At 36.9% G+C, this 72,089-nt stretch overlaps 5 protein-coding genes and 2 pseudogenes across 5 annotated transcripts; 3 read left to right on the forward strand and 4 right to left on the reverse strand.

The window, feature by feature from the left end:
* Positions 1–9,646: 9,646 nt before the first annotated feature.
* Positions 9,647–12,284, forward strand: LOC113317106 (U1 small nuclear ribonucleoprotein A-like). The gene is made up of 5 exons (XM_026565243.1): positions 9,647–9,788; positions 9,909–10,081; positions 10,195–10,288; positions 11,072–11,163; positions 11,715–12,284. The coding sequence occupies exons 1-5, from the start codon at positions 9,716–9,718 to the stop codon at positions 11,994–11,996; spliced, it is 714 nt and encodes a 237-aa protein (XP_026421028.1). The 5' UTR covers positions 9,647–9,715; the 3' UTR covers positions 11,997–12,284.
* On the reverse strand, positions 12,263–13,023 carry LOC113315777 (phylloplanin-like). The gene is made up of 2 exons (XM_026564034.1): positions 12,837–13,023; positions 12,263–12,750 (listed from the first exon to the last, which is right to left on the reverse strand). The coding sequence occupies exons 1-2, from the start codon at positions 13,021–13,023 to the stop codon at positions 12,473–12,475; spliced, it is 465 nt and encodes a 154-aa protein (XP_026419819.1). The 3' UTR covers positions 12,263–12,472.
* A 9,476-nt stretch (positions 13,024–22,499) lies between these two features.
* Positions 22,500–23,777, reverse strand: LOC113315778. The gene is made up of 3 exons (XM_026564035.1): positions 23,516–23,777; positions 23,360–23,414; positions 22,500–23,295 (listed from the first exon to the last, which is right to left on the reverse strand). The coding sequence occupies exons 1-3, from the start codon at positions 23,775–23,777 to the stop codon at positions 22,500–22,502; spliced, it is 1,113 nt and encodes a 370-aa protein (XP_026419820.1).
* Positions 23,778–27,806: 4,029 nt separating this feature from the next.
* Positions 27,807–29,889, forward strand: LOC113315779 (annotated as a pseudogene).
* A 176-nt stretch (positions 29,890–30,065) lies between these two features.
* On the reverse strand, positions 30,066–31,603 carry LOC113319662 (3-ketoacyl-CoA synthase 7-like). The gene has a single exon (XM_026567907.1). The coding sequence runs from the start codon at positions 31,592–31,594 to the stop codon at positions 30,158–30,160; it is 1,437 nt and encodes a 478-aa protein (XP_026423692.1). The 5' UTR covers positions 31,595–31,603; the 3' UTR covers positions 30,066–30,157.
* Positions 31,604–32,396: 793 nt separating this feature from the next.
* Positions 32,397–33,814, reverse strand: LOC113315080 (3-ketoacyl-CoA synthase 7-like). The gene has a single exon (XM_026563394.1). It carries the CDS (start codon positions 33,801–33,803, stop codon positions 32,397–32,399), a length of 1,407 nt encoding a protein of 468 aa, XP_026419179.1. The 5' UTR covers positions 33,804–33,814.
* A 37,860-nt stretch (positions 33,815–71,674) lies between these two features.
* Positions 71,675–72,089, forward strand: part of LOC113315780 — a 1,119-nt pseudogene continuing 704 nt past the window's right edge.

The following is a 72,089-nucleotide window of genomic DNA, read 5'->3' on the forward strand; positions in this document are numbered from 1 at the left end:
TCTGCTTTTGGCAATAGTTAGAATCAAAACAATTATTAAATTTGCATAACAAAAAAAATAAATAAAACTACATAAATATTGTTGAATGGTGGAATCATCACCCCTATTTTCTCCATAAAATTTATATCACTTGTTAATTGAATTTTCTACATTTCTAAATTATTTAAATCTAAAAAAAAATTATTCCCTTCACAAGTTCGAAAAGAACCAGTTTTCACCACTATCTACAACAACTTTTGAAAATACATCAAAATTCTGCACACTAGTAATAAGAAGTTAGACACATAAATGAACACAATCTCATCCTTAAAAGTTGAGAGAGAATTAACCATCCCTTATCGAAAGAAATTCGGGTTCGGAGTGATCAAAAGTCTCGACTCTGCCTCACAAGAAAGGGTTTCATGAAGTTGCTCTCAATAATAAATAGTTTTTTATGGGTCACACATGTGTCCAGGTAGGAGTGAAGAGAGAATCCTGCGACACGTTGAATAGTAGGAAGGCCAAACCCTCCGAATTGTTTTGAAAACCCACATCTTTTATTCATTTTGAAAACCCTTTTTTCTGACGATCTCTAAGAAAGGAAATCAACCACTTAACGAAGGTGGGAATATGCTTACTTACCTCGTTATCCGTTAGACGTGCAGTTAGCACCACTCTCACAGCGTCCATAGAAACGTCTTCAGTCTTCAATCCTTGTCTTCATCTCCGTCTTCGTTCTTCAACTGTCGATGATAACTCTTGAACTTCGTAGAATCTTGACAATGTGATTCTTTCCTCTAATTCCTTGTTGCTTGAAACTTCATTATGAATATTTCTTGTTCCATTGGCTTTATTGAAAGAACAAAACTAAAAACAAACCAAAATGATACAAACCAAAAATATGATACAAAAGATTTTTCTTGTCTCTTTTTTTCTTTTTTTTTTCTTTTTTTTTTCTTATTGAGATAAGAAAAATAAAACAAATACAAAATAAAAACAAAACAAAATAATAAAACTAATAATAAACCTAACAAAATTTTCTCTTGTCTCTTTTTTTCTCTTTTTTTTTGGAACAAGAGAAAATAATATACAAATATGATAAAATAAAAAGAACAATGCAAGTACAAAAGCCATGGTGTAAGTACTTTACCGTTTGATTCTTCACAACTTGTATGTCTCGATATCATAAACTTCTTGAATTCTCATCTTGATAATCTTCGCTCTTGTACATAAAGTCTTCAACTTGTAAAAATTCTGCTCCTTGTCTTGTTGCTTTACTTGAATCTGAAATATGCTCATTTTTGTACTGTTGCTTGTAAACCTTGAACGTCTTCAACTTTCCTTCGAATTTGTGATGCTCCTCTTGTTGATGATGATGGTGTTTCTATGGACCTGTTGGTGTAGAGAGATAAAATGGATGGTGCTAACTGGGAACAAGAATACAAGTGGTATGCAAGTTAGCAATTCGATGTCACCATTCATGATTGATAAAATAGCACTCAAGAGATCAAAATAGTGCTTCTATTGGTGGGAGGTTGGGTAGCTCACCATTCTACCCAGAGTTTACGTACGGTGACACACACTCTAAAAGCACATATTTAGACAGGTACAAATATTTGAAGGTCGGTGCCTCTCATGATGTAACATGGGTAGTCTCCACTATAGGGGATCACAAATCTAATACCGAATTCAGTCTGTACCTCATTTTCCACTGGCATGGTTAAATCCAACTTTAACTCTCATACAAGTAAGAAACCTGTTCATGTTCTCTGTCATCTCTAAGTTCAGTCACTCTTATGAGAATTTCGATGTAATCTTAGCGACATGTATACTATGTGACTCTAAACTAACTACAAGTTGGAGTTTGTTTATTCACTATTTTACACAAAAATTGAAAATTTCATGAAAAATTTACAATGCAAATGCTTAACCACTCCCCCACACTTAAACTTTACATTGTCCTCAATGTAAATTGAATCGTCCAAAGAAAGTCAAGGTGGGAAATCATAATGATATGCGACAAGAAATCAGAAAAAGTAAATACGAGACAAGAAAAAGCTAAAAACAAGACAAGAAATACTCATCCTATGGGTTGCATCCCATTTAGCGCTTGGTTTAAAGTCGTCAGCCCGACTTGCAAGGCGAATTCCCCATACACCAATAATCGGAAAAGTTGGGGATCCACCCATAGCACCTGTTTTGCAAACACTAGCTTCACACAGATATTAGTAATATAAAACAGAAACGAAGCTATTAACCGATAGAAGTTTCCCCCACACTTATTCTTTTCTACACTTGGAAGTATATAAAGAACATAAAAATCAGGAACTTCTATGGTTTCTTCTTTGCAAACATCCATAGTATGAGAATCAAATGTTTATAATGGCGGAAATCGAGAAATAAAGTCATCCAACAATATTCTCGAAGCACATACATTCAAACCAATAAGAGGTAAAGGAGAAGAAACAACATGCAAAGGGTTAGACAAACCTTGCAAAATCTCTTGTATCACATAATCCTCTTCATCCTTGAAAAACTCAAGTGAATTACTCACCTCTTTTATATCATGGTCCTCTATCAAACCTTGCAACCATTCTTCATCCGTTTCTACCTTAACCAAAGTCTCGGCATCAACATCTTCATTACAATTCTTTGCAAGATCAATTGGGTCTTCCACAATATTGGTCATATCGGTTTCATTCTCAACACACTCCTCTTCGTTGTAAGGCACATACTCTTTTGAGGATCCAAATTTTATTATAAGAAACTTTTTTAGAACACTAAAAAATGCAGCATCCTCAAGCTTCACCCTTTGAATAGGCTCTTGATCATTATTAAGATCAATGCTTGAGTAATCTACACAAGTGTCATCATAGTCATTTTCATCTTCATCTTGATCCCAGAATTCCATTGTACACCTTTGGGTAATGTCACCATGAGTTGCTTCAAACGACGTATCTTCATAATCATCGTCAATTTTATAGATAACATAAGATTGGTTGTCGCTGAATTTAGTGTTGCTAACCACAAACTCATCCTTTTGAATAGGCGAATGATCATTATTAAGATCAAGAGTTGAGTTAGCTACACAATTATCAATGAAAGTCCCCAAAGGTTGGCCTTTTTCAACATTAGCATCAATCAAATATTCATCACACACCACAGGCACATTAGAATAATTATTGTTTTGAAAACAAAATTCTTCTTCATACCTTTCTTCCTTGTATTCATCAATGCTTCTTCGTAAGATAGCCATACCTTTACGAAGTTCTTGGAGTTGCTCGTTTGTAGCCTCTTTATCTTTATGAAACTCTTGTCGTAAAAAGTTGGAAAAGTTGTCTAACAAGTTAAAGACTTGTTGTTCACGAGCATAAGAATCCTCCAATCCTTGTGGTTGTTCACACACATACCCGCCATAAGGTTGTTGAGGAAAACCATAAGGATCCATGGAATATTGGTCATAGCTAATGAATTGGTTTTGATTATACCCTTGGAATTGTTGGAAGTTGTCATGTTGTTGAGATTGTTGGAAACCGTATCCATTATTCCAATATGCTCCATCCATGAGAAATAAGTACCTGAAACACGATTCTCAAAACAAGGTTAAAACCAGAAAATAAAACAAAACTAAAAACAAGAAAATAAGAAACCAAAAACAAGTGACAACCGCTGCCTCCCCGGCAGCGTTGCCAAAATTTGACCGGTTGTCAGCCGTGCAAATATAAATTACTTTCTCACTACTCAAAATATATAATATAGCAAGGGTAAGAAAAGATCGTTCCCGCAGAGAGGATCTAGGTTGTCAAATTGTTTCGGTTTCCTATACAAACAAGGGAGGATTTCTGATTTTTATGTAAAGGAAAATAAACTAAAAACAAATAATGAAATAAACAAGCAAATCAATAAGATGAAGATATTGGTCAAGGATTAGTTTTCATTCACAAACATGAATTTGTAACAATAACTAGAATTGATATTTAATCTCAACTTTTATCAAAAGTCCTAGGATACCTTGATCGCAAGAATATCCCGCTAATTTCCTCTTGTCATCAATAAACACATTAAAAGATGCGAATGTGAATTCTACCTAGAAAGCAACCTAAAGTGTAAAAGCACAATTAAGTTTAACTCCCTAAGATCACTAAGTTATATGAAATAAGACTAATCAATGCAAACGAACGTGTAAAAGCACTAATCCGTTTTAACAAAGGTTATGACTCACATGTGACTACTAGGATGTATCACTACAAGCAATAATCACAATCATGCTACTTGTAATCAGGATTCTATCACTTTTGCGTATAATAAATCCTAATCTAGCAATAGAGATGAAAACTAATTCAACCGATTCGCGACTCGACTAAACATGCATTCAAATCATATAACAATATTAATAGTGAATCATAAGCAACAAAATATGGAGACAAAACTAATTCATTGCATAAATATCATGGTTGGAATTCCAACTTATTCCTTAACCAAAAGAGAGTTATCTAATCATATCCACAGAGTTCATAAACAAGAAGAAGCAATAAAACTATCATGTTCAAACCCTAGGCAAAAATAGAAGAGAATCTCCCATCCCATATAGGGAAAGTCTTGCTTTTATATCCTTTCTGTTCACTTCCAGTTCAATTCCCGTAACTAGCTTAGCCCACTGCCAAAACTAAATCTCAGACGGCCCATTAGCCTGGTCCAAGTCCATGTGAGACATACCTCGGTGAGTCAACTCGGTCACAACCGATCCGGTGGATTTCTGCCTGTATTCTGGCTAATTTCCAACCATATCTCAGGCCATTCTGTAACTCACACTTCCTGCAATCAATAACTCTTACCAGCTCACAACCCGTAGTTATTCATCTCTGCAACATAACCAGAGCCATTGTCTTGCTCAGCTCCAACTTGTACTGCATATATTTAAGAGCTTGTACCCAAATCCCTGGAAGAAACAACACAACTTATTGAGAAACAGCACCACCTGCAATCAGTTGTAGCATTCCTCTATCCAAGGCAACAGCTTGATCTTCCATTACAGTAACAAACCAACTCAGATGCCAGCCTTTGCACACTTCTCCACCTTAAGCCAACTGCACCTTTACAATTCAGTTCCTCCGTTTCTCAAGATATATTCACAGCAACAGCTTCTCACTTGGTCTCAATTCCATGTTCTCGCCGTCAGCAATAGCTTATCTTCTTCTGCGCCACTAGTGCCTTCATCTCTGATATAAACCCATTGTACTCAACCATGGCTTCACTGCGCCTGTAGCTCTATATGCAACTCTTTCTCAGCTCAAACTCTCACCGGAATAGCATTACCAGCTCTGAGTCGCAGCTGCACTACCTGCAAGTTCATTCATTCAACACAATTCAAGGCCATTAGCTGCTACCAGTACCACCAACACATCTCAGGCAAACCAATCTTGCTACCTTGGTACCAACATCACCAGCTGCAACTGCAATCAGCTCCAGCACATCAACGCCAATTCAATACATTCCTTGTGACTCATTCTGCTCTTGTATTAGCTTCAACTTATAACAATCACCAAACTCCCGCCACACAACCTTCAAACCAACAACACCAGATGCTCTTACTTCCCTGTAAGTCTCAATCCTTATACCAGCATCATTTGTAGTTCAGTTCACTGCATCAATTACTCAGCTGCACCCACCTTTACAGTACCAGACTCAAGCCTTCATACTTAATCCACCTGCGAACACTGCCAACAATTCATCCATTCAGATCCTTGTTCTTCCTTGTCATGCCTGAGTTCTTGATCACTAATCCCAGCAACCTACTGCCTTCAATTCAACTTTTCAGTTTCAGGAACCCCAATCTCCATATTCTCCATCAAAGCTCCAACACAGATTTAACTCACAACCCATTTCAGTAACAATCGACTTGCAGCAACACAACCATCAACTCCATCGATCTCAGACAAACCCCAATCTCTGAAATCCGTCGAAATCATCACCAGATCCTTCAATCGATTTTACTGAAATGCAAACCCTAGCTTCTTCTCGAACTCTGTCATCAACTGAGCAACAAAAACTCAATTTCTACATTATTCTGAACTCAGAGTCTCTCTTCCTAATTTCTCGATCTCTTCCTTCTTCTGAATTTGTGTAATCTTTCAGACAACAGCCATTTTTCTCAGAAGTTTAGGTTGTTGTACTGAGAAGGGTTTTTCTCGATGCCTAGGATAATAAGATTAATCCAGCCACCCTACACCTTTAGATAAGGGTTACCTGAATGATTATAGGCACTCACCGCACAGATAAGGGCCACCAACTGAAGCAACAACCCCTGAGTAATTTCAGTTCAATTGTCAGTCCTGAAAGACTGACAATTCAGTTAACAAAATCCACTCTGATATGCTTCAAATGATCGCAGCTCCTTCATACGATGTGGGAATGATCTCATGCTTCTGCCACTGGCTTCGTCTTTTCGTTATTTTCAAGATGTTGAGAAGAAATCTTGTATTTGAGCTAGTTCCACTCTTTTTGGTCCAAATGACTCCATTCCACCTAATAAACTCAAAAACAATCATAAGATACATAATTTACAAGAAAATTAGCAAAGAAAGCATAAATACTAAATATAAAATTAGGTGTTTTAGACACCTATCAAGAATCAAGGTAGAACCGGTCATATCATATATTGTGTGACATGATATAACCGATCCTTACTAGTTTTGGGAAGCATGGTGTAACCGGTTATAACCTATATCTAGTGACATGGTATAACTGATCCTAACTAGTATTGGGAAGCATGGTATAACCGGTCATAACCTATATTGGAAGTCATGGTATAACTGGTCCTAACTTAATTTGGGATTCATGGTATAACCGGTCCCAAGAGCACCAAGTTTCCAATATTCACGTATTTCTTTATGTTGTGTGTGAATTCAGAATTAGGGTTTTCTAAGATATAGGAAGCTTATAGATGTCGAAATTATTTGAACATGTGCATAACTGTTATCATTAATTGTTCAAAGATATTCCTTGATACTCACGGTAATCCCAAATGGAAATATTCAAAAGCATTTAATTACGATTTTCAATTTTATATGTTTCAATTACCAGCAATTAAAACATATCCTCTGGAAAAGGACTATTAGTTAATGTGCTAAACTAATAATAGAAATTTTTGAAGAGAGATTTCAAAAATATTGTTTGACATTAATTGGAAATAGAAAAACCGAAATTAGGTACTTTAATGCATATCTTGAGAATATTCTCGGTTTTGGAATTTCCATATTGTCCAAACAACCTTGGTCTATAAATACTTGAGTTTGCATTTCTTGCAAACTATCCTAAGATCCAGGCAAACTTCATTCGTGGTGTTTCTAGTAGAGCGGCTATCCGGAAAGGAAACTAACCTAATTAGGCGAAATCTCTTATGACCGCTCGTTTAAAGTCTTTTGTGGGATCAAGAATCTCTACGAGTATCGTTGGTGGAAAACTATGTAATTGCATTTTTATTTTAGTTTTCGATTATTGATTTGATTGACTAACGGTTGTTCAAATTTTGATTTCATCTAGTTTGATTATTCTTGAGAGCCTTCTCTTCTGACATAAAGGTCACTCAAACTAGATCAAAGTATCGACTGGATATTTAAAACATGGTGTATGTGGGTGATACTCCATAAAGTAAGGTGTTTGATTATTTGTTAGAGCAAATATGATCTACCATTGCTAGAGCAAAAAAGAATCCGAGAAAATAGGAGAAAATTTGTTGAAGGTTCGGCTCGATCTGCTCGCATGAGATCCGACCAGAACAATAACGTTTTAGGGTTTCTCATATCTTATGAGAGAGAAAGTGTTTCATTGTTAATCAAACACATCCTAGCCATATACTGGACGATATCAGTCTCTATTCACCATCAGTTATCGTGTATTTAACACCATATTATCCAAGGGAGTTGCACACCACTATAAAATTTTGGGTAAAATGTCATAGTCACGAGTCTCAACCCAACAATGTAGGCAGGGAGATGGTTGCCCCTGTCTATTTCTTCTTTTCTTAGTAATTCGAAAGATAATGATTTTTGGTGAAGTTGGAAAAAAAAATCAAAAGAACTCATAACAAGAACAAAAAAAATTGTATTGAAGAATTGGTTGAAAATAATAAACAATGAATGGATAACAATGGAGTACTTATAGAGTGTTTAAAAAGAATCCGTAGTGATTTAGTTGTTGTTTATCTACGTGGGTATCCATTTTATTTTATTTTTTGCAATTTCCATCTTCCTTTAGCGAAACTACAAACACATTCGCCAGACACGTAAAATATGAGTCCTTGTATCATACAACGATAACACCAATCCTCTTTCGTTCATAATGCGTGCAGGAGGTACGACCCATATGGGGATCGATTTCCCTAGAAAAGAGTGGATTTCCCACAATCTCCAATCTCCCTCCATGGGAATGATGATTGTTGTTGAGAATCTTGGGATGGCGTTTTTTACAAGTTGGAGGTTTTCTTTATAACATATGTAAGTTATTGTTATTCTTATGGAAAATTTGCCGTAATATTCTCTCAGTTACCACAGTGGTGTTCAGATATTCAGAGCAAAAGGTTCTACTTTGTCCTCTATGCGGTGAAGCAAATGAAACAACTCTACATCTATTTATAAAATGTACATTTACTAGAGCTATATGGTTTGCTGTTTCTGAGTATATTCTTCATCACTTAATGGCAGTAAGTAACATCTAGGAATGGCTACAATCATGGACAAATATGCAGAATCCAATTTCATTCAAGCAACCCTCAATGGTTAATTTAACGGTGGTTACATTCTGGCATATTTGGAAAACTCGGTGTTCTTTTTTTTCAGCACATAAGACCAAATCCCATTAAATACAGTTCACTGCATTTATAACCATTGCACTTCATATCATATATACATCTCCCTAGATCATTTAATACATCTTCCATCTAGGTCCATCGTACAACATTTGCATTGGTCACCTCCTCTTGCAAGATGTTTTTCCTTCTCTATTGATGCATCAATAGGTCTTAATAATAACTATTCTGGTTTGGGTATTGTTATCCGAAACTGAAATAATGCAGGTGAGTTCGTAGCGGCAAAAACTATTTCCACAATAACAAGAGATATTGATCAAGCTGAAGCTTTTTAGCTGTTTTGGAGATTATGCAATGGGCTCAACAAATGCAATGTAATAAAGTACTTATACAGACTGATAATAAAGGTGTGGCTGAAGCTGTTTCTCTGTTTTATAGTTGTCGAAATGAAGATATCACTCTTTTCTTCCATATTAGAACGATTTTATCTTTTTTTTTTCCTTCTCGTATGGTTGCTATTGTGAATATAATATATAAACCATCTGATATGCTGGCTAAGTTTGCTCGTAAGCATATATGTATACAAGAATATAACGTGTAAATCCTCCTAATATAATTAGGAGGCAGCTTCTTTGATGTAAAACAAAGGTTTGAGTTTTCCTTAAAAGAGAAAAAACAAGTTGACGGTTCGATCAACAGTAATTCCTTAAAGAGAATAAACAAGTTGACGGTTCGATCAACAGTAAGGCTGGCCCTATTACTAGGGCCTGTGCCCTTGCTGTTAAGAGAAGTTCGGTCCCGCTGTGCCATATCATAAATAAAAAGTAAAATAGAAAACGTTTGAGAAACTTTCACGTAGGTTTTAGGGGTGTACAAGCTAAACCCGCAGAGACAGAAAGAGCGAAGAGTAAGAGAATTGCAGAAGAAAAGATGAGTAATGGCGAAGTAGCTCCGAATAATACAATCTACATCAACAATCTCAACGAGAAAATCAAACTTGATGGTACTTAATTTTTTGAACTCATTATTTCTAGTAGCTTTTGCCCTAGTTTCAAAACCCTAGTTTTGTATTTCACGATTTCGCTAATTTGGTTGAAGGGTTTTAATTTTGTTTCTTCTACAGAGTTGAAGAAAACATTGAAATCAATTTTTCAACAATTTGGGAATATTTTGGAGGTTTTAGCATTCAAGACACTGAAACATAAAGGGCAAGCTTGGGTTGTTTTTGAAGATGTATCGTCAGCTACTAATGTTCTTAGACAAATGCAAGGATTCCCTTTATACGACAAACCCATGGTTAGTAACTCAATAAAATCTTCAATTTATTTTTTTGATTTTTCGCTCTTGTTTAATGCTTTTTAGATTTGTTTCGTCTGATGCGATTGAGGTTTGCTTGGTGATGAGTGCAGAAATTGCAGTATGCAAAGACGAAATCGGATGTGATAGCAAAGGCAGATGGTACTTTCGTTCCTCGAGAGAAACGAAAGAAGCATGATGAACGAGGTATGGCATGTCTCCATTTGTTTTTAATGAATTATTGGGTAGGCTATTTGTATTACCGCCATACCATGTCAACTACAGAGATGCTATGCTAGAATTATAATATTAATGTCAGGCATTAGACAGGTTGTCTTTATATGCAATGCAATCAGACATACGATCCTCTAAACATTAAGCTTATAAATATGTCTCTGTGACGTTTGTTTCCTCTATGGAAATAGAAGTATAAAACAAATAAAAAGTCTTTTGGACTAGAGATTACTGTTACATCTTGGTATTGTCTGTAATCCCTTAAAATGGTTCTCTCTACACTAAGTATGCGCTAAACACCCAACTTAAAGAGTTGTGTCAGTCACTGTGAAAATCCAACCAACTTCAGGGGATTTTTCATAGATGCTCTTTCACTAGTAAACATGTAATGGAAACAGAATAATGTCTTCTGGAGTTGCCACAAACTTGGCCTAGGTAATAATCGTATTGCACTATTCATCCTCATAAAGGGACATAAGATGAATTTCATGACCACCGCCACAGAATCCTATCAGTTGGTCGAGTTCCAAGTCTTGTACTTGTATCTGTCCCAATCTCTTCATGGCATCTGTTATCTTAATTTATTTATTTCCCCTGCATTTTCTGAGTTATACCTTCAAGCTACGCTGTTACATGTTACTGATGAACTGCTTATACAGTTATCATGATAAGCATGTGAGTTTACATACATTTATTATGTAGTTATTTTCTGGCTTCTGTTTATGGTTTCTTAACCTGTATCATTGCCTAATGCAGCTGATAGAAAGCGAAGAGAACAACATCAAGATGCTTCTCAATCAATGGGTCTAAATGCTCCTTATCCTGGTCCCTACGGTGCAGCTGTTCCTGTAAGAATCTTTACATCATTGATGGCTGCTCTCTTAGTTTCTTTTCGAGTTTGTTAAGAAGTGGTTGTTGAATTAGTACTTAGATTCATAGAACATATAGTCCCTGATTCTCGATCCTTGATTATTTGAAATTGGTAGGCATATCATGATCATCGTCCAAAGAACAATGACATGCATGTTAAAAGATTATAAAATCTGTAGTGCTCATAGATAACAGATTCAAATTGGCATTAGTGTCAAACCTGAGCCTCACTCCTCTAGGCACGAAATCATTGTGTTACTAAGATAAATCCCTTGATGCGGACATTATAAATTTTTGTGTCCTAATGAACAAGAACATTAGATGCTACTGAAAGTGGAAATTTTTTCTGGGAAACTTTAAACAAGCAGGAGGTGTGAAATATATATAGCTTGAAGCTAATGGGCAAGTTGTCAAACTTTTTGACTAGGGTTTGATTTATTAAAAGTGCTTGTAATTTTTGTTTGCACAGATTCCTATATTTTGTTTCTTGTGTAACCTTTGAGTTACTTTCTTCTCCCTCCTTTTGCAGCTTCCATATCTTGGAGGAGTTAAACCTGTTCCAGAGGCTCCTGCTCCACCAAATAAGATTCTATTCATCGAGAATTTGCCTCATGAAACTACACCTGTGGTACTAGATGGACTGCTCTCACAGTATCCTGGGTTCAAAGAAGTTAGGATGATAGATGCTAAGCCTGGGATTGCTTTCGTGGAATTCGGTAATGAGTTAGAATCCACAGTGGTAATGCAAGCTCTTCAGGGCCGTCAGATGACCCCACCGCACCAAATTTTGATAACTTATGCAAAGAAATAGTTTTGAGAGGCTTTTGAGGTGCTAGTCTTCTAAGACTAGGATTGAACTCCAGCCACCACTGTACTAACCCTTTTGCGGTGATAGTTACATCCGAACCTCCATTAAATGATCTGTCTGTTGTTTCCTTCATTTTGTTTCAGGGTAGTATGACAGTCTCGTATGTATAATTCTATACTGGGTTCAATTTTTTATTGCATGTCCTTGTTAAAACTTTTTGGATGTAATCAGGTTGTCTTTACATTACAAAGTAACTGATATGATTAACAGATACGAATTAAGATTTATTCATTAGGAAAAGAAGAGATGTCCTCTTCTGGATGATACATCACATACGAACAGGAAAACACAAACATTAACTGCTGAAAAGAGAGAGAGAGAGAGAGAGTTTACATATACATCAACACATCAACTCCTGAAACGAGAGAGATGAGATACAGTAACGTACATATCGGTTCATAATAGGTGATTATATCTGGCTATGCCATATTGAAACCAGTGGGGATGAGGTTGAAGATGTTTAAAACACCGGAGGCAGTAGTTCCGAACAGCTTTAAGGTTGAAACAAGGTTATTGGTAGGCAGTTCAACGTTGCAAGTGGAGAGTGGAGTATTCACAACGACAGTGCAGTTAGACAAGAGGTTCAACAAAAGAGTTATAATTGGATCCAATAGCATGGTAAATCCACCAGCTGAATTTGTCGTTGTACTAGATGCCACATTTCCGGAGCTGCCACATTTCAGTTGAACTAGAGCATCTGCAAGAAGAAAATGTTCTTCATTCAGAAACATACTTTTAAAAATTGTGCTCACAGAGAACTCGCACAAACAACAAATAACTTACTGGGGAAAACTGGTGTTGCAGCGCCATTGGCACCTGCACTTCCATTGATGCTGCAAAACACAGTCCCTTGGATACGGTTCAACCCCAAAAGACTTCCCAGACCCCCGAGCTGGGCTTCAGCCAGTGGTGCTGCTGTCATAGCAGCAACCAAGACAAAAACAAAAAGAAAAGGTTTCAAGCCAGCCATCGTTTTATTCTTACAGAAGAGTACCAACAAGTATGTTAAATTTTTAATTGCTGAAGTTGCAAACTTAGTTATAGATTTGCTAATATAGCTAAGTGAATTTATAGGCAAAAATAACCCAAGTTGCAGCAGTTCATTTATGACCATTTCGGTATGAAAGTCCTTCTTACTTGCACTACTAAAATATTTTTGTCTTTAGTTTACAATCAAAATCTACAACTTGTCTCATTAGTTCCTCATAAGATTGCACACCACAACCCTTTGTGGTCTCGACCCTAGAAAGGTAAAACCTAACTCAAGCTCTAAGCATGCATGCTTGTGGACATTATATATTTCGGCCTCTCCATGTAAACTACTTACTGCTGCAACTTGTTAACCTATTCCCCATGAATGAGTTTAATCATAGCTTCAGAAAGCTTATCGACGACTATTAGGAAATAATATATGAGAGTCTATATTTAGGAGATACACATTAAGTTGTGAGAGTTATATTAGGAAAGTGTCTATGTTTAGAGTTTGATCTTAGTTAGGAAAGTACTTTGAGTGATCGTCAAGTTTGTGAGACTATAAATAGGCTATTGAGCCATAAGAATAGCACATCGAACTATTATCAATGTAGTCTTTTATGCTTCCGCGTTTATGCTCTCCTCTCTCTTGCTCGATCCTTAACATGGTATCAGAGCGAGGTGAGAGGTAGAGAGAGGAGAGAAAGTTAGAGAGTTTTCGTTTTAGGGTTAAAAAAAAAAAAAAAAAAATTGCTGGGAAGAAGACATTAGGGTTTGAAAAAAAAAAAGGATTATTGCTATCTTGCTGCTCCGTGACTTGTTGCATGTGAAGTCATGTACGTGTGGTTTTGTTCATGTGCTTGTTGACGAAAAGAAGGACTAGGAGCAAGATGGAGAATTATATAAAGAACGGAAAGATGTTACTTCCCTAGATTTGATTTCCAGTGCGATGATGTTTGCCTGTTGTTAGTTCGATGGAGAATATGGAAACTGTTTTCTGTTGATGCTGTTAAGATGGAGTCATAGAAAGAATGAAAACTGGAGATTGGCAAGCAAACATGGTTGGCTGGTAATTGATCATCGGTGATGGAATAATTGTTACCGATGATATTGAAGATGAATGATGAAAGCTGAGTAGTTGGTTAAGCAGATGAGAAGTATTTTGTCTGGATTAGAAAACAAGCACGAGGAAGAAAGCTAGGTGGCTGAGTAGGTTAACGCCTGACATGAACCAGATGATGCTGATGTTGTTGTTCTCGATTTCGTGGGTTTAAGGTGATGGTGGTCATTGGTGATGGAAAACAGGGAAGAACGTTGAGGTGCTGCAGTTGAGTTATGATAATTGTGGAAAGAACGACGATGAAGATGCAGAGAGTCTGGAGCTCATGATGGAGGTTGCTGCCATTATCATTTGAGTTCGAAGATGAAGTAGATTTGTGTTGTTTCTTGTCCGAGAAAACAGTAAGAGATGTGGTGTTACGGACTACTTGAGTGTGTGCTGGAGTACTTCTAATGGTAATTGAACTTTGGAATTGAGTTGGTTGCTACCGTTGCTGCTAACAATGGCGAGTTTGGATTAAACAAAGAAGTGGTGAAGAATGGAGCTAGTTACAGCGAGCTAATGGCATTGGTTTTACTGCTGCTGCCATTAATGTAATGCAGAGAAGTTTCGTATGGAGAGTGGAGACTAAGGTGTGCTTGTGTGGAACAGGTGAGTTAGGGTTTCATGATTTTAAAAAAAAAAAAAAAAATGTTCTTGAAAGTCAGTAACAGTTTGGGTGTTACAAAGGAGAATTGTTACAGATGAACAAGTAGTGTGACTAAAGGATGTCACAGTTAAGAAGAATCGTTACAGAAGCGTAACAGAAGCAAGTGTGACAGTTCTGTCAGAGGAGTTGCAGAAAGTTGTTAAAGAGTTTGAAAAAGCTTAAGGTGAGTGGTGATTGAAGAGTTTGTGGCAGAAACTTGGAAGTCTTACAAAGTGTGGAAGACTTTGTGTTAGTTATTGCTTGTGGCAGAAGCGTAACAAGAGAAAGATTGTGAGAAAATCTTGAAAAACAAAGAAGTGTGAAGGTTTCGCAACAATAGCGTGACTGGAACAAGAGAAGAAGAAACAACATTCATGTTGTGAAAAAAAAAAAATCACCAAGAGGTGATGAGAAAAAGAACAACAATAGTAGGTTAAAATCCTATGAGTTGTCGAGAGAGTACAAAAAGTATTCTATCGAAGAAACCAAGAGTACAAGAAGTATTCTACGAAGGGAACCGAAATGTTCTAAAACTACGAATATGGGACCGCAATGTCCTTAAACTACGAAGATGGAACCGAAATGTTCTAAAACTACGAAGAGGACCGAAACGTCCTTAAACTACGAAGAGGACCGAAACGTCCTTAAACTACGAAGATGGGACCGTAATGTCCTTAAACTACGAAGGGGACCGTAATGTCCTAAAACTACAAAGATGAGACCGTAACGTCCTTAAACTTCCGAAGAGGACCGAGATGTCCTAAAATTATGAAAATGGGACCGTAATGTCCTTAAACTTCCGAAAATGGGACCGTAATGTCCTTAAACTATGAAGGGGACCGAAACGTCCTTAAACTACGGTCTGAAGATTTTTTTTTCGCAAAAGCGTGAAAAAAAAGAAGAAGAAAGAAGAAAACCGAAGTTAAATTTCTTTTGTCCAAGATGGGCATTCGTGATCTACATGCTCCATCTTGAGGGAGGGTATTAGGAAATAATATATGAGAGTCTATATTTAGGAGATACACATTAAGTTGTGAGAGTTATATTAGGAAAGTGTCTATGTTTAGAGTTTGATCTTAGTTAGGAAAGTACTTTGAGTGATCGTCAAGTTTGTGAGACTATAAACAGGCTATTGAGCCATAAGAATAGCACATCGAATTATTATCAATGTAGTCTTTTATGCTTCCGCGTTTATGCTCTCCTCTCTCTTGCTCGATCCTTAACAACGACCACTTAACTCAAGTCTGTATTCGCTTCTAGATATAGATGCTACTGTTTCCCACCGACATTCCTTTACAGTCATACTTGTGTGGAGGCATCGTGACATTAACAACACAAAGATGATAAACCGTGTGTGGTTTGAGAAAGTTCCCATGCTTCTGGGTTAGATGATTCTGTGAATTTTGGTTTGAGAGAAGAATTTTGGTTAGATGAAACCAAAATTTGATGTTAACGTGGTACAATCATGTCATGGCTGGACCAGTGAATCAATTACAGCCTACAACACAACCTTTACCATTGGAGAAGAAACCAAAGTAATTAATAAAGTAAGAACTCTTAAATTTTCTGAATTCGAACATATTTCTGAAACTGAAGAATGGAGAAAAAGATTTTTTATTTTATTTTTCTTTCTAAGAGGGAGGATCCCGTGCATGTTTATTCTTACACTATCTCACACATTATACGTCATTTTTGTGAATAAAAATCAAACAATAAGGGATTTGAAATTAATATTTTGGAGATACAATTCTCTTAAAAAGCTCCACCTACAAAAGATGAGCATATTCTGAGATACCAAACCTCACCATCTACCAATCTTAATTTCAAAACGTTTCATTTTTAAAAGTACTAGATGATGGTGTTATACATCTCAGAATGCACTCATTTTTGGTAGGTGAAAATACGGGGTACCAAAATACACCACCAACTTTTTCTTAGGCAACCTGTATGGGCTAAACTCAAATACAATTCCGAGAGTTACAAGTTAATGAATCTCAATCAGAAATTACATTAGAAGTTTATATCTCTTTCTCTCACACTCAATATGTAAACAGAGACAAGTCCGTGAACCTGATTATAACGTGAGTACTTGGAAAAACCAAAGATCAATCATGTCGTATCCAACGATTACGATGGACGTATCTACTTTGATTGATTTACGTACAACTTGTGATATTTCAATTATATAGATAAACAATTTAATGCGAAAAAAAGAAATCACACAAACACGAGAAATTTTGTTAACGAGGAAACCGCAAATGCAGAAAACCCACGGGACCTAGTCTAGATTGAACATCAAATTGTATTAAGCCGCTACAGACACTAGACTACTATAAATAACTTCAGACTGGAATATAGTTGAGACCGAATATACCGTCACAACGATTTACAATCGCGCTCCTTACGCCTCTTGAATCTCGCAAGACTCTGCGCAATTGATTCCCTTAGCTGACGTCCCTTACAGCCTAAGAGTTGGTTCAACTCAATTGAAGACTTTAAACCAATCTGCCTCCCACAGATAAGCCTATATGTGATTTTCGTTCTGATCAGAGATCAAGGTGAGATAGGAAATCAATTGCAATAAACAAAGTCCAGCAAACTTCAAAAACCGATACTTACGACTCCCGAAGAGTAGCGTAGATTATTATTCACCTATATGGTGGTCGAATGTCAGAGATTAAAAACTGAATGAGATTTTCCGAATCTGTTTTGGATTGTACTTTTGGCCAATTACATTGTGTCGTCGTTCTCGAAGCCAGCATGATCAAGGTATCAGCTGTTAGCGCGGTGGTGATGGTCAACGGTTGCGCTACTGCAACCATAGTTCTTTTCTTTAAGTCTCTGCAACGTAACACAGGAGGTAAGGTCTCATTTTCCCAAGTGAATTACTAATAGGTCATATGTATCATGCCTTCCGAGTTCGGTCGTTTTTGACAGTATATTAGTTCATTCTTGGATATCCATAAGGACCAAAATAGAAGAAGAAAAAAATGTGATGATAGAGGAATGAGTTCTTATTTCTAGAAGTTGTGGGATTTTTATTTGGGGGGATTACATTTTTGGGAGATATATGAGTGGTATTTGGGAGATATATGAGTGGTATTTGATTGGGATGAAACTTTGAGAAGGATATCTCATGATCTTACAATGATGGGTTTGATACTAGATAAGGATGTGCACAAAATTTTTCGGACCATTATAACAGGATGGTATGGACAAATATTTGAATTGGTGAGTTGGATACTGAAGGTCGATAGACCCTCATTAATCGCTTTCAAAGAGAAAAAAAATTGTATGTTGGGGGGGGGGGGGGGGGGGGGGTTCCAAAATAAATTGGTGGTTGGGAATGGTTCGGCTTAGGCGTTTGTATGTCGATGGTGTTATGTATCTGTCGGTTTTGGTATACGGCCAGATGAGCTTAACTGGTGGTCGTCATTGGATAGATTGGTATTTACGATTTGTTAGGTTGCGATGAGGGGAAGTAAGCTAGTTTATACAGATGAGATGGCATTGTGAAGGAGCGAAGTTACTTGATTTTACCTTTGTTAATACATGATGCAATTCGAGAAGCACGAGCATGCCTGAAATACTTTTATAATAAAAAATAATATGTTTTAGACTTGACCCACAACCGAAGTTAGAACTTTTACTTCCAACCGACAATCAATCAAAAATCACAAAAAAGTTGACCTGCTGGTATTAACACCGTCGTACATGCTATAAGATGTGTTGTCTTATGATTCATCAAGTATGACTCTGTACCATCAAGCTTATAAAATTTAGTTTACCAATATTCAAAAGTATATCTAATGCTTGTGGAATCTTTGGTGCAAGATTTGGTACCAAACTCAACAAAATATTTAACATCTGACTCAATGCTGATTCAGCTAAAATAACACACATTGTGACCACTAGAAACCAATTGGTGAATCTAGTTGGCATTTGTGTTACACTCAAGTAAAAATGCAAGTGATAATATAATTTAATGTAAATCAATACAAACATAAGTTGGAAGATGAAGGTAAAGGAAAGTAAAACAATAACAAAAGTGATTTACAGGGTTTATCTGAAGCCTACCTCCACGGGGTAACAATTTTGAGTTCTTACCATTGACCAATGAGGGTACAAAGGGTTTACAAGTTTGTGTATAAGTAAATGAATGCACTTACAACCCGTTTGGTTCAAGTTATTAACAAACCAGGAATTAGATAACCTTGTAATCCAATTCTAGGAATTCGACTCTTAGGAATGAGATTCCTAATTCAGTTTCTATTGTTTGGTTTGCATAATGCAATTGCAGGGTAATCCATATCTGAAAAATCACTATTGTTTGATTTTAATAACCTTCTTCCCCTCCTTTAAAATTTCTTAAATCCCCAAATCATACTGCTGTTTGCAAGCCCTAAAAATCGTTAATATTGGTTTCCCGTCGAAGAAGAAGAATAACAACAATCAATTAATCATAGTTGATCTCCATCACTTTAGGTTTTCCTTTTTTTCTATCATTCTCTCGATCGATCGATTTCAGAAGATGAAGAATGAGAGAAACAATATTGGATTTAAATTTGTTGGAAGGTTAATTTGGTCATTTTCCTTCGATTCCCGTGTTTTTGGTCTGGAATCAGATTATATTCCATCGATGGTTCTTTGTAATTGAAAAGATCAGAATTTGGTGCGAATTGGGGAATCCAATTCTGAGATTATGATGACTGTTTGGTTCGGGTTAATTGGGCCAATCACCTCGGAATTGGATTCCGAGACTCCCAAAAACTTGAACCAAATGCGATATTGGTTTATAAGTCTTCTTGCTCAGATACCAACTAGCCTGAAAACTCTATAAATTCAAAGCGGAGCCAATTACGATATCAGTTTAGTTTATAGTGACAGACAAAGGCTCATATTACATGGTCATACTAGGTCGAAAAAGGATCCAACATACGAAATTTGTACCATCAACGTTATATTTAACCTTGCAGGTTTTACGCCGGATGGGCAGTATAGATAAAAGGAGAAAAACATATTGCAATATATCGTAACTAGCACATTTACGCCTATATGTTTTGTTTATAAGTGCACCACACACAAACACATGTGCAAGAGAAGAAGTGACAGCTAAAAATCAACGAAATGATATAGGAAATCGCTTACGGTGGAGTTGAGGACATAACCAGATAGCAATCATTGAGTGCAAAGCCATGCCACCAACTCTACTAATATTCCTGATCAAACAAAACAATTTACATATGTACGCATGATCAATTAAAGTTATTACTGAACGAACCATGTTGGGAAAGGAAAGAGACAACGTGTTATGCTAACATCTGCTAAACAAGGTGGGAATGTTTGCATAAAGCGTAGAGGATATGCGATAAAGCCGAATATTTCTTGACACAAATTGGAAGTAGGACCAAACTCGAAGGTTTGACTTATACCTTGTCCTTCTTTAAGGTTTGACTCAAACCTTTGGATTTCAGTGACGATGGGCCAAAATTTTTACCAGTTCCAATTCCAGGACCATTCATTTATGATCCGGACATGGAGTCATTGAGACCTAAACCCGACTTTGATAGACCAGTCTGGTTCCGGTCTGGTGGTACTCGGAAGGAATTAGACGCATCGATGTCCCTAATTTGTCTGATACTTGTTTGGCCTCACTACCCACGGTGGGAGCCAATATTTCTATACACGTGGGAACATATCAACGGTTGAAGGAGTCTATAGTGAGTCAGTCTTACTGACTTAAATCAGGTCGTGTTATAGATTTCAAGAAGAATAGATAAGAAGAGGAAGATCAAGAACCAAAGCGATCGACACAGATATGAAATAATGAGTACGGGGAGGACTCCATTGTTTCTCTTCTTTAACCTAATCATTTTCTCTGCAGATGGTAAGTCCACTTACCTATTAAAGGCACGATCCTTGTGATAGAATGCAACAAACCCTAAATATCATGACTCTTTGTTAGTTTGATTTGATTAGGGAAGATATACCTAATTTGTAAGCTCAAATCACATCTAATGTATGATTTTATCTATGAATGTTTTAACTTTATAGGTACTACTATAGCACGCATGCGCGATGCGCCTGCCGGTACATCAGTTTCGTAATTTGTTGTCTTCGTGCAGTATCAACGGTCAAAGTCAACACTCGGTCAACGGTCAATGCCAAGTGGTGAAAACTCATTTCATGTTAATATGCAAAATTAATCACAATAAAACTTGAATTTTTCATTTAATAATAATTTTACAATCATAAATGTCCTTTTACATCAAGAATGTGTAATCGTAACTCGTATTTTTCTAAGACCAGAAGACTTCTTTATACACAACATTTTTCGTGTATGTTCCCTTCTTATTTGCAATGGTGCCTTTAGTCACTAATTGTGACGGACCGAAAAATTATGCCTAGCGCGTCTCGGCGCGCAGGCCATAACCTCCCCGATACGCCATGATGATGCTACAGTCTGGGCTTTAAAGCTAGGAAAATGCACGTTCATTTGCCCTTGCAAGCATGCTCGTGGAGCATGATGCAAATAAATTAGCTTACACATCGTTACAACTCACCTTTGATCCGCAAAGGGTTTATTAAGAAAACAAAAACTTTCTTAAAACAGGAAAAACGTCCTTTTGAGGCCCTAAACAATGAAATTTGGATAAAATCCCAAGACCGTGATGCAAAGGATCACGTCTTGATCATTGGTATGTTTCCAATCAATTTAGACCCGTCTTGAGATAAATTACGACAATCGGGTTTTTAGCCTCCAGATTGGTTGTTGCTTGCTCATCTGCATCAACTTGATAGGAGGTATGAGCATCTAGTGAATGGAATTCAACTCGCCTCATCAATTATGGACACAATCATATCTTGCATCGCAATACCGATCCAGATGATATGAGAGGCCAATATGTCGTAATCATCTCGCAATTAGATGATATGAGCGACAAAGTGCTGGACCGGCAATGCTGCAACTCATTGCGGCTGCCTATGTACCCTTCCCCACTCTAAAGGGATCAAGCACATACCATAGTTCATCCACGAAGGGACAGAAACTTAAGCAAAATCATTTGCAAGGCTGTGGCCTAGCAAAAATGGTAATGGTATAGTCCGTATAGGCCGTTCCGTCAACATGCACAAAGGTTGCGCATTATCGGGTCTGCGACATGGCGTAGTGATGCCTAAGCATCAAATGCCCTCTTCGCAAGGAAACACAGCTATAAATGAGGCTTACGCATCATTTATACTCTTTTGTCTAAGCTATGAAGCTTACTTGTCACATAGTTCGCATATGCACCTTCAACCGACTACCCCTCCCTATATATGTTAACTTGCAATTTCTACAACTTAGAAAATGGGAGCAAAAATCATTCACTCAGTTTTGAGGTGCTTGCTTCACTATTCATGGACAATGATTGCGCACAATGATTGCGTGTAATGATTGCGTAATACTCGTTCTTGCTATTGCACAATGATGGTGCAATATTCACTCGGCCAACCCTCTATGGCCTAATGCACAATGATTGTGCAATATTGGCCCAATCGTCCTCATAAGGCGCAATGATTGCGCTGCAACGCTCAAGGCCACCTACCCAACTGGCCTAATGCATCATCATGATGCAACATTGGATCTAGGCCAACATTCCTCTTAACGCGACAGAAACTTGAGATGAAGCTTCATCTCATGACATGGCGCATCTTTCAGCATGTGTCATGCTAAAAACACGGGGTGTTACAATAATACTTTCGTGTTGCTACTTGATACTCCTCTCGAGAGAGCAACATACAGTTGACTGTGGATGAACACATGCTCAGGAAAAAAAATACCTGTGTTTTCGATCGTTTTCCCCTGCGCCTTGTTGATTGTAAAGGCGAAACACAAACAGATCGGAAACTGTTTATGTTTAAACTTGTATGGGAGCTTCAGATTCTCAGGTGGCTCCAGTGGCATCTTGTGAATAAAAACTCGTGTGCCTATGTAATTCCCACTAATAATTACAGCATCAATACAGTTTGGGAAGAACTCTTTGATTATTAACCTGGTACCATTACATAAACCATTTTTTGCATCAACAGGCGTACCGATCTTCAACTTCAAAATGTATGATGGAAAACCCCTAGGGGCAATGTTTTTCAAGTATTCTTGTTGGTAAAGACCGTGAGTATCGTCGTCCACAGAATCAAATGAGTAGAATAGAACCTCTTTTCCAGGAAAGATGCTAAGTACTCGGTCATTAAGCTTCTCGACGTACTCGTTCAATGGTGTGATCAATGCCCTATTGACCATGTAGTCTGTATCTCTGGCATTTTCCACCAAGTTTAGAAATGTCACATCTATAAGCTGAGACAAAGAAGCATTACTAACCCATGGAATTACCATCTCTTCCGGAACCTTTATCATCTCATTAGCAACGCAAGGTTCATCCCCATCACTAACACGAACCAAAAACTCAGAATAAGATGCATCATCGGCTGCACACATATTCTTCTTCAGATGCAAAACATGTACATTTTCCCACAAACGTGACCTGTTAAGAATGTAATGTAACTCAATGTCATTTCGAATTATCCTCTTAAAAGTTAATAAAGTACCAGAGTTTAAGAAACATTAAGTATCGCATATCAATATAAAACAATTTTTTTTTATCTTAAAAGAAACAAAAAATGCAATGTACCTGCTAAGACATGCATCGACTGTATGTCCCCTTGTACTCCTTGGAATAACTGGTAGTACCTAGCGGAAATCACCTCCCATGATTAAAATCTTTCCACCAAATGGTTCAGCAATCCCTGTGATATCTCTCATCCTCCGATCAAATGCTTCCAAAGAGTAGCGATGCGCCATTGTAGCTTCATCCCACATAAGGACGGTAGCATGCCTCAAAAGTTTATCTTCTTTAGTTTGCTTCTTCGTACAACACGTTGAAGTTGATGTCGGTGTCAACGGAATCTGAAACTTTGAGTGTGCTGTCCTCCCACCAGGTAGCATAGTAGCACCAATTCCCGACATGGCTGTTGCTAACGCAATACTACCATTTTTCCTGACACATGCCAGAATAGCACGATAGAGATATGTTTTCCCAGTACTCCCGGACCATCTATGAAGAATACTTTACTTCTCTCAATTGTTCCCATGATTGTATCGTAGTCCCTAGACTGGTCTTCATTCAACTTTTGTACAGAAGACAGGTCTTCGTCGAATATAGGAATCAACAACTCCTATTGAATCAGACTCGAAATCTCAAAGTCCTCACCCAATGTGCCAACAATCGGCGGTAGATCATACATGGATATAAGTGAAATCCAATTGAAAATAGATAAAATGCTAACAAGAGGCCAGGTTCATAAAAGAAGTCCAATATCCAGACTGGATATAAAAAAGAATGGAAAAGTACAATTTTGTTCTGACTATATGGATATCAACAAATTCTAACAGTAAGAGTCAGAACAACCATTCTGTATCAGATACTTTAATAAATGACATGCATTTTATATGAAAATAAAATATTATACCTGCTGAAAAGCTGACAAAGTTTTTTAGAAAGTTTAGAATCTTCAAAAGACTGGCATCTTATTGTTGATAGATATATGAGTTTGATCAAATGAATTAATATAATATTTTATTTGTGTAAAGTAAAGTAAACCAAAACACTTGAACCAAGGTCTTTGAAAAGGTTTAAATATGATTTTTTTCCCTTTGATACCTATTCGTGAGACGAACTATTCTAGATAATTAAAACCTTACCACTGAGGAAGATTTCTTAGCAGAGAAAATCTTTAGAGCCTAAGTGACGAAACTTTTAGGATTTTGACCTTTCGCATTTGAGGTGCTTCAGAGTATGGGCGTACATGATTGTCAAAGGATTCCCGATTACACGAAACCAAATCGGACCCGGTTGGTTCATGTCCGATTTGCGGTCTTACAATTGGACCCGTCAGCAAATTTGATACCCAGTGGGTAGAACCAGTTGGAACTAATAATCCTTCGGGTCTTAATAATATTACTCGCCGGGTACCCGAATAATTACCCTTTTCTTGGTACATTTGGTCAAAATATAAAGGATTTTCCTAGTTTTAGTTTTAGATGTTTAATCATTTTCCATTTTTCTTATCTGAATTTGGTATTCAATTATGATATTAATAAAAGAATAACGATTTTAAAATATAATAATTAAATCATTACGTCAATCTTATTAGATCAATGAACATGGAAAAGGTGGAACTAGATAATAAATATCTAGGCATTTTCCTGTTTTTCAAGAGATCTAAAAATGATACTTTTGCTAAACTTAATGACTATTTTGATAAAAAAAAGTAACAAACGGGAAAGGTAAGTATTTGTCACAGTCTGGAAGATCTGTCTTGGTCAAAGATGTTCTCAGATCTTCCCCTACCTGCTATATGAATTCTTTTCTATTGCCGGATAACACCATTAACCAAATGGAAAATGCTCAAAAGGATTTTGGTCGGGTAATAAATCTCAAGGTGGTGTTTATTTGAAAAAAATGGAAAATGTTTGTTCCCACAAAATGAAAGTGGTCTTGGTTATAGAATGAGCAAGGTTAACCTTATAATGCTATCAAAAACCGCTCGGAGAATGATTTACTCTCCCAGAGATCTCTAGGTGAAAATCTTGGAATGTAAATATTTCAGAGATTGTCATCCTCTTTATCACAAGAAAATCAATAATACTAACCGGGTTTGGACTAGTATCTGTAAAGATTTTGAAATCATCTCTCAAAATTCCTTTTGGGAGATCTGAAACGGGTATAACACTACTGCATTCATATACAACTGGATTACTAACGTTAATCTTCCGATACGAAACTCCTATCGTAATCCTAATCTCACTGATGCTAGCTTCATCAACCAAGATGCTAAAATTTGGACCCAAGATTAGTATAAGCTTTATTTTACTTCAAATAGGCAACAAGTCTTCAAAATTTGGAAAATCAATTTCAGGAGAGGATATAATTATTTAGCTTTTTAGCAAATTTGGAATCTTCTCTGTTAAATATGCTTATGAACTTCTTGCTGATGAGTTGCCAAACCCTAACATCTCTGGAAATCCTATCTGGAACTCCCCATTCCTTCCTAAAATTTAACTTTCATGTGGAATTGTTATGAAATCACAGTTCCTACAAAGGTCGAGTTTTCTAAATTTTTACCCAATCAAAATATCCTTTGCAGCATGTGTGATTCCAACATCCATGAGTCAATAAAACACTAAGCTCTTCATTGTATTTTTTTTAGAGATATCTGGGCTGCTAGTCCTTTCGGTTATGCAGTCTTGCAGGATGTAAATTCAGCTTCCATTATCCAGGATTTGTATAAAATTGGCCTACGAGGAGTCAAAACATGGATCAACTATGCTCCATTTTCACCACTGCTTGGTGTATTTAGAATGACAGATGTTTTCACATTTTTCAGTGCAAACAACTTAATAATTTAACGACTTCTAGAATGGCAGTTAATCTTACTGAATGATTCTTTCAGTTATATGAATGACAACGACAACAACAACCACTCTAGCCCGAATATTGTCGTGACTTACTATTATCTTTTTAATGAGAATCTTCATAAAGATTGCCTGTTTGATCTTCGTGATGCTTTTTATGATAAAGATTCTAACATATTGTTATGATAAGGATTCTAATCATACTGTTAGATAATCGTATTTGAAGCATTAAATTGGTTGACAAACGAGGAAGTTCCCATCATATGCTAGGGGCAGCACGAAGAACGTTCAATCTTATCTATTATATAAAAATAACAAAACTAATTGGTTTAGCAACTCTATTTAGATGATTGTCAATTGTTAGCTAACTTTTTTGATTTTATTACGTTTGAATTTGTTTCGGAATCTGAAGAAGCCCCAGCCACTCCCACTTTTGAACATATACTTATTCCTTATTAATTTATTTTTCAGATGCCGGTAAATACCCAATTTTTTTACCAGTTCCGGGCCTATCCATTTATGATCCGGACATGGAGTCATTGAGAAGACAATACACAAGCTTCATAGCAACCTAAAAATAAGTGAAAGAAGAATAGTGATTTTAGATTACCTGGCGGATTCCCCTCCATCAGGCTCGATCCTTCTGTTACTTTTTTTCACCACCGGAGAAGACTAAAGGAAAGAAGGGAGAACTTGAGAGAACAGAAGGAGATTGAAGTATAAAAGAGGAAGAAAAGAGTTAGAAATGCTCGGTTATGATTTATGGGTCTGGTTATTTACTATACCTGTTGAACCTCTGGTTAAGTTAACGACTTAAAGGGTTAAATGGTATTTTAAGTACGATTCGGGGTCAAACAGGATTGACCACTTTCACTCAGTTCGTCAACAAGGTTTGACTTATAACCTTGACCTTCTCTGTAAGGTTTGACTCAAACCTTTGGATTTCAGTGACGATGGGCCAAAAGTTTTACCAGTTCCAATTCCGGGCCCATCCATTTATGATGCGGACATGGTATCATTGAGACCCAAACCCGACTTTGATAGACCAGTCTGGTTCCGGTCTGGTGGTACCTGGAAGGAATTAGACGCATCGACAGCCCTAATTTGTCCGAGACTTGTTTGGCCTCACTACCCCCGGTGTGAGCCAATATTTCTATACACGTGGGAACATATCAACGGTTGAAGGAGTCTATAGTGAGTCAGTCTCAGTGACCTAAATCAGGTCGTGTTCTAGATTTCAAGAAGAATAGAGAAGAAGAGGAAGATCAAGAACCAAAGCGATCGACACAGATATGAAATGATGAGTACGGGGAGGACTCCATTGTTGTTGCTCTTCTTTAACCTAATCATTTTCTCTGCAGCTGGTAAGTCCACTTACCTATTAAGGGGATGATCCTTGTTATAGAATTCAACAAACCCTAAATAGTATGGCTCTTTGTCAGTTTGATTTGATTAGGGAAGATATACCTAATTTGTAAGCTCAAATCACATCTACTGTATGATTTTATCTATGAATATTTTAACTTTATAGGTATTAGCTAGAGCCCTAATTTTGAATTTGTTAATGATGTTGTGGGTATAATGGGATATTATGAAAATGAGATGCAGCCGCGACCAGTCTTTGCTGTTTTAGTAAATGAATGTATGTTCATGTATAATACACACAATGGGTAAGATTTGAATGCATATAAACTACAGAAAATGAGGTTGTTGTGTTACTAGATAGTTGGTAGTCAGGAGCCCATGTGAGACTTTTGTGTTGATTGATATAAAAATCTTCTGGGAGTTTTGTTAATAAAGTTGGTTCTAATAATTCATTTAGCAAAATAGCTAAATCAAAGATTCCATGTTCGATGTTTACATGTGTCATTTCTGGAGCTTTACTTCGGATTTCGAATTTAAGCTAGTCTTCATAGAAAAACTGTTTAATCCTGGAGAAAGACTATGTACATTTCATGGCATAAGCTGCTATTACTTCGATACTTATTGCATTACGCATGTGTTTTTAGAAACAAGGTTAGTTTTACGTGGGGATTTTTGCTGATTTTGTTGTATTGCAGGCAAACGTAATGGAGTGTGCATCTCCCAGGGTGGTCGCTTTGCTCCATTCTCTTCTGAAGGCAAACCTCCCAGTAAAGTTACCAAGGGACCCAAGGATTTAACTCTTTGCAGGGTTTTTCGTAAAAGAACTTGCTGTGATGTAGCCCAGACACATCCAGCTTTGCTAACTATTAGAAGGTTGGCTTCTGCTGGAGAAGCCAGCCAGGAGTGCTTACAGCTGTGAGAGCTGTTGGAGTGTTCTATCTGTGATCCACGTGTTGGTGTTCAGCCAGGACCCCCTCTTATATGTGCTTCTTTTTGCGATAGGATCTTTGAAGCTTGCGCTGGTGCGTACTTCTCTGAAGATGTAAAGACCCAGGTGAGGATATTCTTTATCACTACATTTATTACTAGATGTATAATGAAGAAGATTTGTGTTCTACATTTGGAAAAGCGATGGTGCTTTTTAGTTCCAAATTGGATACCTCAAATCCTAAACCTTACCTAGTTCGTATGTAGTAACCACCACTAAACTACATTCCCGTAACTGCTGTGCGTCTGTGCCTGCATTTTAGAGTTAGTCAAATGAAACTAATCCGAAGTCCAGACATCAGATAGGTTGTCAGTATCGGCCTTAACTTAGGTTATACAGATAGATTATCCCATTAGACTATGGATCCTCATCATAGTAAGCCTTATAGAACTTAAACCGATGCTTTGAAATTTGATAATTAGTTCTTTTTATTAACTGTAGTTTGTGATGTCAGGTACTGTCGCCATGTGGCTTAAACGACTTTGTTTGTGGCAGAGTATCTGAATGGGCTTCTAATGGGACAGAACTCTGCAAATTTGCTGGTTTTGCTATTAAATCTTCGGAAGACAACTATGGTGCTGGGATTGAACCATCTTGTTATGGTGGGAAGGCTAGTCTAGATTCAATTGCTGATTCATGGAAGACTTCAAGACCTGCTGATTCATGGAAGACTTCAAGACCTGGCGTGCCTAGGAGAGGTCAGAAACTAGGATCATTCCAAGACTTTCAGCAGTGGGTTAGACAGATGCCAATTAATGAAAGAGTTTCATGGGCGGTAGGAGGGATGGTACTCACAGCAGGACTTCTGTTTGTTAGGTCGAGTCTCCTACTTTGCACTTATGTTTTTGTTATTGTCTAGAATCATTTACCGAGATCGTTGTCGTTCCTTACACTAAACGCCACTTATATTAGCTATATGCTGTTATTTTCAGCAAAAGGAGAAGTCAGGGCCACATTCGTACACAAGGAGCCTTTCCAGGAACAGGAAGAAGACTGGACGGCAGGTCGAGTCTGCAGTCATCTCCCAAGTCCAGCTAATAAAAAGCAAATTGGTTGACAGGGAAGTGTCTTATTTTTGTATTTCTATAGGTATTTCCGGTGTTTCAATACTGTAGGTTATCTGTAGATTCAGTTTTGTAATAGTCCTTGGGAGCTTTGTTTACTTTATCAAGGAGAAGATCAGTTCCAGGATGAATGGTGTTGACGAATGTTCTGTAATTAATGATTTCATACATATCAAAAACAAATTTTGATTGTGGTGCTTATTAGGCTCTGCATCCATAAAATTAGAAGGTTTTAACTTTTATCTCACCATTGTTGTCAGTTTCATTATGAGAATTGGAAATGATCCTTTCCTTGACCTATTGGCTTGTTAGGTCCTAGAAAAAAAAGGACCATATGCTGGATGGGGTTTGAGAGATTTCACATGATACATTTAGTGGCCAATATCTATTCTGGACCTGTCTGATATGAGTGGGAATTGTTTGAAAAAGAACCAGAATTTGAAATCCATGTATTTTCGTAATATTAGGCAATTGGGTACTCATTAAGTGATACATAATAACCAAATCAATTGTTCTTAATAATCGAATACTTCAGGCACCTCTACAGGATACCTACCAATTCGATCAGACCACGCATTTTTAACCGTTGCATCATTCTTTGACGTGCATTTCCATACGGCGCTGTTGCATTTAAATCCACTACCAAACGCTATTTGCCAAACCCTATCTCCTACCTTCATCCTCCCTTTAGCTTCTATGTAACCAAGCTCATACCATACTGATGATGCTGAAGTGTTTCCATATCTATACAAGGTCATCCTCGACGCTTCAGTGTCTTCGTCAGTCAAGCTAAGGCTCTTCTGAACAACATTGATCACTGCTCTTCCTCCAGCATGTATACAAAAATGTTCGAAAGCCTTCTTAAAATTAGGCACAGGAATACTACCATCAGTTTTCGCTGGGGGGGAAATTTTATGCCTTGCGTATGTTAAGCCATATCTGAGTTGCTCTGAATAAGGTAACACACGAGGACCCAGCTTAGTAATGTTGGTCGTTAATGCTTTTACTGCCACCTTTGTGATGTCCTTCGCCAATGAGACACCAACAAGTCCATCTTCATCTGGTTCTAGATACACCGCACGGTATGATTGATCGTCATAGGACATGGTTGTCCGGATGATATGCTGGAGCGAATACTTCGCAATTTTTCGGTCTTGCCTCTTGTTTGATAGGAGTATAGCAGCCCCTCCCATTCGAAACAGCGTGTTGGACAAAAGCATTGACTTCTTTCTACCAAAATACCCACTATTTGTAAGAATTTCAAACGACAGGATGAGAACTAATGAGTTCTTATGGACTTTCAGAAGGTCTTTGGCTAAACTAATAGAGACAAGGCCGGCGCTGCAGCCCATTCCAGAGAGGGTATAACTACTGATATTACTTCGCAGTTGAAACTTGTTGATGATCATAGAGGAAATCGAAGGAGTAGGACTAAACATACTACAATTCACTATAAGAATATCGATGATTTTTGGGTTTGTAATGTTGGTTTTATGGAATAGATCTTCAACCGATGTAAAAACGATGTCCTTAACCTCTTGCAAAGAATCTTCGAGGCATGGTTCCGGGGGAATGCTGCTCATCACTCTAGGGAAATGCGTATTGCTTCCTATACCTGACCGGAGAAGTAGTTTCGTCACGAAATCCATGGTTTCCTTGTTGAAATATTTACCTTGTTCGTAGTGTTCAAGGTTGGAACAGACAGGTGCACGTAACCAAGTGGGCGGCTGGTAACAAGAGAAGTCTATGAGATAAACTTTATTCGATGTCGATAAATTGTAGAACTGTTTAGTAAGGATTAGAACAAACATTGTAGCTATTAAGATATGGAATTTGGAAAAGGAAAAAAAGGTTTGTACAAGGTTTTCATCAACAGCTTCAGCAGTACAAGTTCTCAGTAGATAGAAGAGTTCCACGATGAACATCGACATCATTTTGAGAAACATCATCATTGTAGTGAAATTTAGGTTCACGAATAGCAAATGCATAGGCATGGATATATAAGTGTCTGCATAATGTGTTGAGCTAGAATTCATGGGGGTCATAATGTGTGGCTAACAAACTAACAAGAAATACCTGAATATAAGACTCATGGAGATTTCATGAATGTTGGTAAAAAAAAAGGGTCCTAATTGCCTAAAAATGGCAAATGCCTACCACACTGAATACCTCGGATCTAAGAAGCTAAACAAGAGGTGAAAAACAAAAAAAACTAAAAGCTAAACAAGAAAGGGAAATAATCCTAGTCCCGGCGGGACTCGAACCCGTGACCTTCGCGCTCCTAACTAAGACCAACGCTCTAACCAACTGAGCTACGGGACTTGCACATTCCTTTACCCCAGTTCATACAAAGACAAAGGAAAATTGTTTTTTTTGGTAAGAAAGACAAATCATTCTAGTCCACACATGTTGACTGAGCCAGGAAAAAAAAATATGGTCGTCACACTCACACATGCTGTTTTGCGGCTTGTTTGCCAGGCATGGAGTCTATTGACTAGTAGTTGCAGACTTGGAGTTCAATTGATTATTTCCAGACCTTCCTCACCCTAGAGAAGCTTACATGTTATAGTTGTGGAGGTTTATGAAATTGCTCCCAGCTGAGCTCCTCTTATGCTCGGATGTAACTTTGTTTTGTATCATTTGGTTGGTCATTCCAGAGAAAAAAAGAAAACAGAAAATAGGAAAAGAAAATCTTAAATGCTTATGAAAATAGAACCAAGGAAACCAAAATCTATATTCAATTAAAAATGGGTCCTAACAGTCGAATACTTCAGGCACCTCCACAGGGTACTTATGAATTCGATCAGACCACGCACTTCCAACAGTTGGATTAATCTCTGAGATACATTTCCATACAGCACTGTTACATTTAAATCCGCTGCCAAATGCAATTTGCCAAACGCTATCTCCTGTCTTCATCCTTCCTTTAGCTTCAATATAACACAGCCCGTACCATACTGATGAAGACGAAGTATTTCCATATCTAAACAATGTCATCCTCGATGCTTCACTGTCTTCCTTCGTTAAGCAAAGGCTCTTCTGGACAACATCAATCACTGCTCGTCCTCCAGCATGTATACAAAAATGTTTAAAAGCCTTTTTAAATTTAGGCACATAGATTTTTTTGTTCCGTTTTGCTGGAGGCCAAATTTTATGCCATATGTATGCTAACCCGAATTTGAGTTGTTCAGAATAAGGTAACACAAGAGGACCCAATCTAGTGATGTTAGTTGTCAACGCTTTTCCTGCTACGCTTGTGATTTCCCTCGCCAATGAGACACCAATGACTCCATCTTCATCTGGTTCTTGAAATACCGACTGGTACGACTGATCGTCATAGGCCATTGTCGTCCGGATGATATGCTGGAGTGAATACTTTGCGAATTTTCGATCTTGGTGCCTGTTGGATAAGAGAACTGCAGCCCCTCCCATTCGGAATAGACTGTTTGTCAAAAGCATTGATCTGTTTTTCCCCAAATATGAATTATTAGATATAGATTCCAACGACAGAATGAGAGCTAACGAGTTTTTATGGACTTTCAGAAGGTCTTTGGCTAAACTAACAGAGACAAGCCCGGCACTGCAACCCATTCCAGAGAGGTTATAACCACTGATATTGCTTCGAAACTGGAATTTATTAATGATCATGGAGGAAATGGAAGGGGTTGGGCAAAACAAACTACAATTCACAATGAGGATGTCAATGTCTTTTGGGTTCCTAATGTTGGTTTTACGGAACAGATCTTCGACTAAAGTAAAAAGAATGTCTTCCACCTCTTCACGAGAAGCTTGTAAGGTCGGTTCAGGGACAATGTAGTGCAACACACTAGGAAAACAAGAACTGCTTCCTACACATGACCGGAGAAATAATTTCGATGCGAATTCCCTGCTTTTGTCATCCATGGTTTCATTTTGTGCAATGTGTTCAACGTTGGAAGCAACAGATGCACGTAAATAAGACGGTGGCTGGTAACAAGCGAAGTCTATGAGATAAACTTGATTCCTTCTCGATAAGTACTTGTATAGTAGTTTAGTGAGGATTAGAACGAAAATTGCAGATGTTAAGATATGGAGTTTGGTAAAAGAGAAAAGGGTTTGTAAAAAAAGGCTTCCATATAGGGCTAGACTTGCACTACTGCTTACCAGAGAGTAGAACTTCATGATTAACAGCATAACCATCGTATATAAGAAAATCGAAGAAAGTTGTAGGAATCTTAGATATAAATTAAGTTTGGAGGAAAACGTGTGTCAGGAGATTAAGAAATGGTGATGTCATTTTGCTAAAACAAGCAAAATGTGTTGGTAACAGACTAACAAGAATTGCCTGAATATAAGGACGCGTTGACACTTCATGCATCTTCAATGTGTTTTTTTTTTTTTTTTCTAATTCTCAAGGTGGGAAGATTGAGGCGATAAGCAAGCGAATTGGCTCAGGGTAATGGATTGGTGTTGTTGGAATGGGAAAAATTGCGGGTGTGAGCCGGCGATTTTTTTCGGTGGATTTTTCCACAGCTTTTCCTGGACCTTTTTTTTTTTTTCCTTTTTTTTTTTTTTGTAAATTAGGTATTTCATTCAACAAGCTGACTTGTGGCGTTAGCGGCCGTGGTTACAACAATATTATAGCCATCTATTATGGCTGACCGAAAAAAAGTATTACAAGAAAACTAAGTGGTAGACAATAGAAGGTAAATGATAAAACCACTCAAAGGTGTTGGACACGCATATGTTGCCGCGTTAAAAACCTTGACAAGGAAAACCCATAACCAAAGGAATAAAACCTTGGCGAAGGAAAAGAGCACAACGCGATGAGTCCTAAAGAACATTCTAAAACTAAAATTGCAAAGATAACCAAAACATTTGTAATTCTTCAATAACCTAGGAAGCATTCGTTCTCAATCGGTACCCAATGAGTAGTCTTCTAATACTGACAATAAGTATGATTTCACAAGCAAGTTGTGAAGATTGAGCGTCTTCGCTCGCGATAGAACTATCAAAAAGGTTTCCTGAGCCCTTCTATCACGAACAAGTCTGATAAAAGTGTCACGACGGCCTGTACATGAAAGAGATCTATTCTTAATGATTGAGGATGACGGTATAGCCTTTTCCACAATCGAAGATTTTGTTGATGAGAGTTGCATTTTTGAAAAAATGCAGCCATATAGAACATAGCCAGTATTGATTTCAGCATCATGTTGTTTCACAGGAGCACTCAATTTCCTATTCCAAGAAAAAACACATAAATAGATTAAATTACACACCAACCTTACACAGACACAATACATTTTTGAAGTAACTGAATCAAAATTTCTATAACTAAAAGAAATTAAAAGAAAAACTGTACATGAAGTGTGCATCTTAAAAAGCCTAGTTTACTGTCCAGTCTCAACTGGTCTAGGTGAGAAGTGTAGAAAACCTCGCGTAAATAAAAGGAAAACAAACAAACTAGAATCAACTAATAATATTCTAGTTAGATTAGCTAGTGTTATTAAAGGATACTGAGTAATTAAAGAAGTTAGTGAACCTTAATAACATGCATCATAATAATACAACAGAGGTATAGAGATTAACAAATGAAAAGAAGAAAAATTCAAAATATAAGAGAGAAAAAAAAGGGCCCATGTATAGCCAAACCAAACTGCGATTATGTCGTGTCGCTTTTTCTTGCTAGGAGACTTTAGACCTTGGGAACAAGAGTTATCAACTATAGGTTCCAAAACAAGCTTAAAGTGCAGAGAAAGTTAGGGGAATTTAAAAACAAAAACAAACTAAACAAGATGAGAGATGCCAAGGATACTTTGGACGGACTTACCCGGGGGCTTGGTCAGATCAACGGAGCTAGGGTAGGAAACTGAGGATATTTCTTCATCTTGACCATTATTTCTCAAGCATAACAGACCACAAAAAAAAACAAGTAAAAACTTAAAAAAGCAGAAACTATTATGAGACAAGGTTACATACATTCACATAAAGCAAGATAGAAAGGAAAAAAAGAAGAGTTAGGTCCAAAAAAGGTTTAACCCATTTCAAAATAGTTGCAAAATAGAGGGAGACAGCAAGAGCAACTCTAAGAGGGAAGAAATAAAGCCAAAGGTAGAGGATTTAACCCAACATATAACACCAGCAACCATCCATCAATCAAGAAAAGGAAAAGAGAATAAAGACAATGACCCAACTAAAGGAGAAAACTTGAAACTATAAATGCATCAAGCAAAAGCATAAAAAGGATTAGAAGGACTAAGCAGCCACCGAGATCAGAAACAATAGAAATTGCTAGAGGCAAGGGGTAAAGAAAGATGCCCACATCACTGATAAGAAACAATATGAAAACAAGTCTAACATGATACGATTAAGAATTCTTCCGTATCAAAAGAAAAGGAGAAATAACTAAATCATATCCAAGATTTAAGAGAACAAACTATTAAGAAGATTTTCATTTTCGTTCTTAAACAAGAACCTTACTTTAAGAGATTCACTTTTAGAAACCAGATTGAAATTAAGAATCAAAGAGACCCATGTCAAAAATCAAAGAAAAGAATAGAAAGAGGAAAAAGAGAATATTAAACAAGATCGGAGGATCATACACCAAATAAAGAGCAAGCATCAGCCACAAGGATTAAGAGAGGGATCAAACTTCACAACCTAAGCATATAAGCATTAGATCTACATCAAAGAGAGACAATACAAACTAAAACTATCTAAAAAAACTTCAGAGAAATATATTGTATTCCAGATTCTAGATATCAAACTATTAAAAAGATTATTTTATTTTAAAGAGATCCACCTTTAAAATATCATTTTAAGAAAACTCATTTGAACTGCTCTCTGAAGGAAGAGATAGAGAAAGAAAAGAAAAGAAAAGAGAAATCAGATTGAATCCGATCTAAAAAGAGCAGCAGTAGCAAGAACAATCAACAAATCGAAATAACAACATGAACCTTTAAGCCAAGCCAAGCAATACTTCGATCTAAACACTATATGAAGAAAAAAAAGATAAAGAACAAAAAAAAAAAGGATTATACCCTGTAAAATAATGATTCTTTCCATCAGTTCCCCATATCCATAATCCCTAGCTTATGATGTAACTTTCACCCCCAAGTGGTCCAGAGATTTACTCTCTAATGGTGTGAGCCTCCATTGGAGAAGAAGGTTTTACTAGTTTTTTTTTTTAAAGAGGCGGAAGAGAGAAATAAGAGAGACGTATAAGCTTTTCCTGGACCTTGTTGCTCTATTTGTATTTTTCATAAAACCCTAACAGGGGGTTAGTTCACGAGTGAGTTGGGGGAGTTTAATGTATTTTGAATCTTGGGATTTTGAGGGAGTGTAAGAGAGTGTAGGTAGTTTGAGAGGGTTTGGTGTTTTTGAGTTCAAGGAGTTTGGGAGAGTGTAGGGTGTTTGAGAGAGTTTATTAGAGGGAGTTTGGGAGAGTTTAGGGACTTTGAGATAGTTCATTCATAATTCATTCTCTTTAAGTAAAAGAAACAACAAATCCTCATGTGCAAGTAAAAATAATCTTTAATCAAAAGAAGAAAAAAAAAGTAAAAATGATCCTATCTCTAAATCAATAGTATGTTATTGTTGTGCAACGGGGTAATTATTTTTTCATTTTAACGGTCTCCATACAATTATAACTCCCTTCGTTCACGAACATTATCCCACGTATCATCCGATATACTCTTTCTCCATGCATTAGCTTCTTGACGTTGTTGTTCTTGAGTTTGTGTTAAAACTTCATCGTCATTTTCAAGCGTTGATGAGGATGGTTGGATATCTTCCTCTTCCTCGACTGGAAACTCATCTGAACGACATTCTTTTTGCAAGAAGTTGTGTAAGTCTGCGCAAGCTGTCGCTATATCCGCTTGCACTTGATACGAAAATGGAGGTTGAGATTTAAAGATCAAGAAACGATACTTCAAAACACCAAACAATCTTTCAACTACATTCCTCAAAGAAGCATGACGCAAGTTAAATAATTTTTCATCCTTTTTTCGGACGATTACCCGTACCAGAAAATTCTTTCAAATGATAACGTTAGCCACGAAATGGTGTTAAACAATATCGCCGGTTTGCAAACCCACCATCCCCCAAGTAATATTTACCTGAATAAAACACAAAAATAAAACTTCGTCAAGTAGAACCCAAATATAACTTAGCCCAAAAATCAAAACTTCACATTAGATAAAAGTAAAATTACCTTGCAGTATTTTCAGTCCATTTCTTTTTGTCATTGCGTCGTTAAGTATTTTCGAATCATGAGCAGACCCTTCTCATCCACTGAGCACGTATATAAACTCCAAGTCGAAGTTGCAAAGCTCTAACACATTTTGAGATGTAATTCCATGTCGATTCCGATAAACGGCTGCATCTTTTTTCTTTACCATTACTGGGATATGTGTACCGTCCATAGCTCCAATGTAATACTTAAAGTAAGGATAAAATCATGTACTCTCTTGAATTTTAGTTGGAATTGCACGTATTCTGCAATATCGTGAACTTTGGCCAACAACGAGTAAAAATGTACCAAGCATTTTTTCAATAGAAACACATTTTGTATCACGTAATGGTGTAGTTTCTCGAATGATACAACATAGTTTTACAAAAATATTAGGGTACATCATATAACTTCGTCCAAAGTCTTCTGGTTCTTCGCGCAAACTCTCATTATATAGTTATACCCAAATAAAGTAACCGGGCGTCTCATTGGTCTTTCAATACGCTGACGATCTTTGTATTGCAATTGCTTAATTATATCCATCAACCATGAATGCGCCGTTGAAAGTATATTCAAAAATATGGATAGTTCAAATTCATCATTGCTACTTACTTCTTCATCATCACTGCTTTATTTTTCTGTATCGAAGGCTTGATCTTCACCATCAGTAGATAAATCCAAATTAGACATGTTCACTTAAAAGATGATAAACGTACTTTTTTTTATTAGAATCTTCATTATCTCCAAAGCATAAAAGTATATATGTGTATAGAAAATAAGCATATATAATATAAAGTTCATTGATTCAATCATAATTACCATAAAGATGTCAATCCATAACAATTAGTAGCTCAATCCATAACCATAAAGTCCCAACTAGGGGGGAAATTTTTTTAAATACTAATGTTACGAAACAAAACGACCAAATTTTGTAACTCTAAAATCCCATTACATCTGACAGAAACTTGCAAAGATGACAGGTTTATTCTTTTAACTTTGAAGAAATCCACAACTTTCTCTCTTCAACAATAAAACGTCTGAATAAGTTCTTCTTGTGATTGGTGTCGAGCATTTCAATCACTTTCATCTTATCTTCCAAAGAAATTTCAGTCATGCCATAAACAAGATCCCAAACTTCATTATCTTTTATCAAGTCTGTGCATTTCCTTTTCAATTTTGCGGTCTTCTTTCTCTTTCGCAATAAGAGCATGCATTGACTCAATAGAGGAAGCAATAGATGAACTATTGGCAATCATTTTCTCTAGGTAATCAGACTGATCAGTAGGATTAGTTGATGTAGAAGATTCACTAATGTCACACTTTGGTCTTTTCCTTGGTACCATTTTTCTGACAGAAATTTTCTCTGTGTTCATATCTTGAGTTTCATCTTTACCTTGTTCACCATTATCCTTTAAGGAATATCCCACATATGATACGTTAAAAGCACTATCATATTGCTTTCGCTGAGTAAAATCAATATCTAAGTAATCATCTTGTTCATCTTCCTCATTACAGGTTCTACCACTTGTACCCTCATGGGTAAGATCAACAGTAACTTTTCCAGATGCACATTTATTCCCAAAAACAATAAGCAAGTCACCATAGTCTCTACATTTTCGTCCCTTAGGTTAGTTTGCTTTGGATGGCTCTGCTAACACAAAGAAAAAGATAAAGCATGAATTAGGACTCTGCATAAATTAGAAAAAAAAGTTCAAATTCAGTTGTCGGTAAATAACACACACATACCTCAAAGTAATTGTTTCACATCTCGTCGGTTCCAGTAATCATCTTCTTACTGTCATCCCAACCGAATCCAGAATAAATCCTGGTAATAACCAAATCTTGTCTTGAACCATTTATATTTCCCTTTAAAGTTCTCATAAGATTTGTTACAATCACATGCTTGGTTAAGTTTTGGAAGTATGTAATCTTCCACTACTCTCTTAGTAATAACATCCATTGGTGTCTTTTTTCTTCTCAAGTGTAGCTTCTATTAACATTTCCAATAATTTTTCAGTCTCTAGTGTTGTCCATTGATTGTAATTCATGTTTGTATCCGTATTTTTATTCTTCCTAACATTTTTTTTCTTCTTGTTGTTTTCAGCAGGTTGCCTAGAACTGACAATTCTAAGGTGTGACAGAAAATATGGACCCAAAATTAAACATAAGATAAGAAACTAAATCCTAATACAATCATTTCACTTCAAAATCTCCTATATCTTTCTTCTCCTATGTTTTTCTCTGACCAAACTCCCTCCCAAATCTCTACTCATTTGAGAGATTTGTGGTGAGGCAAAAATACACTATAAATTCCTGAGAACTCCCTAAAACAACCAACTCCCTAGCATTATAGGGTTTTACGACTAACAGGGATTTTAAGTTTCTTTCAAACTCCCCCACGACTAACATGCGTTCTCCAGGGAGTTGGGGAGACTCTTCTAAAATTTCCCACGACTAATGGGGATTTTGAGAGACTCTTTCGAACTCCCCCATGACTAACAGGTGAAAACCCAACTACACCCAACTCCCCCAACTCCCTTGAGGACTAACAGTCTAACACCCTGTAAATCATACTAAAAATAAAAACCCATGATGGTGTAGGTGACAGAGACTAAGTCGAGCACAATGATTCGAAAAGTTATAATAGAATTTCCTCACTGAATTCCAACCATTTCCCCTATCTGGATCAAAGTTACCGTAACAAAATTAATGGTCATATACAGTTTGGAAACAAAGTCAAACATATTAGCAAATTTGCATCTAGCAGAAGTTTTAGGATCCTCGATTGATCCCATCATTTTCAAGGTTTAAATCAAGAACAAAGTAACAAATGCTCTAAGTCAGTAGGAAGCTACCGAGGTCGGTGTCTGAATAGGCCAAATATTGTAATTGGTCTGAAACGCTGCAGGGATCTCGGTCTTGAAACTAGTTAATGCTATAGAAGAAGATGTAAATGGAGACGAAGGCAATGATGAAATTCTTGATGCTAAATAGGATCACCACCCACCATAACTGAACTTAAAAGATTAGATCCAAAACACATAATAAAATATAAAACTTCTGGAAATAAGTGTTAGAGCATTGCTCGGTCGAACTCGCATGCGTTGCTATCTCAAGCATGTTTGTCAATGTTAGTGATCAAAACTATAAGTCTTGATTTCTAGTCTACTATAGCTAAGTCTCGGACTAGGATAGAAAGTGTAGTTGAGCTCAAGAACTCCATGGAAATCATCATACAATATGAAGGACTACTCAAGGAACTGGTGGCACTTCATCGACTAAAAGGTATGTGGAGACTTGAACTTATCTATCACTCAAAAGTATATCTATTCTATCACCTATCTTGAGACAAAAGTCGTTTTGCTATATAGACTTTGATTATACACATTTGCTATCTCGCCTATCTATTTCTCAAAATATGTGTTGGTAAGCTTTCGCTTTGGCCAAGTTCATCTTTACCTAGTGACGAAAGTCATGATATGTTTCAATCACTTTGAAAATTGCTTTGACAAAAAATGGTTTGTGAATAACAACTATATAACGTCCTCTAAGAATGTTTCAATGATTGAAATGAGAGTTTAGATTATATATCCAATGTTGGATATAAGCATTGTGTGGCAACACATATATGTATAAGTCCTTTTTTCTTGAACCGAAGTTTGCGAACTTTGTTGATCAAGAGAACCGGAACAAGAGCCGCGAACTCAGTCCGCAAACCCAGTCCGCGAACTGGCGGAAGTTCTCGACCCGAAAATATTTGCTGGAGTTTGAGAACTCCTTCCGGGAACTTAAGTCCGCGAACTAAGTCTGCGAACTTAAGTTGGTTATATCTAAAGACGATTGTTTGTGAACTTATTCAAATTAACTAAGGAATGCTAAATGCAAACCGTGACTGTAAAGTTCATGAACCGATTCGAGTGAATCAAATCGTTTTTGCTTCAATTATGTCTTGTGTAGTTACATAAGATTTCCTTGCAATTGAACAACTCTCTAACTAGTTCATTTGAGTCATTTGAACTAGTTATGGTGAAGAAGAATATGGCTGATATGAAAGTGCTCATATAGCTAACCATTCGGTTAACTATTGTTGAACCAACAAATGTACATGTTTGGGTACGGTTACACAAACCTAAAATCGTGCATTTCATTTGTGTGTAACAAGCTAAGTTTTCGATCCAACGGTTGAAAGATATTAACTTGAATCTAATCAGGTTTTCATCTAACGGTGAATATTGAATGCTTTGTTACCAAGCTAACATTGATTGCAAACCCTGATTTGAAAGACTATATAAGGGAGAACTCTAGCAACTGGGAAACCTAATCCCCACACCTCATGTGTGATACTAGTTGTATTAGCTAGAGTCGATTCTCCTTTAACCTTAGGTTTCTTCTTGTAAACCAGGTTAACGACTTAAAGACTTCATTGGGATTGTGAAGCCAGACCGATACTACTTTCTCGTAGTTGTGTGATCTGATCTTGCATCTTCTATCGTTTTGAGTACATCATAACGATTGGCTTGAGATTTATATCTCCGAAAGGCAAGATATAAAAGTAATCACAAACATCTTCGTCTCATCATTTGTGATTCCATAATATCTTCTTTCGCCGTTGTTTGTGAGTGAAAACTGCTTCTGCCGATTTTGGTAATTTTGTGTGGATGAGTGTGGATGGGGAAAAACGATTTGCTGTTTTTTTTGGAAAGTGAAGAATCGAGCGTGTGGACAAGACTCCTCAACTGAGCAAACTGCTGAACCTCACACAGATGCATTGCAAAGGGAGTGCTTAGATTCGAGAGATCAATCTGTAGGACTCCGGCCTAAATCAAGTCAATGGCCGTTCCAGAATCAATTCAGTCACAAAGAGGGAGATGGGTTGATCTGTAGGAGGGAAGCGGAGAATTGTGTGGGATCAATGATGATCAAGGATTGTGGATGTGTTGAAGGTTTCTGCAAATTTTGATGAACTGCTGAAGTTGAGTTATGTGAATAAGTTCTAATCGAGTTGTTGACGAATGATGATGATTATCTATTGTCCTTGATTTGGACTTTTTTATATTGCAAGAATGATGAACACCCCTGATCCCTGTAAGTGTAACGGTTTCTCGAGGGAAAGTGGAAGATCGTGGTGAAACCAGTTCCGGGTCGTGCGGAGACTTGGTTAACCGTCCACCCACTACTTTGTTAACTCCTTCAACCGTTGCACGACTTACTCACATTCTCATCGTGGATGAATCCACGTGTCGTAGGCCGCCAGACCAAAACCCTAATTGATATCCCCCATGTGACGTGATTGATGTCTCACGAATCGTGGAGTCTGCATGGGCAGACGTGTATTTGATTAGTCACATTGACTGATTAGAAAATGAGTCTAGGTTTTGTTGAATTGAGCATGAATGGCGAATTGCTCAGTAGAACATTCGAGTAACTGAGCAAGTATTGCTCGACGAATTACTAGATATCAATGGTTGGATTAATATTCGAGCAATTGAGCAAGTATTGCTCAATTCGAAAAATTACTGAATATTGATAGTTGGATCAACAATTGAGCAAGTATTGCTCAATTCGACGAATTACTGATGAATTACTGAATATTGATAGTTGGATCAATATTCGAGCAATTGAGCAGGTATTGCTCAATTCGATGAATTACTGAATATTGATAGTTGGATCAATATTCGAGCAATTGAGCAAATATTACTCAATTCGACAAATTACTTATTTATTGGTGGTGTGACCCAATAAAATATTAATTAAAATATTGGTAGATTACCGAATATTATATAATTAATCCGTGTGTTGTTTTTTGGATCAACATAAATTTATTTAGTGTTTGAACTTTCTCAGAATGATGATTTGTTAAGCGTTTGTTCGAAACCCTAATTTTTGATCAATTGCTCATTAATTGACGAATTGCTGAAAATAGGTCATGAGCGAAGGAGGGACCGACCACATAGGACTATGGACGTCCATGTGATTCCAAATTGATTGAGTGAGCGTACACCAGGGTCCTGAGTTGGCCGGTTGGTGAAGGAATGACGATTAAATTCCGGTTTCATCATTTATTGAAATAGTGCTCGATTGAGCATTAGGTGATAAAACCTAATTATGGAAAAGTGAGGGGCCGACCAAGAGGGTGTGAAACCGGCCCTTGATGGTCGTGGGGCAACTGATGGGCGGTTGCACAAATTCTGAGTTGGTTGTGAAGAGTTTGGACCCAATATGAGCAATTGCGCAAATTAGGTCAAAATTAGGAAAACTTGTGGGACCGGCTTGTTACAAGCCTTAGAGCCGCCCTTGGTCGGTCAAGGGAGCATGCTCGTGTCTCGATAATGCTTGTGTCTCAATCCTGAGAGTTTCAGTATTTTTTTGATGTGCGTTTGAGCAATATCTTGGATTTTAAGAAGAGTTCGGTCTTTGACTGAAATTCTCGGTTTTGCTCGAATGATCAAGTATGCCCGTTTGATCAATACTTCGTGAATATTAAAATAATAATATTTTAATATATTTTTCGTGAGTAGCCTAGTCGGTCATGTGACCATGTTGACTTTTGGTTTTTTCATGGTTTAAGCAATATTTGAGAAAACATGGAGAAACCATGATTTTTGCTGAAACCGGGATGTTTCGCAAGATGGGAGAAATAACAATTTATGAAAGATTGGGGATTGCAAGGTATGGGACCGGCCACGGCTAGGGCATGGACGTCCGACTAAGTTTCCCGGTCCCGCAACACCTTTTCCTATTTTATATTATTATTTTTCATGAAACCACGAAAATATGGAGAAACCATGAAAATATGGAGAAATCATGAGTTTTGCTCAAACAAGGAAAGTTGTTAGAATGGAGGAGTCTTCATGAGTTCATGAAAATAACAAAAATAAGGAAAAATAATGGAGGAAGCATCGGACCGGGCACGGCTAAGGCATGGCCGGCCGGCTGGTGGGTCCGGCCCATGGGCGCTTCTCCATTATTTTAATGTTATTATTTTCTCTCTCCTATTTTATGCAGGATTCCTCATTTGTCCATATTTTCACATGCTCGTTCGTGCATCATTGTCGAGTACACTTGCACCATTTTATGGGGCTTACTTAGTGGAAGTCCAGATGCCCGATTGTTGAGTATTTATTACTATTTTATGAAATTCAGTGGAGAATGATTCATGAAACTGAGTAATAAAAGTGAGTAGTTGTTTATTATCAATCCATAGGATCAGCCGTGGATTCGACCATGCATTCAGAATAATAAAACGAGCATTACCATTCCATGGGATCGTGGATTCGACCATAGAATCGTAGTAATAAGATTATTACCATTCCATGAGATCATCCATGGATTCGATCATGAAATCGGAGTAATAAGATTATCCATTACCATTCCATGAGATCATCCGTGGATTCGATCATGAAATCGGAGTAATGAGATAAAATAGATTATTTTCTAGGAATTCAGTGGTGAATGTCATGGTAGAATTAATCTATTACAGAAGGGACATTAGCCAGTTAAAGCGTCATACACGTTCTGAAAGGTGCATAGTCAGGAAACAGCAAGTGTTGCCGAAGTCCTGAAGGCGTTATTGCTCTCAATCTTACGGAGAACCGCCTGATCCATACACAGTCTCTCTACATAGTCAGGGAACAGTGAGTGTCACCGACGTCCTGAAGGCGTTATTGCTCTCAATCTTACGGAGAACCGCCCAATCGTTCTTCTATGTAGAGGGGGGTCTCTCTCATGTAGTCAGGGAACAATGAGTATCACCGACATCCTGAAGGTGTTAATGCTCTCAATATTACGTAGAACCCCCCAATTATGTTATTCTACATAGAGGGCATGATGAAATGCGAGGTATCGAACGCTCAACTAGTGGAGGCCTTTCAGAAAAAAATTCACCATGATCGTAAAATATGAATCGTCACATGCCTGAAATCCGTGTCAGAAACATGCAGTATCATGATTTTACGATTATGACCTTTGTTGAAAATCCACCATCTACAATGAGAAACGAGTCTAAACCCTAAACAATGCACTACACGGGAGTACTTTTGATTCGAGAGATCAATCTGTACAATCCTGGCCTAAACCAAGAAATGGTCGTTCCAGACTTGCTTCGGTCACAAAGTGAAGGAGAAGGGTTGGTCTTAGGGAGGGAAGCGAAGAAAGTATTGAGACCAGAATCGTTGATTCTGAAGGTGTGGTTGTTTACGACTTGTATCATAAAGTAGAACTGGCTAGCAGAATGGAAAGCTATCAGGTGATTTATGGATATTGTTGTTGTTCCCTGACCAAAAATTGTTGTCTAGTGGAAATAGTTGAAACCTATTTATACAAGTCGTAATAAAACGTACCCTGGTCTCGTATGAAGTGGAAATGATTGAGTGGTGGAAGAGTAACGTGTAACGTCAGGAATTATGCTTCCATAATGAAGGAGGTGGATCCGTTTACACCATTACTTCTTGTCATTACTAACCGCCCCGCTTTATGACACTTTCTTGTAACGGGCGTATTGCACGCCGCACGCTGTAAACCGCCAGACCAATACCCTGATGAGCATCCCCCAGTTTGTGACATGTTTGATGTCTCAAGTGTTTTCGTGGAAAACATGTAGCACTTTGCTACGTGTGGCAAGTCAAAGTTAAGGGACTTACTGCAGGAAAATAGCATGTGATGCTATTAGGCTCGTTTTGGCTGGTCGCCTAAAACTTGCCATAGGTTTGTAAGTTCGGTGGCGAACTTCGATGGCTGAGATCGCATCTCATGAAGGAGGGTAGTCGTTGATTATAGCTACCTTGTGTTGGCGCCTGATAATGGTGCAGTGGCGTTTCGGTGTACGCCAGTGGCAATGTGGAATGGATGGCATGGATCGTGCATGCCAGTGGCACGATGGTGCAAGTGGCGCCTGGCGTAGCCATGGCCACTAGATTTAGGCGGCTGGTCGCCTAAATCTTGCCACAAGTCTGTTAGTTCGGTGGCGAACTTGGATAGCTGAGATTACATCTCATGAGGAAGGATGACCATTGATTATGGCCATATCTTGTTGTATAGAAAAGTGGCGCCATTGGCATAGTGGCGCCTAGCGTAGCCATGTCATAGCGGCATGTCAGTGGCGTAGCCGTGGCAGCTATTTTGGCATATTGGTGTTAGACCCAAATATGGCTTTGGCAACATTGGCCCTGTTGCTAAGTTAATCTTGAGGCCTTAGGAGAGTCACTGGACCCAGTTGGCATGGCAACTTTTAGCTAAATTAGGGTTTGGCACATCGCAACTCTATTTAGCACGTGCGGCATGACTGCATGGCTGGCATAGTTAGCACATGCCAGCGGCACGATGGTGTAAGTGGCGCATGGCGTAGCCATGGCCACTGAAATTTTGGCATGTTGGTGTTAGACTCAAACGTGGTGTGGCAACATCAGTTTTAATGGCCACATTGATCCCCATGTTCTGTGGAACATTGTTTGGCTCGGTTGGCGCGACAACTTTGCCTAAATTAGGGTTTGGCATGTCGAAACCCTAATTATCATATATGGCATATAGCATGCGGTAGGTGGCCACGACATGGCATTTTATACAAACGATGCAAGAGTCATGCCGAAGGAGCCATAGGCAGGCCACCATGTAGAAACGACCACAGGAACAAATATTTCCACGAGTGGCCATGGTGTGGCGCCTTTTTTTAGGGTTTGGCGGGTCCCACATGGCTCATGGCATGTTATAGGGCCAAAGTGGCGTAATTGGGCCACGACTGGAAATTAGGGTTAGGACTAACGCCACTAAAGAAGAGCCGTGTTAGGAATACCCTAATTGAATATGTTATGGCGTTTGGTCATGAACAAGGAGTGGGTTAGCACATTGGCGCGCTATATATGGTAAGTTGCCATGTTCGGCATGTTTTTGTGGCAAAGTGGTGCGTTCGGCATGTTTGGCATGCCAATTAGCATATTGGCACGACTTTTGGAAAGTCAATTTGGCATTGTAACCATCTGGCGCAACTTTGCCTCTTTTAATACTGTGGCAGGTTTAGAGCGACCTGATTGGTCGATTAAAAGAGGGGCCGGCCAAACGCGGGCGTGGCCACACTTCTGGTGTGCGTGTGGCAAGTTTAGAGTGACCTGATTGGTCGATGGGAAGGGGGCCGGAAAGAAACATGGAGCCGACCTCATTCTAAATGCGTGTGGCACATTTAGGGCGACCTGATTGGTCGATGGAAAGGGGGGCCGGCAAGCAAGGGCGTGGCCACATTTCCAGTGCACCGTAGAAGATTTAAAGCGACCTGATTGGTCGATGGAAAGGGGGCCGGCAAGCAACATGGTTCCGGCCTCATTCTAAATGCATGTGGCACATTTAGAGCGACCTGATTGGTCGATGGAAAGGGGGCCGTAAAGCAAGGGCGTGGCCACACTTCCAGTGCATTGTGGCGGGTTTAAAGCGATCTGATTGGTCGACAAAAGAATAAGGGCCGTTTGGGTAGCATGGGGCGTGGACAAGTGGCGCCGGCTAGCCTATGGCATGGCCACGCTTCCCTCGTTGTTGATCCTACTCCGCGACTCTGTTTATTCTTTGCTTTCTGACTGAGTATTTTGCGCAAGGGCCTTAACCTTGGTACTTGGAGGTCCGTGCTACTCTGCTGCGAGTGAACACAAATCCGTCATGCCATACCGATATTATGGGTTCTGCCGGGAAACATAGCATAGGAAAAGTACTCCGTGAATCTTATATTAATAAGTAATATAGGAAACACGCCGAAATTTACAGAACATCTGGGATGGTTGCTACATGCGCCAATCTGGATAAATTACATGTAAATATATTGAACGACTCAATAAATATGCCAGTGGAGACGTTAACACTCATGGCTCCATTTCCTTACAGAGTGACGTCACATCAGATGCAAGGTTTTACAATTTTAACCCTAAGCTAAAAACCACCATCAACAACCGCGTCGATTAAGATTATTGTGAGGTGTTTGATAATACTAGGCTGTTCTTCGGGAATATAAGTCTGGTTTATCAATTGGTTCATATTCACCTTGATTTATCAAAAGACGGAACAAAAACTTGTAGGTATTTCTGTGGGAGACAGATTTATCTATTCCTGTAGACTTTTCTGTGTGATACAGATTTGTTTATTAAAGTCTTCGACTTTGGTTCGTAGCAACTCTTAGTTGTGGGTGAGATCAGCTAAGGGAATCAAGTGTGTAGTATCCTGCTAGGATCAGAGACGTAGGCGCATAACTGTACCTTGGATCAGTGTGATATTGATTGGGGTTCAACTACAGTCTAGACCGAAGTTAGTTTGTAGTGGGATAGTGTCTGTAGCGGATTAATACAGTGTGTGTTCAATCTGGACTAGGTCCCGGGGTTTTTCTGCATTTACGGTTTCCTCGTTAACAAAATTCTGGTGTCTGTGTTATTTCTATTCCGCATTATATTTTTTTATATAATTGAAATATCACAGGTTGTGCGTTTGAATCAATCAATTGGAAATCCGACCTTTGGTTGTTGATTGAAATTGATTGATACTTGAACATTGGTCTTTGGTACCGTTCAAGTGATTTATCTTGTATTCAATTAGACTCGCAGATTTCTATTTGCATGAGAAAGAATTGAATCAAGAAAGAGAGATATAACTCTTTGATATACTTTATTAAGATTGAGTCTAGTTGATTCTCTTGAAAGTATATTGGAGTTTGTCCATACAGATTGCTAAGCGAAATATTGGGTGTAGTTGTTGTACCCCCACTTTTTCAATTGGTATCAGAGCAGGCAAACACATTAAAGACCTTATCAGTATGTGTTTGTAAGCGATTTGACTCTATGGACAAGAGTACTATCTCTGATAAACGCGTCACCAGAGATAAAAAGTTATGTCTCGTCTACTTCTATTAAAGAGAAAGATTCTTCAATCTCAAATATAGACGAACCCTGTGTTCAAACTAGACAGACATGCTCCGACATGTGTTATCCCGATTACCCTTCGAAAGAGTCTATCTCTCTAAATGAACGAGAAACAGCTGAAGAGAGTGATTTGATTCTAAATCTTGTTAGAATCCAAGCTGATAGATTTAATCGGTTAAAACATCATGTCGATATTCTCCTTGGTATTGTAAAGGACTGCAAGTTCAAAAAAAATACTGGAGATCATTCTTCATATATATCTCTTGAGTCAAGCCTCAAAAAGGATGCTTTGGAAATTGAACATCGCTTGAGTAAACTCTCTATTCAAAGATGCTCTAAGCAGTCCAACATATCAAGTACTTCTGCTACGACTGAAAATGTTCCATATCCAGAAGTAAAATTGGAATCCCTTCATATCAGTAAAGATGTGTTAGTTTCCTCTAATCAAGGATGTTCTACATCACATGGAAGGAAGAAATCTCCTGAAGAGACTATTAAGACTGTACTATCTAATCATTCTTGTGATCAGAAAATATGTCTCTTCTGTGAGACAAAGAGTTCTGTTAAACAAAAGGGAACCTCTAGATTTAATAAAAACTCTGTGGTTCAACTTCAACACACCTTAGACTTAATTCTCAAAGGTGTAACTGACATTCGTATGTCGAAACCAATTGGTTTTCGTACTTTCCCTGTGTATACTACCAGGAAGATCAGTTCAATGAGTTCCTCAAATGCTCAAATGTAGAACAGGCGTCTTAATAAACTTAGTCTAAGGAAAAATCAAGTCTTTCCTACTGATAACAAAAAAGGTGATGTTACCTTAAGTGAGAATAAAATTCCAGAAGAAAGGGATGATGTTAATGATAATCTGAAGGAAATAATTAAAGGTTATAAAGAAACCATCAACAGGTTGCCTACCCTCTCAAGGAAAAAATCCCCTGGTAAGGACTCAAACTATGTCTCGTATTTTGATGACAGTAAGTTTTATGATAATTTCTCACATCCAAAAAGGTTTCCTTCCTAAATTTGAAAGGAAAAAGAGACTCGATCGTAAATAAAATTCATTTAATGAGCTAATGGCTCGTACTTGTGTTAAATAATCACAAGGTTGAAATCTCACTAGTGAAATCCTAGTTGAATGAGAAATTATTAGGTATACTTATTTGTAAAGTGTCTCTAATTATCTAGCTAATCTCTTATCGTTCTTAGATGGATCATCAGGTAGCACCTTTACATAAGTATTTGTTGTAAGTTTGTCCTTGTTTATTGTTTTTATCTATGCCTTCAAATTGTTTTGAACAAAATAAAAGCATGGACTTTTTCAATCAACAAAGTGTTGTTTCCAAAATAATCTTTTTGGAAGAAGTTTTATGGACCCCCTTCTCGCGGGTATACGAACGGTTTTGGGACTCTCTCACAAACCAATTTTGTAAACCCTAAGTCTCTCGAAACTTGTTTATATACCTACCCTATTGAGTTGAATTATCTCACTCTAGGCTCTCTATCATCAATGGCCTCATCATCCTTCTCTTGGGATTTGCCTGAAGACTTTGTTGATAATGCGGTATATTTCGAATTCGATAAAGAGAAGGGGACTTTTGTCGAAGTTAAAGGATCTGTTCCTCAATCTCCTGATTCCTACTCGGATATCGAGGAGGTTGAAGAGATTTCATCTGAAGTGGTTCTCGATTTTCTCAAAAACTTTGAGGATGCAAAGCAGCAACTTATTGATACAATGAAGTGTCTTGATATGGTAAGAACTGAGTTGAAAAAGGTTAACTCTGACCTTGTTCTCATGAAAACTCATGTTAAAGGACTTCTCAATAAGGATATCCACTCTGATGATGTTGTGGATGTTGTCAATCACAAGCTTAAAGATCTCAAGGCTCATAGGGATCCAGAATTGTCTATTTGACTTCAGTTCTTGTTAGGCTTTGGCATGGTTTTGCTTAGCTTGTTGATTTTATATGCCTATTAAATCTTCTATTTTTATTGTTTTAATTAGAAGAATAACTAGAGTTTGGAATAGCCATTATTGTGATTACACATAGCTATGTCCAACGTTTTCATCTTCATGTTTTTAGATTTATTGGTTTAAATTCTAAAATTGTTTGGAAGATGATTTTTGCAGTATTAATCTTTATGGTTTCATATATTGCAATTTGTTATGGGATATTAATGTTTGCGTCCATGAACTGTGTTTGTCCCATACCTTGTCAAAAGTTAAGTCCTTTATATGTCGATATGCATGTGTTGATAAAAGAAGGAATGAACTCTTCACAATTACAAAAGTTAAGCCTATTATGTCAATTATTGATGGAAGATAGGTTAAAATCTTTTGTTTACAAGGATTATGTCTATTGTATGTCATTGTGCAAATGGTGATGGAAAATAGAATGAATCCTTGATTATTCCACAGTATTTGGTCGACCTCCGGTCTACACTTTTTGTGCATATACTGTGTTGTTCCATAAAGTTTCTTATGTTGAGCACAATCGACTGAGTTATTCTTAGTTGTTACTCCGTGAGGTATTTTATGTCGAGCATGTTCAACTAAATTAATCATCCTCGTTTGGTTATTTAGTTGTTGATCCGTAAGTTTTCTTATGTCGAGCATGACAAATTAAATTGATTACTTTTTGTGGTTAATTTGGTTGTGTATTCTGATTAGATTAATTATGGGTTCTCTTGTGATTAATCTAATTGAGTATTTTAATCTTCATAAGTTCACTTATGTTGAGCATTTCCGATTAAATTAATCATGGGTTCTCTTGTGGTTAATTGAGTATTTTTTGGATTCAAATTCATACTTGTATGTGATTTGTTATGTCCAGAGAAATCCTTCTTTTCTTTGAAATTAAGGTCGCTCTTGTTGTTCTTTCGGGAATGACATAATATGGGGGGAGTTCTTAATTGAACTTGTGCTTAATTGCCAAATCTTTGTGGGGAGTGCGGCTGTGGAATATTATAGGGGTTATCTTGTATCTTTATAAACTCCTTGATGAATGCATTTAGCTTCGGATTTATGATTGCATCTAAACAAGTTGATATATGTTTTCTTTTGGTCATGAGATGTCTCTTTTGGAAATTTCATTAGGATCCCGTTTTCGTACCTTTGCCAATTTTATTGACAAAAAGGGGGAGAATTAATATGTAGTTCACACTACAAATACATATAGTTTTCGGATCATTATGTAAGGGGGAGTGGTTTCCATGTGAGATGGAGTATTGACTAAGGGGGGTGATACATAATACCATAGTATTGTTGTCGAAGTTGTGATACAATTGAACTTTGATACTATATAATGATACTATGACACTGTATAACAATGATTGAGAACTCTTGTTTTCTCGTTGTTATAGCTACGGATTTTCAACAACGATGATGTTGAACTTACAACCTTTGGGATCATTGGAGTACTTAAAAGTGACGAAGATTTCGAGTAATGTTGAAGATTAGGCATGTGGAATAGTATCTACAAAAGTTAATTCATTTATTTTTTGTATTTCATATGTATTGATAGTTTTGTCACTAAAATTGACAAAGGGGGAGATTGTTAGAGCATTTCTCGGTCGAACTCGCATGCGTTTCTATCTCAAGCATGTTTGTCAATGTTAGTGATCAAAACTATAAGTCTTGATTTCTAGTCTACTATAGCTAAGTCTCGGACTAGGATAGAAAGTGTAGTTGAGCTCAAGAACTCCATGGAAATCATCATACAAGATGAAGGACTACTCAAGGAACTGGTGGAACTTCATCGACTAAAAGGTATGTGGAGATTTGAACTTATCTATCACTCAAAAGTCTATCTACTCTATCTCCTATCTTGAGACAAAAGTCGTTTTGCTATATAGAATTTGATTATACACATTTGTTATTTCGAGTCGATTTTATCTCGCCTATCTATTTCTCGAAATATGTTTTGGTGAGCTTTCGCTTTGGCCAAGTTCATCTTTACCTAGTGACGAAAGTCATGATATGTTTCAATCACTTTAAAAATTTCTTTGACGAAAAATGGTTTGTGAATAACAACTATATAACGTCCTCTAAGAATGTTTCAATGATTGAAATGAGAGTTTAGATTATATAACCAATGTTAGATATAAGCATTGCGTGGCAACACATATATGTATAAGTCCTTTTTCCTTGAACCGAAGTTTGCGAACTTTGTTGATTAAGAGAACCAGAACAAGAGCCGTGAACTCAGTCCGTGAACTGGCGGAAGTTCTCGACCCAAGAATATCTGCTGGAGTTTGATAACTCCTTCCGGGAACTTACGTCCGCGAACTAAGTCTGCGAACTTAAGTTGGTTATATCTAAAGACGATTGTTTGTGAACTTATTCATACTAACTAAGGAATGCTAAATGCAAACCGTGGCTATAAAGTTCATGAACCGATTCGAGTGAATCAAATCGTTTTTGCTTCAATTGTATCTTGTGTAGTTACATAATATTTCCTTGCAATTGAAAAACTCTCTAACTAGTTCATTTGAGTCATTTGAACTAGTTATGGTGAAGAAGAATATGGTTAATATGAAAGTGATCATATGGCTAACCATTTGGTTACTATTGTTGAACCAACAAATGTACATGTTTGGGTACGGTTAAACAAACCTAAAATCGTGCATTTCATTTGTGTGTAACAAGCTAAGTTTTCGATCCAACGGCTGAAAGATATTAGCATGAATCTAATCAGGTTTTCATCTAACGGTGAACATTGAATGTTTTGTTACCAAGCTAACATTGATTGCAAACCTTGATTTGAAAGACTATATAAGGGAGAACTCTAGCAACTGGGAAACATAATCCCCACACCTCCTGTGTGATACTAGTTGTATTAGCTAGAGTAAATTCTCCTTTAACCTTAAGTTTCTTCTTGTAAACCAGGTTAACGACTTAAAGACTTCATTGGGATTGTGAAGCCAGACCGATACTACTTTCTCGTAGTTGTGTGATCTGATCTTGCATCTTTTATCGTTTTGAGTACAATCGTAACAATTGGATTGAGATTTATATCTCCGACAGGCAAGATATAAAAGTAATCACAAACATCTTCGTCTCATCATTTGTGATTCCAAAATTTTTTATTTCCTCGCGTCGATTAAGATTATTGTGAGGTGATTGATAATACTAGGTTGTTCTTCGGGAATATAAATATGGTTTATCAATTGGTTCCTGTTCACCTTGATTTATCAAAAGACGGAAAAAAAACTTGTAGGTATTTCTGTGGGAGACAGATTTATCTATTCATGTAGACTTTTCTGTGTGATACAAATTTGTTTATTAAAGTTTTTGACTTTGGGTCGTAGCAACTCTTAGTTGTGGGTGAGATCAGCTAAGGGAATCACGTGCGTAGTATCCTGCTGGGATCAGAGACGTAGGAGCATAACTGTACCTTGGATCAGTGTGAGATTGATTGAGGTTCAACTATAGTCCAGACTGAAGTTAGTTTGTAATAGGCTAGTGTCTGTAGCGGCTTAATATAGTGTGTGTTCAATCTGGACTAGGTCCCGGAGTTTTTCTGCATTTGCGGTTTCCTCGTTTACAAAATTCTGGTGTCTGTGCTATTTCTATTCCGCATTATATTTTGTTATATAATTGAAATATCACAGGTTATGCGTTTGAATCAATCAATTGGAAATCCGACCTTTGGTTGTTGATTGAAATTGATTGATACTTGAAACATTGGTCTTTGGTACCGTTCAAGTGATTTCTCTTGTATTCAATTAGACTCGCAGATTTCTATTTGCTTGAGAAAGAATTGAATCAAGAAAGAGAGATATAACTCTTTGATATACTTTATTAAGATTGAGTCTTGTTGGTTCTCTTGAAAGTATATTGGAGTTTGTCCATATAGATTTATAAGCGAAATATTGCGTGTGGTTGTTGAACCCCCCACTTTTTCAATATGACCTAAAAATACCAAAATAAGATGAAAAGGGAAGAGACGATGAGGATAAAGGTGATTTGATGTCAATGTTCTGATTAGACCTACTTCATGGTACAGATCTGAGTAGAAATAGTTTCAAACGTCGTAATGTTGAAAATATTTCGGGAAATTAGGGTACACACAACTTTGCAGTTAGCTAAACACTTTACAAACCTCTTACATCATTATTACATGATAATCAAATCTTTCAAATGACATTCTTTTTTTTTTGAATAAAAAGAAAAAGGTAATTAACTTCACTAAGGTATTGGGGCAGAGCCCAAAGTACAAATAATAAAAAAACACCCAACACGAATTGAACACTAGAGTGCTCCGAATCTCGAAGGATTTGAGCTAACACAATTCAAAGAATATGATTCCCTGAGATTCTAGAAAATCTACTTATTCTTGCAAATTAATTTAACCAGCTTATCAGCAGCTTCATTTGCACCCCCATGAATAAAACTAACATGAAAATCATTCAGGTATTTCATTCTAACTCTGATTTTCTATTTAGCTTGATCTTACCTTTTAACATACATATTGGCACCCTTGACAATTTCCACCACAGTTTTGTTATCTCCTTCAATGAAAATGTTGAACTGTTGCACCTGAAGATGGGTATCCCCTTTTATAGCGTCCAACATGATTAAAGCTTCAGCTTGCTCAGCGTACCTAGCTCTTTCTGCAATTATTCTTGCCTCTACCAGGTTTTCTAAAACATTTTTAATAACTAGAGCCAGACCTGCAATAAAGTTATTCTTTGTAAAATAAACATCAATATTTGTTTTCAACCACAATGAGGTCTAGTCCATGTTCTATTTCTATGACTACTTCTAGCCTTAGGTTGGTTAATATCTTTGTTTATATTATTGTTATGGAATATTTAATTCTATGTTAGAGTTATTGCAGAAGGGCATTATTGTGTAATAAGTATTTCTAAAAATCTTATTATGATCTTCAAAAAACAGTTCACATCTGGCTTTCCAGATAAACCACATAGTTATAGCAATCATACATATTGATGAGATGATGCTACTTAAAAGATATCTCAGCTGCCTCTTGAGTCCAGGATTTCATCCATTATTGAATATTCTGAACTTGACTTGCTTGTACACCCTGATCTCGTAGGAAGTGGAAGTTTTGAAGAAGTGAGAAGGTGGAAATCGTGTGAAACCGATGAAACCGTATCCCTGTCTTGTAGGGAAGACTAGACGGTTGCACACCCACTACTCCTTCACTTGTCAACTGTTCCCTTTTTCCGAAACTTTCTCATAATGGGTGCATTACACTTTGTATTTCCGTAGACTGCCAGGCCAATACCCTAATGAACATCCCCCATTTGTGATGTTGTTGATGTCTCAAGTGTTTGGCAGAAAATACTATTTAATTGCAAATGTGACTTGCATAAATAGGTTAACCTTGATGACTATGATTGACCAGGATGACTAGGGTCGACCTGCGTGACTTCCTCTTACCTGACTGATATGAAGTTAACAGGTTGTGAGAATACGTCATGTCACTGTTTTAATGGACCAGTAATGTGGAATATGGTAGTTGTTGAGTGAGTCCAACACCATGACATGTGAAAAGTGGTCATGAGGAATGAAGGAGAAAATATGTCAGGCACGGAGCTAGTAAGGGTCTAGTGGGGACAACAGTCCCCACTGAGCTTTTCGATATTAGCTATGGAAGTTTATTAAAATGAGAACTTTAGTGGGAAGGGGGACAAGTTCGTGAGATAAAATTGTAAATGGGCGAAAGATTTGTTTTAATATTTGTTCGACAAAGGGGGTTCCACTTGAAACTGTAAAGGGATGTTTCATGTCTGCTATTTTTTTGTGGAGACAACAAACAAGTAATTGATTTTTGAACAAGCTAATTTTATTGTAGAAATTACTGTAAAAATAGTATGAAAATAGTATATCTATTTCTAAAAAATTTATTGTTTTTGGTAGATAGATTAATTGTGTTTGAATAGGGTTTATGTGATTGGATTTTTCCTTACACGTCAATTTTCTTTGTATAGTGTATCAGATATTAAACATGAGTGTTATCATGAATTTAGATAATGAAATCAATAATCCACACCTGAAATTGAAGGTTTTAGAAATTAGGGGTTTTTTATTGAATTGAATATGGGAATTGTGTCTTGATTAGAGAAAGAAAGATTGACATAATTTGAAAAGATATCAAATGAGTTTTTGTGGTTAAATCCAAAATTAACTTAGGAAAATGTTCATGTTGTTTGTGATAATTACAATAATTTTGTACATATTACATATTGTAGATAACTAGAATCTATTTACTGCGGAAGACCTCTTCTCCATCAACACTATTTGTTCAAATGTCGGTTTCCTGTCAAGTTTAGTTGCCAAAACTATAAGTCTTGATTTATAGTCTACTTATAGCTAAGTCTCGGATTAGGATAGTAAGTGTAGTTGAGCTTTAGACTCCACGGCGTTCATCGAATGAAGACGAAAAACTACTCAAGGGAACTTGTAGAACTTCATCAACAAAAGGTATGTGGAGACTTGAACTTATCTATCATTCAAAAGTCTATCTACTCTTTCTCCTATTTGAGACAAAAGTCGTATTGCTATATAGACTTCGATTATACACATTTTCTATTTCGAGCCGAGTTTATCTCGCTTATCTATTTCTCGAAATATGTGTTGGTAAGCTTTCGCTTTAGCCAAGTTCATCTTTACTCGTGACGAAAGTCATATTGATTATTTCAATAACTTGAAAATCGCTTTGATGCTAATAGTTTGTGGATAACAACTATTTTAACATCCTCTAAGAAAGTTTCAATGGTTGAAATGAGAGTTTAGAACAAGTAACCAAGTTTGGATATAACATAGCGTGTTTCTTACATTTGTGTAAAAATACAAAACCGGGAACCTAAAGTATGTGTACCCGTACGCGTATTGGCGGTTGTTGGAATCCGGGTAAGTATGCGTACCCGTACGCATATTGGCGGAAGTTTCACGTCCGTGAATTTCTGCTGGAGTTTGAAAGTAAAAAAAAAACTCAATCCGGCTACTTAACGCGTACCCGTTTGCATACTTAAGCAGGTTACTTTCTAAAATCGGTTTGTTCATGAACTAAAATATTTATATAATAAGGAATGCAATCTTTTCAAACCGTGGGTATAATGTTCATGAATTGATTCAACTATATATACTTGAAGACTTCATTGGGATTGTGAAGCCAGACCCAACTATTTTCTCTGTAGTTGCGTGATCTGATCTTGTTGTTTTCTATCGTAATTGAGTACAATCGTAAGATTGGTTTGAGACTTATATCTCCGATAGGCAAGATAGAAAAGTAGTCACAAACATCTTCGTCTCATCGTTTGTGATTCCACAATATCTTATTTCGTTAATCGATTAAGATTATTGTGAGGTGATTCATAATACTAGGTTGTTCTTCAGGAATATAAGTCTGAGTTATCAATTGGTTCATGTTCACCTTGATTTATCAAAAGACGGAACAAAAACTTGTAGGTATATCTGTGGGAAAAAGATTTATCTATTCAATATACTTTTCTGTGTGATACAGATTTGTTTATCAAGTCTTCGACTTTGAGTCGTATCAACTCTTAGTTGTGGGTGAGATCAGCTAAGGGAATCAAGTGCGTAGTATCCTGCTGGGATCAGAGACGTAAGGAACGCGACTGTACCTTGATCAATGTGATATTGATTAGGGCTCAACTACATTCCAGACCGAAGTTAGCTTTTTAGTAGGCTAGTGTCTATAGCGGCTTAAAACAGTGTGGTTTTCAAATTTGGACTAGGTCCCGGGGTTTTTCTACATTTGCGGTTTCCTCGTTAACAAAAATTCTGGTGTCTGTGTTATTTCTTTTCCGCATTATATTTTGTCATATAATTGAAATAACACAGGTTGTTCGTTGCATCGATCAATTGGTAAATCCAACCTTTGGTTGTTGATTGATCCTTGAACATTGGTCTTTGGTACCGTTCAAGTTATTTCTCTTATATTCTATCAGGCTCGCAAATTCGTATTTGTTTGATAGCGGATTGAATTGAGAAATTGAGATATAACTCTTTGATATACTTTTCTTAAGATTGAGTCTAACTGTCTAGTTGATTCTCTTGAAAGTATATTGGAGTTAGTCCATACAGATTGCTAAGTGAAATATTGGGTGAGGTTGTTAGACCCCCGCTTTTTCAATTGGTATCAGAGCAGGCAAACACATTTAAGACCTCATAAGTCTATGTTTGTAGCGGTCTGACTCTATGGACAGAAGTGTGTTATCTCAATAAACGTACCACCAGTCTTCGACGGCTCGAATTACTTATGGTGGAAAATTATGATGTGTGCCTTTCTTCAAGCGCGTGATTTTCAATCATGGGTTTACGTTGCTAATGGCTATAATCCTCCGGTTGTTACAATAGGCACTGTAACTGTTCCAAAGGATATTGGTGATTATGATGTTTCATAGATTCTTGGTGTGAAGCAAAATTCTGACGCTTTGAATGCAATCATCCATGTCATTTACCCATATCTTCACCACCATGTGACTATGTGCACTCGGTCTAAAGATGCTTGTGATATCTTAGAAACCGTATTTGAAGGAAATACATGTGAAAAGGAAGCTCGGCTTCAAAACCTAAATTCTGATTGGGAAAACCTTCGTATGACAGATGAAGTTTCATTTGATGAGTTTAATCACAAAGTGTCTGAAATTATTAATGCATCTTTTGCATTGGGTGAGACTATTCCTGAAAAGGACATTGTGATGAAGATTCTCAGATCTTTGCCATCTAGATACGATTCTAAGAAACATGTCATCGTTGAAGGAAATAACCTTGATGTGCTTTCCAGAAATACTCTTGTTGGGAAGTTAAAGATCTTTGATCATGAACATATATCCAAATCGACAAAGGATATTGCTTTCAAGGCACAAAAGAACACTAAATTACTTGATAAAAGTAAAAGTGTTGGCATCTCTGAAGATGATCTTTCTGAGACTAATTCTTCAGATGAAGATCTTGACAAGTTAGTCTCATTGATCACAAGACAATTTTTTTTCTTTTTTCTGAATCACATATTTATTAATTGAAAAAAGGAAGTGAAACTTACAAATCAAAAAGGGAAAAATCAACAAAGAAGCCAACTACATAGGCTTTGATCAAAAAGAATGACTAACAGATCCTATAGTAATCCACATTTGGATATTCAACTCTAGTAAAAAAAAACAGGCCTTTCAGTGTAAACCAGCCTCTGCCCTGCACTCATTTTTGCTCTTTTCTTAGCTGCAGTGTCAGCGGAAAAGTTAATTTCTCTGTAATTGTGTAAGAAGTGAATCTCCTGAATTTGATTTCTTGCCTTATTCCATCTCATTCTCACAAACCAGGGAACCTTATTGTTTTCAAACTCTGTTATTACTGTTTTGGAATCAGAGCATATTATGATCTTTTGCAGTCCCCAGCTAACTGCCAGTTCCACTGCATTTATAACTGCATATACTTTTGCCAAGTAATTTGTAGCAACACCAATACCACTAGTTATAACTCCTAACACCTGACACAAATGATCTCTAATTACTACTCCAAAACCAGCACAACCTGGATTTCCAACTGATGCTCCATCACAACAAAACATGATAAAACCAAGAATTGGAGGTATCCAATGACACATTTTTATACTCTGAAATTTGATTCTTCTTGGATCAAGATTGAAATAAAGGATTACCTGAGTATCAATATTAGAATTCCATTTGTTGCTCTTTATTCTGAGACTTCCTTCATAGATAGTCTTCTTGATCATAGCCTTGAAGCTTTGCATATTAGGTTTTATCTTCTCAAACCACATTCTATTCTTTTGAAACCAGAGGTCTCTTAAGATTGCACAGGCAGCAATGATCCAACATTCTTTTATGAAAGGGCTTTTACTTTTAGCTCTGCTCCACACATCTTCAAATGAATTTGGTATTTGAAACAACTGAGCAAATCCACAACCAAATCTGTTTACTAAACTTACATTCCCATAAAAAATGCTGCATGATATCTTGCTCTTCTTCACAGATACAACATCTTGAAGCTAACTCATAACCCCTCTCAACCATCACAGAGTCATCTACATAAACACCTTGAATGAGCTTCCATATATTACTTGTAATAGTTGGATGTAAATATGAATTCCATATTTTTGTATAGTGTTGCAGAGGCCGCTCCTTGTATCTTATTAGATTAACAGCAGCTGAAGTAGAGAAATTGCCTTTAATATCTCCTTTCGATACCAAAAAATCATCACCAACACCAATTTCAGGTAGAGTATAGTTTGTAAGAATTTGTTTTATCTCCTCAGGTACTCTCCATTCCCCTTCATGAATTAAATCTGAGACTTTTAAATTCATATTCTCCTTTACATACTCTGTAAGACCCACTTGCTCAAACAAAGTAGTATTACCAAGCCATGAATCAAACCAGAATGATATTTTCTTTCCATTTCCAAGACACCATATGATGTTTTCTTTCAAATGATTCCAAGAACCTTTTAGACCTGGAAAAATAGATGACATTTGACAATTACTCTTCCATTGGTGGTGTTTATCTTGAAATTTTGCTTTAATGAATAAGGCCCATTCAGCTTCTGAATTTATTATCCTCCATAAAATTTTCATGAGCAATAGTTTATTAATGATTTCCAATCTTTGAAGACGAATCCCCCCTTCACTGTAAGGAGAACATATTTTTTTCCATGAAAGAGTACCATATTTTCTACTTTCTCCATCTCCAGTCCACAAGAAATTTCTGATGATTTTTCACATATTTTGATCACTGACTTTGGCCACAGATAGATTGACATGCTGTAAATTGGAATACCGCAGAACACTGATTTGATGAGAACAAGTCTGTCATGGAAAGCCATTAGTTTACCCTTCCAGCTAGCCAACTTCTTTTGCATTAACTCCACCATAGGCCAAATAGTGGCAATTTTAACTCTACCAGCATGTAAGATAACTCCCAAGTATTTGTCAGGCAGACTATTTATCTCCATTTGCATTATTTCCTTAATTAGTAACTTTCCAGCAGTTGTAGTTCCATCCACAAACAGTTTGCTTTTACTTTTGTTAATCACCTGACTTGAACTATCTTGATATACTTCCAGAAGTTTCATCAAATTTTGAATACTTTTTTTAGCTCCATTGCATAATACAAACACATCATCTGCAAAAAAACATATGAGTAGGGTGAATTCCATTTCTTATAACCATTTGAATTATTTTACCTTCCATTACCAGCTTTGTGATGTTTCTACTAAGCACATCCTCCATTAGCACAAAGAGTAATGGAGATAATGGGTCTCCTTGCCTTAACCCCCTTCCCACAGAAAAGAAGCCATTTGGTCCACCATTAATCATGACTGATATTCTAGCAGACTCAAACAGAATACTTAGCCACTTGCACCAAGAATCTGAAAAACCATATTTCTTTAGAACTTGAAACAGAAAATTCCAGCTTACTGAGTCATAAGCTTGAGATATATCCAATTTAATACCAATGTTTCCATTTCTTCTTTTCTTTTTCATCTCATTCACCATTTCAGAAGCTAAGAGAATTTGATCTTGTATATTTCTTTCTTTAGTATATGCAGCTTGTTGTGGAGAGACTAACTTATGCATGAGATTAGACATTCTTGATGCAATAATCTTAGTGAAGATTTTGTAACTTACATTGCTAAGACCAATTGGTCTATACTGCCGAGGAGATCTTGCACCTTCAACCTTTGGAAGTAATACCAGGAAGTTGGAATTTAAGCCCTTTGGTATAAATCTTTTTTTCCAGCAGAATTGAACTGCATTGACCACATCATCCTGAATTATCATCCAGCAAGCTCTGTAAAAGCTGCCAGAGAAACCATCTGGACTAGGGGAGCTGTCTGGATCCATTTCAAAAACAATGTTTTTAGTTTCTTCTCTTGATGGAATAGCATCTAACATCTATTGATCTTCAGATGTTATTAAACTTGGAATTACAACAAGTAGAGAATCTGAAATGTTTACTTATTTAAATTTGAATTTTTCTTCAAAAACTTTTATGAGCACCTCTGCAATTTTACTTTGATCTGTAATGATGTCATTATTGATGTCCTCCAATTCACAGATTGAGTTTCTTGCCTGCCGTACCTTGAGTTTAGTATAAAAAAAATTAGTATTTGTTGAACCTTCTTTTACCCACTTTGTTCTAGCTTTTAACTTGTACATTGTGCTTAATTGTATTTCTTTTGAATTTAACTTATTTTCAGATTTAACTAAATTCTCTAATAACTCCTCATTGGAAGGATTTTCATCTGATAATTTCATTGCTTCTTGAACTTCTTTTGTAGCCTCCTTGATTTGCTCATGCACATTTCCAAACACTCTCCAGTTCCAGTCTACTAACACCTTTTTAAGCTTCTTGAGTTTACTCTGAAAAACAAAAGCTGGATCTGCCTGCACTGTTTCAGACCAGCAATTCTTTACAACTTCCATGAAGTTTGGATGTTCAATCCAAATTTTTTGAAACTTTTGAGGTACATTCTTTGGTTTAGGACAACTCACACAACCACCTAAAAGAGGAGAATGGTGAGATGCTATTCTCAAACCAACTTTATAACTCCATCCTTCATACTTCTGAATCCACAAGCTATTAATCATTGCTCTATCCAGGTTGCATAATATTCTTTTAGCACCATGCTAGCAATTAGACCAACTATACTCACAACCAGATTTTGAAGCTTGCATAAGATCACATTTGTCAAGACAATTGCTAAATTCAAGCATATTCCTTGTATTAGGTGCTCTTCCTCCCAATTTTTCTTCAGCTGTAAGGAATGAGTTAAAGTCGCCAATAGCTAACCAAGGGAGCTTTAAGTCACTAATTACCTCCATCTCAGACCATAAATTTATTCTTTGAACAACTCCAACATGAGCATGAATTCCAGATATCAAACTACCTCCAATATTTACTGTGATCATTTGGGTTGACATTGAAATAACAGTTGGTGTAGGAAGATGCTTACTCCAAAACAACCAAATGTTACCCTTCTTATTTAAAACTGAATTGTGAATTACCATGTTCTGCATCCCAGGAAGATTCAACTTATTGCAAAATGTTGCATTGCAACTTATTTTAGGTTCCGCTATAAAAACTAATGAGGGTTGAAATTGATTTATTAAAGACCTTAATTTCTGTTGAGCCCTAGGTCTTCTCAGGCCCCTGAGATTCCAAAAGAAAACTCTCATTGTAAGGATTGGAGGTCATTATTACCTCCCTTTCCTTGATCCTTTCTGAAGTTATATTTGTTGTTAACTTGTTGAACTTTATTTTTTGTTGGAGCCTCCTTTTGTTGTACTGGAACTGGCTTTGTTTTTGAAGATGAAGGTTTTTGAATAACTTTTGACCAAGAAGTAGTTGGAATTCTTTCCTCTGACATTGATCCATCTTTGCCATTAATGAAGTTAATCACACTCTTTTCAACTGCATTATCCTCTGCTACTTGTTGTATTATTGCTGAAGATAGACTTTCATTACCCTATAGAGATGTATCCTTTTTGTCCACTATTTGCACTTTATTCACACTATCTTCATGCATTTCAATTATATTTTCCTTCTCAGAAGAATTTTGTAAAGAACCAAACATACCTGCTGAAATGTTCACAGGATTCACATGATGACCCACTCCAACAGATGTAATTTGAGTTTCACAATTCTCAACCTCACTGGAAGAATTGTTAGGAGAAGAACCTTTGTGTTGATTGCCAGAACAAAATAATGGATCACATATATCAAACTTCATACCCTGAGATTGATTAATGCTCTTTGGTGTTGCATTCACAGTTGACTTAGTAACTTCATGTGGAGAAGAGGTTTTTGCTCTGCATTCAATCTGTAAGTGCCCCACAATCTTACAGTGATCACAAATTTTTGGGGGGTTTTGTTAGAATCACATTCTGCATAAATCCTCCAAACTTTGTTTTAATCCATAACTTATTAGGAATTTTACCTGCTAAATCAATATTAACCAGAACTCTTGCATAATACCCATTATCAAAGTTAAGTGTAGATTCATCAACCTTTACTAGTGTTCCAAGAGCTTTACAGATTGTGAAAAGAGTTGCTTCATCCCAATATTCCAAACTTAGACCTGGGAGATGTACCCAAATCATTGCCTGTGAAGTTCTATGATTCTCTGGTCTAAAATCTGGAATCCAATTCCGAATCCACAAAACTTGATTATGAACTTCCCATTTTCCTGCTTTGATAGTCATCCTGTCATGATCATTATCAAGTTTGATAGTGAAAAAACCTTTGCCTAGCAGAATCATTTTACATTGTCCTTTAAGCTTCCATTGATTTTTTAGATCTATAACAGCTTCAGAAAATTTTAATCGAGTTAAATTCAAACGACCAATTAATGATAATTTCCAAGCATCACAACGTTCTTCTGTGTTATTAATCAAATCAATGGATGTAATCTCAACTGGAGAATTTGTTAAATCAACAACTGAATGACCCATTTATGGGTTTGAATTTTTATCCATTGAAGAAACTCTAATTCTAACCAAAAATAAAGATAAAAAATACTAACAACGATTAGATAAAACCTCAATCATTAGAAATCACCTGAAAATCCACCTGAATTAATACTTTGATGCACTGAAATCGAAGAAGAAACGAAAATTTTCAGCTGAGTTGATCGCCGATCCTCATAGCTTGAATCGGTTGACTCAGTCTCTTCTATCACAAGACAGTTTAGAGATCTTCTTTTGAAGAGAAGTAAACGGTTCACTAGAGACAAACCGAAGTCATCAGTTAAACCTCATAATCGTTTTCCTCCTAAAAACAGGGGTAATGACGATACTGATGATGAGGATATGCCACAATGCTTCAAGTGTAAAGGTTTTGGTCATTTTGAAAATGAGTGTCCAAATCGTAGAAAGTACACTGGAAACAAAGGTCTTGCTGCAACTCTGGATGAAATGTTTGACCATTATGATTCTAATGAAGACGAAAAATCAAATATTACACTCTTCTGTGAAAATGCTGATTTTGATAATTGTAGCAATACGTTCATCAATCTCGATATTCTTCCAGAAGAAACTTCAACCACATTGGATGATAAAATGGATTTCTATTTGCTCTATGGAAATTCTTTTTTTCTAATTTTGCAGGTTCCACCGTGTGTCTAGCAGCCTGCACAGCTGTGATGTATGAACCTTCCTCCAGTTTGACATGTTCTTATTGTACTCTCAGAGGTCATGAGTTATCAAAATGTTTCAAGTACAAACATAAGATAAGATATGTCAACAAATTTCAACGAAGAGCAAATCGATTAGCTGACAAGCTCAAACTTGTTCAGGAATCGACTGAGGTATGTAATCTTATATCCTCTTCAAAGAAGTTAATTTCCAAAGATGTGTCTAGACCATTACGAAAAAGATATCGGTCTGAACAGTCTGGGAAATAGAGAAGTAGGAATTCCATTCAAGAAAGGTATGGTGGACAGATTGTTGTTCACCCAGCACAACGTAATCGTGTTGGTTAAGTGTCTTGTCCCACGCGTCTGGTTCAAAAGAGACAAGATTTGGCACCCCACAGGCTTTAGAAAAGGTGTTCTTTCTTGGTTGTGTTATTGATTTGTTTTTACTGTGTTGGAATTCTTTCATCTTTTCATATCTAATTGATATTGAAAGGACTCTTCTCTGTTCTATCTCCGTTCTATCAATAAAATAGGGTTAAAATAGACAATTCTGCCTTTTTTAGGATAAGTGTTGTGCGTACGTGAAGCCTTTAAGTGTAAAAAGGTTCCGTAATCCTACATTCGTTTTTTCTTGTCTAAGAAACTCTTTTATTACAAGTTTGCTTGTAGAGCTTGTTCTGAGAAATTCCTCTCACAAACCCATATTGTGATGGATTCTCCAAGCATCATAACTTCTGAAGGAAAAATACAATCCCGCTGTTCACTCAAATTTGAAAAGAAAAAGGAGGAATGTGAGAAAACCAAGGGTTGTCCCTTCAAATCTTCAGAAATTTTCTGGTGTTCTTGAAGAATTGAAGAAATTAAGAAAGGAAGTGCAGCAAATAAAGGCTTTTGTGTTTAGGGTTCGGCATCAGTCAAGAAGGTTTGTTGATATCAACTCCTATCTTCATGAACCTTACGTCCCAATGGTTGTTGACGACAAGGAGTTCGGGACGATAAAGAAATTTTCAAAGGTCTTAATGTCTAGGAAACTTCTTATGAGAATTTATTCTTATGTTTAAAGAAGGATAACTAAGGTTTGGAATAGAAATTACTGTGAGTACAAATAGCTATGTCCAACGTTTTTCATCTTGAAATGTTTTTAGATTTATTTATTTAAATTCTAAAGTTTATTTGGAAGATGATTTTGCAGTATTAATCTTTATGGTTTCCTATATTGCAACTTGTTATGGGATATGTGTGTTTGCGTCCGTGAACTATGATTGTCCCATACGTGTTCAAAAGTTAAATCTATCATATGTCGGTATGAAAGTATTGTTAAAAGATAGAATGAACTTTTGACAAACAAAAGTTAAGCCTATTATGTCATTATGCAAATATTGATGGAAGATAGGATGAACTTTTGTTTACAAAGATTAAGTCTATTATATGTCATTGTGCAAATAGTGATGAAAAATAGAATGAATCTTTGTATATTCCGCATTATTTATGTTCCCTGATCCATATCTTTACGTAAATACTGTGCGGCTCCGTAAGTTCTCTTATGTGAGCAATTTCGATTAAATTAATCATGGGTTCTCTTGTGGTTAATTTAATTGAGATTTTTGGATACAAATTCATGTTTCATGTGATTTGTTAATGTCCAACGAAATCCTTCTTTTCTTGTGAAAGTAAGGTCGATCTTGTTGTTCTTTCGAGAATGACATTTTATGGGGGAGAGTTCTTAATTGAACTTGTGCTTAATTGCCAAATCTTTGTGGGGAGTGCGGTTGTGGAATATTATAGGGGTTATCTTGTATCCTTATAAACTCCTTGATGAATGCATTTAGTTTCGACTATATGATTGCATCTAAAAAGTTGATATGTGCCTTTATGTTGGTCATGAGGTATCTCTATGGATATTTCATTAGGATCCCACTAATTTTCGTACCTTTGCCAATTTTATTGACAAAAAGGGGGAGAATTAATATGTAGTACATACTACAAATACATATGGTTTTCGGATCATTATGTAAGGGGGAGTGGTTTCATGTGAGATGAAGTATTGACTGGGGGGGTGATCCATATCACCATAGTATGGTTTTCGAAGTTGTGATACAATTGAACTTTGATGATGTGTAATAATATTATGCCAATGTATAACAATGATTGAGAGCTATTGTTTTCTCATTGTTATAGCTACGGATCTTCAACAACGATGATGCTGAGTTGAACACATTTAGAATCATTGGAGTACTTGGAAGTGACGAAGATTTCGAGTAATGTTGAAGAACCAAGGAGATCAAATATTTGGATTAGAAACTACAAACTTTATTTATTTTGTATTCCATATGTATTTATAGTTTTGTCACTAAAATTGACAAAGGGGGAGACTGTTAGAGCATTACTCGGTCGAACTCGCAAGCATTGCTATCTCAAGCTTGTTTGTCAAGTTTAGTTTCCAAAACTATAAGTCTTGATTTCTAGTCTACTTATAGCTAAGTCTCAGATTAGGATAGTAAGTGTAGTTGAGCTTTAGACTCCACGGCGTTCATCGAATGAAGACGAATAACTACTCAAGGGAAATTATGGAACTTCATCAACAAAAGGTATGTGGATACTTGAACTTATCTATCACTCAAAAGTCTATCTACTCTATCTCCTATTTGAGACAAAAGTCGCTATATAGACTTCGATTATACACATTTGCTATTTCGAGCCGAGTTTATCTCGCTTATCTATTTCTCGAAATATGTGTTGGTAAGCTTTCGCTTTAGCCAAGTTCATCTTTACTCGTGACGAAAGTCATATTGATTATTTCAATAACTTGAAAATCGCTTTGATGCTAATAGTTTGTGGATAACAACTATTTTAACATCCTCTAAGAAAGTTTCAATGATTGAAATGAGAGTTTAGAACAAGTAACCAAGTTTGGATATAAACATAGTGTATTTCTCACATTTGTGTAAAATTCCAAAACCGGGAACCTAAAGTATGCGTACACATACGCATACTGGCGGTTGTTGGAAATCCGGGTAAGTAAGCATACCCGCATGCATACTGGCGGAAGTTTCACGTCCGTGAATTTCTGCTGGAGTTTGAAAGTAAAAAAAAAAAAAAAACTCAATCCGGTTACTTAAGTACGCGTACCCGTTTGCATACTTAAGCAGGTTACTTTCTAAAATCGGTTTCTTCATGAACTAAAAGATTTATATAATAAGGAATGCAATCTTTGCAAACCGTGAGTATAATGTTCATGAATTGATTCGAGTGAATCAAAATCGATTTTCCTTTGATTGTGTCTTGTACACTTCTATGAGATCTAAGCAATTGAACAACTCTCTAACTAGTTCATTTGAGTCATTTGAACTAGTTATGGTGAAGATGAATAAGGTTGATATGAAAGTGCTCATATGGCTTACCATTGGTTAACTATTGTTGAACCGACTAAGTGTACACGTTTAGGTATGGTACTAAAACCTAAATGAAGGTACATTTCATTTGTGTATAACAAGCTAAGTTCGATCGAACGGTTGAAAGATATTAGCTTGAATCTAATCAGGTGTTCATCTAAGGTTAATATTGAATGCTTTGTTAACAAGGTAACTTACATTGCAAACCCTGATTTGAAATCTATATAAAGGAAAACTCTAGCAACTGGGAATCCTAATCCCCATACCTCCTGTGTGATACTAGTTGTATAAGCTACTTTCAATTCTCCTTTAACCTTAGGTTTTTCACGAAACCCTGTAGGTTAACGACTTGAAGACTTCATTGGGATTGTGAAGCCAGACCCAACTATTTTCTCTGTAGTTGCGTGATCTGATCTTGCTATTTTCTATCGTGATTGAGTACAATTGTAAGATTGGCTTGGGATTTATATCTCTGATAGGCAAGATAGAAAAGTAGTTACAAACATCTTCATCTCATCGTTTGTGATTCCACAATATCTTGTTTCGTTAATCGATTAAGATTATTGTGAGGTGATTGATAATACTAGGTTGTTCTTCGGGAATATAAGTCCGGGTTATCAATTGGTTCATGTTCACCTTGATTTATCAAAATACGGAACAAAAACTCGTAGGTATATCTGTGGGAGATAGATTATCTATTCAATAGCCTTTTCTGTGTGATACGGATTTGTGTATCAAGTCTTCGACTTTGGGTCGTATCAACTCTTAGTTGTGGGTGAGATCGGCTAAGGGAATCAAGTGTGTAGTATCCTGCTGGGATCATAGACGTAAGGAACATGACTGTACCTTGATCAGTGTGAGATTGATTAGGGCTCAACTACATTCCAATCCGAAGTTAGCTTTGTAGTAGGCTAGTGTCTGTAGTGGCTTAATACAGTGTGGTTTTCAAATCTGGAATAGGTCCCAGGGTTTTTTTGTATTTGCGGTTTCCTCGTTAACAAAACTTCTGGTGTCTGTGTTATTTCTTTTTCGCATTATATTTTGTTATATAATTGAAATATCACAGGTTGTGCGTTGAATCGATCAATTGGTAAATCCAACCTTTGGTTGTTGATTTATCCTTGAACATTGGTCTTTGGTAGTGTTCAAGTTATTTCTCTTATATTCAATGAGGCTCGCAAATTCTTATTTGTTTGATTGCGGATCGAATTGAGAAATTGAGATATAAATCTTTGATATACTTTTCTTAAGATTGAGTCTAACTTTCTAGTTGATTCTCTTGAAAGTATATTGGAGTTAGTCCATACAGATTGCTAAGCGAAATATTGGGTGAGGTTGTTAGACCCCCTCTTTTTCAATACCAAAGACGGAGAAATTAGAGCACTAACAGACATTTGGTATTATGGATGAGTCAGTGAGTTGGTGTAATATTTTTGGAATAAATCCCTCATACGAACTGCTTTGTTTCATTAATTTGGCCAGTTGCAACAACTTCAGTTGGTGTAAGATTTTTCTTCAGTTCTCAACTCGAACTTCTTCCCGTCTTCCATCACTCCCTCTTTCTAGTACATCTAATATCTTATTCAACTCTCGTTCTCCTGCTAATCTATCACTATCTTTACTGCAATCCAAATCTTTAAATCCCAAATTATCTGAAAATGCAGAACTATCCGCGGACACTGGTGGCAGTAGTGGCAGTGGGATTGGTAATCACAACATAAGAAGAGATGGACAATGATTGAAGAGGGGACTCTGGTCAACGTAGTAATGATGGTGATGGCAATTCAGACAACCAATATTTTGCATCTAGTTTTGGA

Source organism: Papaver somniferum, chromosome 10, assembly GCF_003573695.1.
Source record: "Papaver somniferum cultivar HN1 chromosome 10, ASM357369v1, whole genome shotgun sequence".
NCBI classification, from domain to species: Eukaryota; Viridiplantae; Streptophyta; class Magnoliopsida; order Ranunculales; family Papaveraceae; genus Papaver; species Papaver somniferum.

Excerpts from the sequence above, each read along its gene's own strand:
- LOC113317106 (XM_026565243.1), top strand. The coding sequence starts at position 9,716 with ATGAGTAATGGCGAAGTAGCTCCGAATAATACAATCTACATCAACAAT. Across the intron at positions 10,289-11,071 it reads AAAGAAGCATGATGAACGAG|CTGATAGAAAGCGAAGAGAA; the intron begins GTATGGCATGTC and ends TGCCTAATGCAG. Across the intron at positions 11,164-11,714 it reads CCTACGGTGCAGCTGTTCCT|CTTCCATATCTTGGAGGAGT; the intron begins GTAAGAATCTTT and ends CTCCTTTTGCAG.
- LOC113315777 (XM_026564034.1), bottom strand. The coding sequence starts at position 13,023 with ATGGCTGGCTTGAAACCTTTTCTTTTTGTTTTTGTCTTGGTTGCTGCT. Across the intron at positions 12,751-12,836 it reads TGCAACACCAGTTTTCCCCA|ATGCTCTAGTTCAACTGAAA; the intron begins GTAAGTTATTTG and ends TTCTTCTTGCAG.
- LOC113315778 (XM_026564035.1), bottom strand. The coding sequence starts at position 23,777 with ATGTCGGGAATTGGTGCTACTATGCTACCTGGTGGGAGGACAGCACAC. Across the intron at positions 23,415-23,515 it reads AAAGATTTTAATCATGGGAG|ATAAAAAAAAATTGTTTTAT; the intron begins GTGATTTCCGCT and ends GTTTCTTTTAAG. Across the intron at positions 23,296-23,359 it reads TTAATGTTTCTTAAACTCTG|GTCACGTTTGTGGGAAAATG; the intron begins GTACTTTATTAA and ends CATTCTTAACAG.
- LOC113319662 (XM_026567907.1), bottom strand. The coding sequence starts at position 31,594 with ATGATGATGTTTCTCAAAATGATGTCGATGTTCATCGTGGAACTCTTC.
- LOC113315080 (XM_026563394.1), bottom strand. The coding sequence starts at position 33,803 with ATGAAGTTCTACTCTCTGGTAAGCAGTAGTGCAAGTCTAGCCCTATAT.